Here is a 60948-nt window from a genome sequence, read left to right on the forward strand (position 1 = left end):
AGTTAGACTCTACCTTGCACAAGAAGTTGGAGTGAAGCGGGTTGGAGCCTTTAACGACTCACAATTGGTGGTGGACTAGATCAGTAACCAGTTTGAACCATGGGAGCCCACCATGGTCAGTTATTTTAGGAAAGTACAAGAGTTCATTGCCCAGTTTGAGCACTTCACCATATGGCAAATACCAAGGGCCAAGAACTTCTGAGCCAACACTTTATCCAAGCTCACCAGCTCATCTCAGACTGACCTCGGAGGGATGATTCGAGTAGACACCCTAGCTCACTCAAGTATTACTGAATCAACCTTGAAGACCTTTCTGGTGTAGTAGCAACCATTTTTGATAGATTCCATTCTCTAATATCTCTAGGAAATCACCTTGTCGGAAGACCAAGCCAAAGCCAGAAAACTTTCACACAAGGTAGCTTGATACTACATAATCAGGAGGTAGCTTTATTGCAAATCACACATGTTGTCGTACTTGAAATGCATCCTACTAGATGATGGACATACACAAAGGTATCTACGATGACCATCCCAGTTCCCGAACCTTGGCCTACAAGGCTCTTCAGCAAGGTTACGTATGGCCAACCATGAAGTTGGATGTAGCATAACTCATGTAGAATCATGGCTACTATTAGAGACACTCCAACTTGCTCCTTCAACCAACAGTCCCCTAACACTAATCACTAGTCATAGCCCTGTACTTGGTGGGGCATGGATATCCTCGATGCCTTCCCTACCATAGCCAAATAGAAGAAATTTCTCCTTTTTGTAGTGGACTACTTTACAAAATGGATCGAAGCCCAATCCCTAGCATGCGTTACAACCCAAATGCCCAAGGCTTCCTATGGAGGAATGTTACTTGCCACAGTAGGATTCCATGGGTGTTGATCACTGGCAATGGCTCACAATTCATAGATAAGTTCAAGGAATATTGTGCAAAGCTCGGGATATACTACAGTCGTAGTACACCAAAGTCATAAATCGCACTATGTTGCACGGTCTAAGGACAAGGTGGGAAAATGCTAAAGGAAGATGGGTGGAAAAGCTACTGAATATTCCACAGGTGTTGAACTTATCTATTGAGTAATGTTATTTTCCACTTCAGGATTCCACGGGTATTGATCACTGGCAATAGCTCACAGTTCATAGATAAGTTTGAGGAGTATTGTGCAAAGCTCAGGATAGACTCCAACCATAGTACACCAAAGTCACAAATCGCACTCTGTTACACGAACTAAGGATAAGGTTGGACAATGCTAAAGGTAGATGGGTGGAAGAGCTACTGAATATTCTCTGGGCCTATCGAACTACATCGAGAATGACAACTGGAGAGACGCCATTTAGCCTAGTGTTCAGAGTAGAGGTAGTGATCCCTACAAAGATCGGATCCCCCACACTCCAAACTGAGCTCTAAAATGTAGAAACCACCAACAAGGACCTCATGTTAAGCTAGACTTGCTAAGAGAATCCAAGGATCGGGCACAGACCAGGATGGCAGCACACCAATAGAGGATGGTGAAATGCTATGACGTCAAGGTCCATTGAAGAGAGTTCAAGACGGGGGACTTTGTCCTATGCAATGACGGCTAAGCCTGTTGTAATTTCAAAAGTTAAAGCATTGAAGCATCCCCATTTTTACAAAGAAAATGACATCTGCTTTGCACCACGCACACACATGCGCATGGCATGACTCACCTAGACCCGACTGAGCATTAACGATCGAGGCCCAACATTTAACTTGACTTAGTCTAGGTGCAGTGGGAACGACGTCCTTGCCATCCATGGCTAGAGGACAATAGCCAAAAACTACCCCTGATGTCAACAATGGTCTCAATAGGCCGAAAACATCCAAGCACCTCCCTAGCTTGGTATTGGAATCGAGTTAGCTGATGACCACGGCCGGCCCACCAAGGAGCTCCAAGCTCCATGAGACCAAGGGCCACCAAGCTCCCCATGGCAACCAACAAGAGCTTGGAAGCACCTTGGCCAACATGACCCAGAAGCGGTTCAACAACACAAGATGCTTCAGCCAAAGTCTTTGGCTAAAGGAACTTTCATAACCACAAGCATGGCTCAAGTGAACCGTTCAAAGACGTTGGTTGCCCGAAGACCCAGGGTATCCTTGGACTGACAAGCCCCAGTCAATGGCGAAGCAAAGTAGATAAATACAAGGGACCTACACTAAGCTTAGCATCCCAAGCTATACAAAAATCTAACATAACTAAACAAAAGAGAGACTTCAGCAAACTTCACTCCAAGACATAGGGATCCTTAGCACATTTCTTGTTAACCGGCTGCACAATGGTCTCAATTGTTTGGCCCTCCTCAGTTGCCTTATTGGGATCGAATGGGCCAAACTTGTCCACCACAAGGGCTATCTCTAGAAATAACTACATGACCCTCTTGCAACACTCGAAGCTGCCCTACTAGGAGTCAATAGCATAGTCATCCAACTCGATCTAGAAAGCCTATGATGCCTTGTACTCATCAACGGCCTCTTCCTTTGCCTAAGCCACTTTCACCTCAACCTCCTCCATAGCCTTCTTCGTTCCCTCCGCCTCCTTCAGGTCATGGACATAACTCCTCAGCTTCTAAAGGTCATCCTCTTTGTCCTTCATGGCCTTCTTTGCCTCGGCGAGCTCCCCCTTCAGTTGTGCATTCTTGACCTCTCTCACCTCGTCAACAAAAACCACGCATATGATCAACTAGATAGACGACCGAGCATACAACTTGTAGAAAGTAAGATGCCAACCCAAAATAGGAAATAAAGATACTCATGGCCATAGTTTGGTGCATGGTTGAACTCTCCAGAACCCGCTATGTAGCTACTAGCCTCCCTCTATATCTCAAGCAACATAATGCCCTGGGCATGATGCTCATCCTTGCCCTCAGTTGCCAAGGTGTCACCAAGACGGATACTCTAGGTTGGTAAGTAGATGCTAGCCTCTTCTCTCCCTTCGATCGCGGTGTGCTCCTCAAGACTCCCCCAAGGATTCGATTGTAGATGACCACGGTTTTAAGGCATCTCCTTGGAGTTCATGTCAATCACCTTGTTCTCTAAAGTCCTTGGCCTCTTCGAATGCCGAGGAGTACCCTCCGTAGTGCGTCATTGAGAACTTGCACCAGTCGTCGCAACCATCGCATTCTTCTAGGCCACATCTTGGAAGCCTTATCCTCCCTCATCACTAACAACCATATATGTATTTACACGACATAAAAGAGAAACAATCAGCACTTGACAGGAAGTCGAATATTGAGCACAAAGCCACATGATCCATATCAGGGCCACCCAGTTAAAGAGAAACAATCAGCACTAGACATGCAACCTCATGATCCATATTAGGGCCGCCACCTCCTTGTTTGACAGCTTGGCTTTGGTTGGGGCCCTCTCTTTTGTCCTCCTTCTAGTGCTTAACCAAGGAAAGGGCTCCAACAAGCACCTTGGCGTTTGGCTGAGCCAATCGCCCTATTAATGCTTCTTTAGGTAAAGTACTTAAACATCGACAAAGTTCCATCAATGTCATGAATAGTATAGTAACAAAGGAATCCGACCAAGTACCTGGAGAAGTTCAGTATCAATTGGATGAGTTAGACGCAATGCCACCTCAACATGGCCTTAATGCCTTGATCTAGTGGAAACCTTCAGCCCTCGATCAGGCTATGCTTATACATGCAAATCTCACTGGACTGAACCGAGGTTGCCCTCTCACCAATCTTTGGATGCTTGCTATATGCCTCCTTGATTTGAATCATGTCTTTCATTGATAGCCAACAAGGGGCCGAGGGAAATCACTCCCCAAACCTCAAAGGGATGCCCTGCTCCACTTCATCCTCTAATGGAATCCCAACTTCAACCTTAGTAGTCCCCCCGACTTTGACCTCCCTGGCCTTGATTATGCCCTTGCAACCTAACTCCTCATTGTCCTAGACGACATTGGCGTTAGTCTCAAGGGCCCTAACCTTGGCGACCTCTTGCTAAGGATTTGGCTCAATCTCACCCCCCGAGGTGAAACTACTAGAAATCGAAGAAAATGAAGAAAATGACAAGGTGAAGGACATCTTACGGAAGTAGAAAGAGCACGTAACACTTGAAGCACCAAGCAAGGATGAAGTCTAACCGAGCACCAAACGAACTCCAAAGCACACTCCCAAGGATAAGCACCCGCATCAAGGAAGGCGAAACCTTTCGAAGACCTTGGTGGGTGGCCTCATCCCTACAACCCCACAAGGAGTGTATCCAAATACAACACAAACACACGGCTATTTAAAGGCATCTCCCCTAAGGCTCACCATCTTTTACCTCTCTTACTTTCTTGTTCCCTTAGCTCTCATACCTTTTCCTTGGCTCAGACTAGCTCATCCTCAATAGCTCAGCCCGACTGACTTTACCACTCTCTTACTGTCTTGAGCGTTGGAGTGCCTTCCCTGGGGACCTCATCCTCGTGCCTTTGACTATCTCTTTGCTTATAGATCTACTCAATACACAACTCCATCCTACCACCTCGGCTTCATCCAAGTTGGTAGAACTATCTGTTGCATGTTCAGATCACGTTGAATCAAATAGCATCAACTCCCCACAAAATGGATAGTAGACAAGAGTTGGGTGGTCTTTTCTGAGCTGCAATGCATGTTATTTTTAAAAGCTTGCACGGATGCATGAGCAATCTCTAAACATTAGAAAAGAGGTTAAGTGATCCTAAGGCATGTCCATAGAAACCTATCCACAGTTTAAACCTATGTGAGATGCCTTACAACCAACTCAGCCAGATCTACATCTATGTCCTTGGAATTATTAGGTCAAAGCCGGCTAACATCAAGTGGAGCACCATGATATTTTCCTTTATAATGCTAGGATTTTCACTTCTACTTGTAATGGTAAATAGATAATTTTAGAAAGATTTTTTTTTCTTTTGAAAAAACAATCATTTTAGAAAGAATGATCCTAGAACTTGAGAAATTTCAATATTCAATGGCAAGTTAGGATTTTTTTACACCTAAGAAAGGCAAATCATTCATTTTTTTTTTTGGTATTTGGTGATATACTCTACTAATAACTCCCTCCCCCCCGCCCCCAAAGTCGATGGTTGCAGAAATCAAATTCATGCCTATGCTAGAACAAATTAGATAACATACCAACTGAACCACCCCTTAGTTGGTGACAATTCATTCAATTAAGTTGCTCAGAGTACTAGAGTAGTCTTTTTGAAAAGAACACATCAAAGGTACCACAAACCAAAATAGAAAACCAAACACAGCCTTAGAGGTCTCACCAAGGATTGAATCACAATAAGTGCATCTCCCAACAATGGCATGGTGAAATTGAAACTCTAGAGATTGCTCCAAGCTTATATTAATGCTAAAGCTTCATTTCCCACAGGGGAACACACTTCGAAAACCTTAGAACAGGCGACTGTGAAGGAACCATTATGGTCTCTCACCACCAAACCAGCCCCATCACAGGAAGATGAAAGAGTGCTATCAAAGATGATATTGTCCCCACCTTATATGAAAAAGAATTAAGGTTCAAAATATTAATATCACATAGATACAAATCCATGCCAAGATACACTTTGAATATGCACTGATATGGTGAAAAGAAATGATACACATTGATACTTTGACACAACTCTTACAAATCTCCTAGATACATCAGTAAAACTAAATCTAGTGTTTTATTTATTTTTTTTTTTTTTGTGGGGGGGATATACATCAAACAATGTTTGAGACTCCAATCTACTAAAATTCATTACAAGACACATTAAATTGTTGTGAGATGAAAGCATTCTTATAGTTCTTCCTTTCCATGAAAGTCAATGATAGAACGATCTTATAATTTGGATTGCTTATGTATATCCAATCAGACTAATGATTCAAACTTCTTACATCTATTGATTTTCTCCAAAAGAATTAGAAATTTCCAAAAGAAATTGTAAAAGAAATACATATTTTAAATGATTTCCATTGCTAGAAAAAAAAAAAACTGTAAGATGGATTGAACTCATTGATTTAACAATAGTTTATGTAAAAAAGTTTGGATGAATATTAGATAGCAAATTGTTGACTTAAAACACTCAAATGGCCCTTGTGCCATTGCACCGCTATCATGCCTTCAAATGCCAATACAATACACCCTGTATTAGGTGTATCATGTTAATGTTTAAACCTTTGTGAGAATTGAGGTATAAGGAAGGTGGTGATGCAAAATTTGTGCTATCAATAAATACAAATGAGACAAAGTACAAATTTTGCATCAAATGAGAATGAAATTCATAATAGTACGAACAAACAAATGCAAAGCTGAACCAAGTGCAAAATTTGCATCCGGCTCAGTTTTGCACCTACAAACAAGCACAGCCCCAGGAAAACAATCTACACCAGGGACCTATTAGCTTTTTCCATGTCTTCATTCCCCCTCCTCACATAACCCAATGGTTCCATGTTGCAGTTTTTCATAGTTATGGTAGTCAAAACATCCTCAAATTTCTTTTTCTTTCCCAACATTGGCAGAAGTAGGGGTTTCAAATGGGGACTGGATTTAGTCCAATTCGATCCAATCCAATGTGAGTCCATTACAAATGCACCAAGTCTGATCCAAACCATAAATATTTTGGACCGGTCCAATTCAATGTTTGGACCTTTCAATCTATTCAATTTGTTTTAATTTAAATTGGTTCCTAGTCCATTGACACCCTCAGGCGAAAGGAAAAGACAATGACACTTCATTCCCCGAACCAAAACATCCTCAGTCATCCATGCGGCAAGAGAAGTTTCAAGGCAGAAAGTTGTTGAAGGTCAAATGGACACCAATCCTTTAGGTTGTAATTGCAGTGCAATTTTATTTACACTAGTACAAATGCATGGAAGTGCAAATAAAAAAACGCAAATTGTCATTTAATTTTGTTTTGGATTTTATTTTAGAGAAAATTCCCAATTAATACCCTGTACTTTGGGCCTAGTGTCACTTTGGTCCCCAAACTTTAAAATGTGACAATTCAGTACTCAAACTTTCAAAATGTGACAATCCAGTACCTGCTATTAATTAACTGTTAAGTGGCATTTGAAAAAGACATAAGTGCCCTTCGAGTGTCATCTAATTTTCTTTATCAACAATCCAAACATTGACAAAAAATTAACAGCCCCAAATCCTTGTCTCTTCTATTCAAGAAAGTTGGGGTCACCAAAATGCCCACTCAAACATGACTCCAACTTTCTTGAATGGAAAAAGCAAAGATTTGGGACTGTTATTTGTTTGTCAACATTTAGATGGTTGATAAAGAAAATTAAATAACACTTGAAGGACATTGTATCATTTTCAAATGCCACTTAATAGGGTTAAAAGCTAGTTAATAGTAGGTATTGAATTGTCACATTTTGAAAGTTTGGGGACCAAGGTTCAAAGTATCAGAAACGCTATGCGTATCGGAAAGGAAAATTTAAAAAATGTATCGGGATACGCCTTGGATACATATGGATACGGACAAAAAATTAGGATACACATGGAAATGCTATAAATACTCTAATAAATCATAAATAAACATCAATATTACTAAATATAAGACATAAATGAGCTATTTATGCATAAACATAACACATTTTAGTGGGTTTTACGAAAGAACATATTATAATCAATAAACGGGAAGTTGGGAATATAAACATACTATCTAATTATGGACATAATAGATCAAGTAATTATTTTGCATGTTTTATTCTAATTTTCTAAAAACTAAATAATTATTTATTTTTATTCAAATAATTATTTTGCATGTTTTATTCTAAAAGTTAAATTAAAATTAAGAAAAGTAAATATGTAACAAAAAATTGAATGGATTTATGGACAGAATAGATGAAATAATTATTTTGCATATTTTATTCTAAAAATTAAAAAAATAAATATCAATGTTTTAAAAGGGAGATGGGGGAGTCTGGGGGTGAAGCCCCCAATTGAAGGGGTAGGGGGCAAACCACTTTCTTTTCCCTTATCTTTTCTAACATTGGCTAAAAATGTAAAAGAAATTTGAAAAAACATATCTAGTTTCACTCCTTTTTTTCACAACCTTGAAAAACTTGTTGAATCTTACAAATTTATAGATGTTTTGGCAAATTTTTACAAGATTAGAGCCTTTAAAAAGGTTAAAAAACTTTTTGAAGGGTTTGGAAAAGAAAAAAGGCTTTTAAAATGAGTTTAGAAGTCTTCTTTCGAAGGGAGTTATATTTGCGTCTCCGCCACAATAAAATCGTACTATATCGATCGATAGATCGATACGCTACCATACCAATAGCATATCGATCGATACAATGTCAAAATGCACCGATACTCAACAATACGGACACGATAGGACGAATAGATACGGCACATTCAATTTGGTACCATGTACCGTGCTGAAAACTTGCTGAAACGATACATATCAACCGGTATCGGCCGATACGTGACGAAATTTTGAACATTGTTGGGGACCAAAGTGGCACTAGGCCCAAAGTACAGGGTACTAATCGGGAATTTTCCCTTTATTTTATTCTGCTTCATGTCTTAATTTACTTACTTAAATTGCAACCAAACAACATTAGATAAATTTTGAAACAAAAATAGGTCATAACTTACACTCCAATCATTTGAACTGCCATAATTTTGCATCAGTGCAAATTTATTTGCATTCCAACCAAACACAGCCTTAAGGAATATCTAAGAAGCCCAATTCATTTTAACCACAGGAACGATTTCATCCGGTGCATTTGCACTTCTCCCTTCAAACCCATTCAACATGTCAATAAAATTTGACGTCAGCCAAACTTTTTAAGTTTTAACCAGTTATTCTTTTGGTGAAAACCAAAAGAAGATTCACCCTAATAAAAACTTAGAAACCCAAGAGGGCTTACCAATTGGTTACCGTCCTCTTTTGGGGTGTCACAAATTAAGTGGACTAAAGTTGAAGGGAAAATCCGGAGTGGATTTCATCTGTAATTGTCAAAACATATGACAAAGACGAGGACAAGATATTGGTTTTGAAACCTTCATAGATGATCCCTGGCAAATAAATCAGTTCCTCAAGCGCAAAGCAGGTGCATTCCCTGCCCATTGCAGAATTTTAATGGCATGAAAGAAAAGAATTTGAACAAAACTTGCATGCCAAAGAAAATTAAATCTTCCATCCAAACCTGCATAACAACAGGACCTCCTTTCATGAAAATCTACTCCTCAGAACACAATCCCCCCAAAACAGGAGTTTAACCAGAGTGCTCTAATAATAGATATAAAAATAGCGGATATACATCCAAAATGATTTCAAGAGGTTTGATATGGTAAATCAGGAGGACAAAACTATAAGAAATGAACTCAAATTTGGATGGTCTATGTCAACAGTTACAAAGTCTAACTAGTCACAACTTACTACTTCTTGTCTTCTTTCTCGGCCTCTGCAGCCTTCTTCATCCTTGCACCAACTTGTCGCTGGTTCATCCGTTCAACACGCAGTTTTGCATAAGCTTTAAATGATTTCATGTCATCTGTAACCTTCACCAGCTCAATAGATGGCTTCTCACGCTCAATGCACATGTACGGACCTTGGACCTGAGTGGCTGTTGCCAGTTCCTCTGCACTAGAATCACCAGCCTGGAACAAGAGTAGTGTTAGTAGAAATACATGGTTCATGGAAGCAAGGATCCAATGCTTAAAATTAAAAACTACAGGGTTTCTTGACTAAAAGGTTCAAAATTTGTGTTTACCTTAAATTTGCGGGCACGTCTTGGGAAGACAACCAATTTAGCCTTGTAAGTCTTCAGCCTCTGAACATTAGCTTGAAGACCCTCCAGAGATCGGTTCTTGCGGCGGTGATCAACTGCAATGCCAATGGTAGGGGCAAGCTTCTTTGGAATGCCTGCTGCCTGGAAAGCACAAAGGGTAACAAGGTTCAGGAAGCAGAAAAACAAAATCCAGGAAGAATTGCAAGATTACAAAGAGCCAACTGAACACAATATATACCTAAATCTATCATTTGAGACATTATCTATCACTTGAGATATTGCAGGATTGTAATACATTCAAGGATTATAATATCTCCTCCCAGTGGCATTAATTACTTCAAATATCTAATGATTATAATATCTCCTCCAAATCCGAGGGTTGGAAATAGCAATATACAGGTTTTAATTACTTCAAATATTACAATTGTTCACCCATCATTTTCTGGGAAACTGTTCCTGATGACTGAAAAATTCATATGTAGAACCAAAAAAGTACACATGAAATTATGATAAAATATCACCATCTTACTTTCAGCTCTTCAAGAGAAAATCCCCTTCCTGCTCTAACTTTCATGTTATACTTGAGGGTTTGTCCATGAACAATGGGGCGAAGAGGTCCAGCTGTAGGCCGAGGGAATATCTTTACAGCCTTCTTCTGCCTAGCTGAAAAAGTTTGTCATGGAAAATTCACATGAACAACCAACCATAACTTAGCGTCGTGAATTCATGATCACAAAGAAAGCCCAAAACAGGAAATAGAAACAAATTGATTGAACAAAATTTCTTACCAATGCGTCTTCTAGTCTTGCGAGCCGGTTGGTTGAACCAAGTCTTGACATAGTTCTGCCAATGCTTTTTGAAATGCCCATTGGGCACAACATTGTTATGCTTAACCATGACTTACCTGAACAATGACATTAAGAGTAAGAGTATAAAACTTGTATTCCAGCAACAAATGGCTGCAATATTTATCCAAAATCAAGATCCATTAACAGACTTCGTGTTGCCAACCCCATATATAGTTGGGATATGGCTTGGATGATGATGATAATGATGATTTATCCAAAAATAATTCATTGAAGATACTTATCTAAAGGAAAACAAGCTGTGCCAATAAAGCCTAATATCATGTAGATATGCTGACTTAGTATAAGGTCCATTAACATTGGTGGCAACTGGCAAGTGCCGAAGGACCCACCAATATTCCCATGCCAAACTGGTTATATTTAACAAGTGGCCTCTTATCTCTATACGTCCCAAGACTTTGAGAGAGATTGCTGTTGTGGTGGTGATGGACCCTCTTAATAGGAATGCCAGCAGGGAAAATCCAACATTGGTTCTTATTAGTGTTTTCTCAAACTGGAACCTCGTTTTATTTATCTAAATTAGATAAGTCTGCAAGTTCTAAGAAATTTCTTGAAGTTATTTTCGCAGTGCAAGAAATCTGATGCTATGTTTCACATTAAAGCCAAATTGAAATCAAATTAAGGTCCATTAACACTGGTGGCAAGCACACAAGGACCCTCCAATTTTCCCATGCCAATTGATTATATTCAACAAGAGGCCTCCCATTTCTAATTCTCTATACGTCCCAAGAATTTGAGAGACATTGCTGCTGTGGTGGTCATGGACCTTCTTCTAGGAATGCCCACCGGGAAAATACAACACTTGATGTTTTTTTTTTATAATGAATACAACACTTGATGTTTATTAGCGTTTTCTCGAATTGGAACCTCGTTTCCTTTATCTAAACTAGATTAGTCTGCAAGTTGCTAAACAATTTCTTCGAGTTGTTTTCGCAATACAAGAAGTCTGATGCTCTGTTTCGCATTATAATCAATTTGAAATCAAATTCTTAGTCAGTCTACCAGGAAGTAATGCACTTATCAGTCCAAAGATTCAGCACAAACTAACAAGTAATAAACAGAAGTTAGTAATGAATTCAACAGAAATGCATCACAGTTCATGAAACCAACCATTTTTCGGATCTCACAATCCTCTAACCACCCCTATCAATAAGAAGGCAACATAAAAGTTCATTTAGGAACTTGATGACACCTCCGCATCACTTAACAAGGAAACAAAATCATCAAAGAAAAATCAAGTAGTGCTTCTCAAGATTTAACATATCGGTTCAGAAATGCAACAAGTTGATACAACCAAGATCCAACTGAAAAGGAAGAGAAAACAAAGAAAAGCCCTAACAATCGCAGCTTAAACCAGAGAATGAGATATGAGTTAACAGATTATTTCAACAGGAGAGAATGGAAGCCTCACCGGGAACCGTCCGTCGCCGGGGACGCCGCTTCTGTTCGAGTCTTGGAGAGATCTCTTCACTCTCTCCTTCGCCGCTTTTATCCTCTAATAAAACCCTGGTTTCAAAGATGGTCGATGCTAGCTCTACGGAAGTGGCGGCCACGGAGCCCTTATATTCACTAAACGACTAGATGTAAAAGCCCAAGGCCCAATCCATCGGATTAAGATCGGATTCGGATCTTGCTTGACATTAATATAATTTTGGACTAAAAATACCATTAATAAATCGGATTTGGATCTTGCTTGACATTTACCTGAAATTAATATAATTTTTGCCTTAAAAACACCATTAATAAAGGCCTCGTTTGGCAAGTATTACTGTTTGGGCTATCGGCTTTTTAAAATTATAGAAGCCCATATTTATGTCTTTTTTTGGTTTAATTAGAGAAAGATCTTTATGCCAAAAAACCCTAACCAAAAAGATGCAAGAAGCTCATTTTAGGTCTTATTTAAAAAAGCTAAAAATGGAGCTTCTCACATTTTGGTCCAATTTGAGCTGGTTCATACTTGTGCCAAAATGCACATGCCCATCCAAATGAACAGTGTTCATTCAAACTTTTATCTCTAAATGCATCAATCATACTCTTCTTCCTTCTTCCTTCGCCTCCTCTTTCTTCTTCCTCATCTTCCTCTTCCACCTCCTCCCTTGCATTCTCTTTTTTCTTTTGCTGTCAAGGTTTAAAATTCCAATACGATATGCCTTGTATCAGGCGTATCGTATCATATCTTTGGAAAACAGATACGAGACTCGCATGAAAATTGGGCGTCTCATATTTTTTCATGCGTATCAGACCCGTATCGAGGGTGTATTGGAGCATATCGATGAAAAATATACGACCAAAAACTGAAAAAAAAATAAAGGGGGAAAGCAAGCTTCTTTTCCCTAAAATAATGCTTCTTTCACCTCCAAATGACTCTAAAACTCCAAACCCTATTCCTAGAGTGCTAGATTTGCAAAAATTTGCAAGAAACAAGTGTTAATCGTTAATTTTTTTGAAGATTTTTCAAATTTTGAAAAAATATGGAAAAAATAAGTAAATTTTCCAATTTTTTATAATATCTTGTGATTTCTTTTTTTTCTTGAATATTTAAGTTTATGTTGATCTATATTTCTTACATTTAAAATCACAACTTTTTTTGTGTTATCAGTAGACTTATGGAAATTTCATGAAGATATTTGGGGAAAATATAAATTAACAAAAAATTTGAAAATATAATTTTTTTCTCTACCTATAAAGACTAAATATGTTTTAGATCTATGGAATTATGGATTTATCTATCATATCCATAGATCAATTGAAATTTCATCCTTATTATTTTTTTATTTTTTATATTTTTAGAATTAAAAAATAAATAATAACTAATTTTATTTTATCATTTGATCATAACAATTGAATATATTATAATTCTATGGATGATTTATCATATCCAAAAGACTAATTGAAATTTCTTCTTTAATAATTATTATTTTTATATTTTAGAATTAAAAATAAATAATTAATTAATTATATTTTATCATTTGATCACAATGATTGAATATATTATAATTCTATAGATGATCTATCATATCAAAAAAAGAAATTGAAATTTCTTCTTTAATAACTATTTTTGAATAATGTTTGTTTATTTTTTATAATTTTTGAAAATAAATAATAAATAATTATTAATTATATTTTCACTTAGAAGTTGTGCCAATGCATGTTTTATGGTCGGATAGAAGAGTTGGGTTTTTTCCATCCCATAAAACATTAAGACATAAAAATTATAATTTATAAATTATAGTTAAGCATATGATTTGTTCGGGTTATGGTTAAGTAGGCCCCGGGTGCCACGTGTCACCTCCATGGTTGCCTTATCACTTTGGCCACGTTTGTACCACGTCATCAGATAAGCGCAACCAAGACAGGAGAGCGTCGTACAGATAAGGAGGACAGCTCCGCTAGGGATTAAGTCTTATCCTGAAGACCTCGACGGACAACTCAAGCCTCATTCGAATTGGGCACGGATCTTCGGCTATAAGTAGGTAATCTCCGCTTGAAGTAAGGGACTTTTGACTTCCTAGCACCAGAACTATTACTCTACTCGGACCAACATTGTTCTCTCAATTGTTCAGCCTAACCACCCACCATTCTTGACTAACTTGAGCGTCAAAGTACCTACCCAGGGAATAACTCCTCGAGCCTCTGACTTTGTTCATGGTTTCAGATCTTGTTGCTCGGCTTTGTCCTTCCACCTCGACTCCGCCTAGTTGGCAAGATTATTTGACTACAACCTCAGTTCAAGAAACAATAGCCCCACTCTGGGATCCCACTCTCACCACAATCCGCAACGCGAGCCTCAACAATAGCCCCAGCCACAGGCCGCGGTCGACCTTGCCCAATTTCAGGCATTGCAACAAAAGGTCGACTAGATCTTGGCGATGATGCAGGCGTTGGGCTCTACAGTGCAACCTCCTCAGGCCATCCCTCCTCCTACCCCGACGCTTATTGTGGCCGATCCTCGCCCTAAGGACCCCAAAAAGCACCAGTCGGACAAGCGGAAGGCGTGGCCTGACCAAGAAAGACAACAAACATCAAGAAGATCAGTCTCCTCGGCCCAATCTCGTGAACATGATTACTACAACCGAACACACCGACCTGCCCGGATTCTGGTGAAAGAAAGGTTCGACAAAAGAACTCAATAGCCGCCTGTCTTTATCACCGAATCCAGTTCAATCAAGGATCACCCGACGATACTCAAGAAAGAAAGGACCATGCATCCAATACTAGGCAACAGGAACACAGAAATCAAGGAACTCGGACAATGCCTGGCCGAGCTAGAGCATAGCTAGGCTGAGAGAAGCACGGCTCCTCCCATGGCTTGGCCTGTGGAACCCAACAACTAGCCTGCCAAAGAGCCAATCTTCAACCAAGATATTATGGGCAAACTCCCCCCAGCCGGATGGCGGGCTTCGCAGTTTGAAAGGTATGATGGATCCACAGACCTCAACAACTACCTTGAAGCCTTCAAGACCTAGATGGTGCTGCATGACTCGTCTGAAGGCCTAATGTACAAAGATTTCATGCTGACCCTCAAGGGAGTGGCTCTAACGTGGTACTCCTCCATTCCCTCGCGCTCTATCTCCTCTTGGGAGCAGCTGGAGAACCAGTTCCTAGTGTAGTTAATAGCCAGCCAGAAACACTAGAAGATTTCGGCAAGCCTCATGCAAGTACAACAGAGAAAAGGAGAGTCCTTCAGAAAGTATCTGGCCAGATTCAACTCCGAAGCCCTTCAAGTCTGATCACTGAACCAGTCGGTGGCTGTCACAACTATCATGCACAGCCTACGCCACTCTCCATTCAACTTCTCGATCTTGAAGAACCCTCCTCAGGCTATGGTTGCGCTGATGACCAATGCCCAGAAGTAGGGCTATTCACGAGTCGGGTTGGGTTGGTTTAGTAGTTTTTTTTTTCAACTAACCCGACTTGCTCGGGTTACCTAAAGATTAAACCAAAATCGACCCTCTATTAAGAAAAACTGACCTGGTCGGTTTAGGTCAGTTTTGGTTTAAATATATACATTTTCGAAATATATATTTCAGTTTTAAATATATATATTTTGGAAATACATATTATATTTAATATTTCAGAATATATTTTTTTGGAAATATATTTAAAACTGAAATATATCAGAAATATATATATTTAAAACCAATATATATATATATATATATTTAAAACCAATATATAATATGTATATTATATATGAAAACCAAAACCGAATTGAATTATCAGTTTACCCATCTTTCCAACTTGAAACCGACTAGTTGTGAAGAAAATTTAACCAAATCAGGTTGGGTTCGGTCGGTTTGTCTGGTTTGAACTTATTTGTGAACAGCCCTACCCAAAAGTACATCAATGCCGAAGAAGCACAAGCACAGTTGAGAGATGAGGAAGAACAACATGAAAGAAAGAGAAGGGACCCCAATGAACGTAAGACTGAGAGGGCAGACTGAGACAACAAGAGATAGGACCGCCGACCAGACCAAAGACCGAGGACTCCACCACTGACTTTTAGAAACTTCACGCCACTGAACGCTTCTCGGTTGGATTCTGATGCAGATTCATGACCACAACTACATCAAGTGGCCGGAGAAGATGAAATCCCAAAACAACAAAAGGAACATGGACAAGTACTGTGAATTCCATTGGGACCACGACCACGAGACAAACAACTGCCACAATCTGTTGCACCACCTCGAGGACCTGATCAAGCATGGATACCTCGGTAGATTCATCGACATTAAGGAGGACAAACCGAAGAAGGAACCACATCCCAGACCCCCAGGCCGAACTCCACCAACCGGAGCCATTGTCGTGATCTCAAGAGGGATGGCCTATGGAGGGGAGAGCAGCTCAGGCTGCAAGGCGTATGCGTGACTCCTTGAGATCGACGACAGGGAGCAAAAGAAAAGGCAAGAGGATCCAATCACCATCACTGACAATGACCTCAAAGGAGTCTAGACCCCACATGTCGACGCCCTAGTGATCACAACTAAGATAGCAAACTTCGAAGTTTGGCACATCTTGGTAGACACGGGTAGCTCGGCTGACATCCTCTTCGAAGAAGCCTTTGAACAGCTCAACATCGGAAAAAAACGTCTTACCCCAGTGAACACTACCCTGATGGGTTTCTCCGAGGAGTTCCTCATGCCTAAAGGGAAGATTACACTGCCCCTATTGATTGGAGATGGTGACATAACAACCACAGCAATGGTGAACTTCATTGTCGTCCGGTGCCTCTCGTTCTACAATGCCATCCTCAGTCGGCCGACCCTGAATGCTTTGCGGGCTTCCACATTCCACCTTGCGATGAAATTCCCGACCCCATATGGAGTGGGAGTAGCACGTGGAGACTAGAGAGTATTACCTAACATCTTGCTGAGGAAAGCACCAAGCCGCAAAGACGCTGACCACCGAGAGCATAAACCTGCGAGACGAGCTGAAGACACAGTGCAACCAGCTCATCGAAGATCTCATCCAGGTTCTGCTCTCCAAAGAAGACCCTGAGAAGGCGGTCTAGGTCGGATCCCTCCTGGAAGATCGTCTTCGGGAAGATTTCATACAACAGCTGAAGGACCATGCCGACATGTTTGCTTGGTCGGCAATGGACGTGCCAGGGGTCGACCCGAAGTTCATCACCCAGCACTTGAACACCGATCCACGCTACCAACCCATTAGGCAGAAGAAGAGAAGCTTCATTGCAGAATGGTGGCAAGTGATCAACGAAGAGGTCCAGAATCTGCTCGACGTTGGCTTTATCCAATAAGTAAAGTACCTGGATTGGCTGGCGAACATGGTGATGGTGAAGATGGCCAATGGTAAGTGGAGAATCTGCATTGACTTCATTGACCTAAACAAAGCCTATCCCAAAGATAGCTTCCCCTTGCCGAAGATCGACCAACTCGTTGATGCAATGGCGGGGCATGAACTCTTAAGCTTCATGGATGTGTTCTCAAGTTACAACCAAATCCAAATGCATCCAGACGACCAGAAGAAGACCGCCTTCATCACCGACTACAGACTTTACTACTATAAGGCTATGCCCTTCACCCTCAAGAAAGCCGGCGCAACCTACTAGAGAACAGATGAACGAGGCATTTAAGGATTAGCTTGGCCACAACATAGAAGCCTACGTAGACGATATGCTAGCGAAGAGCAAGAAGGTCGAGCACCACCTAGCCGACCTCAAGTATGTCTTTGGCACCCTCAGGAAGTATAGAATGAAGTTGAATCCTACAAAGTGTGCTTTCGGGGTTGGCTTCAGCAAATTCCTAAGGTTCAAGGTTATGCAGAGAGGAATTGAAGCCAATCCGAAAAAGATCCAAGTCATCCTAGACATGCAATCACCCCGGACCTACAAAGAAGTGTAACGCCTCACCAGACAAGTAGCTGCCCTCATCAGGTTCATGTCAAAGTCTGTGGACCGATGTTTGCCCTTCTTCAAGGCCCTGAAAAAGATGAAAGATTTCTAGTGGACCAAGGAATGTGAACGGTCCTTCCAAGAGATAAAGAGGTATCTGAGTTCGCCACCTCTCCACACAAAGCCGAGCCCTGGAGATGAGTTATTGCTTTATCTCTTAGCTGGAGATGAGGTGGTCAGATCAGTACTAGTCAAGGAGGAAAACTGGGTACAAAGGCCGATCTACTACACCAGCAAGGTCCTTAATGGCGCGAAAACCCGATACTCAAGTCTAGAGAAGGTAGCCCTGGCCTTAATCACCTCGGCACAAAAGCTCAGGCCATACTTCCAAGCCCACAACATCCAAGTGCTCACCGACCAACCTCTTAAACAAGTTCTATAGACGTCAGAAGCATCTAGCCGCCTTGTCAAGTGAAGTGTGGAGCTGAGCGAGTTCGACATTGACTATGCACCTCGGTCCGCCATCAATGCCTAAGCCCGAGCCGACTTCCTCGCTAAATGCACCTTCACGACACAGGACCCAGTCGCAACACTGCAAATATGGACTCTCCCAGGACAACGGTTCATCCAACAAGCAAGGTAGCGAGGCCGGGCTCATCCTTCTCGGTCTGGACAACACGATACTAGAGCATGTCCTCAGGTTCAAGTTCAAGGCCTCTAACAATGAAGTTAAGTATGAAGCTCTAATCGCAAAACTTGGGCTTGCCCTAGACCTCAATGCTTGGCAAGTCGAGGCCTTCAGCGATTCTCAACTAGTAGTCAACTGGATCAATAGCCGGTTTGAGACATGGACCCCGACCATGACAAGTTACCTGCCAAGGGAGCTCATTCAACGGCTCAAACACTTCACCATTCAGCAGATCCCTCGAGTTGAGAACATACGAATTGACACACTCTCGAAGCTAGCTAGCTCATCACGGACCAACCTCGACACAACGGTCTGAATAGATACATTGGCCCTACCCAGCATCGCACCAATGGCCTTTCTTGTTCTCCCTGTTCAGCACGGCCCATCCTGGATGGACCCCATAATACAGTACCTCAGGATGGCACACTATCAAGAGACCGAGCCAAAGCCAAAAGACTTGCACACGGGTCGGCCCGATACTCCCTCACAAGGATAGATTTACCACCAGTCACACTTTCCCCTACCTAAGGTGTTTCCCCCCTCTAAGGCCGATTATGTCCTCAAGGAGATAGACGAAGGTATCTACGGAGATCACCCCGGCGCTCGAACGTTGGCTCACAAGGCACTTCTAGTTGACCATGAAACAAGATTCCACCCAGCTGGTTAGGAAGTGCAACTATTGCCAAAGGCACTCTGATCTCCATCACCAGCCAGTAGACGCCCTAAAGGCGATCACTAGTCTGTGGCCCTTCGCACAGTGGGGAATGGATATCCTCGGACCCTTCCCCACCTCGGTCAAGTAAAAGAAGTTCCTCCTGGTTGTAGTGGACTACTTCACCAAGTGGGTAGAAGTCGATGCCCTAGCATACATTACCACACAAAATGCCCAAAATTTCTTCTGGCAAGGTATTGTCTATCAGCTTGGCATTCCTCGGGTTCTCATCACCGACAACGGCGCATAGTTCATAGATTGGAAGAAGTACGAGACTGAGCATACCTTAGGATGGTTGCACAACAACACATAATGGCCAAATACTACGACTCCAAAGTCCAAAGAAGAGAGTTCAAGATAGGTGACCTCCTCCTTCACAAGGTCATAGTACACGTGCCAGGAGAAGGAAGCTCGGACCGAATTGGGAAGGACCATACAAAGTGACCAAAGTCCTTAGACATGGAACCTACAGACTAGAATACCTCGACAGAAAGCCCATACCAAGGAATCTAAGAATGTACTATCAATGATCGACATCAATAAAAACAACATTTTCTAGAATCAGTTGTCCAACACACCCTACACGACACACACTATTCACACACCGCACAACACACTGCACAATATAGCACATGCTGCGCAACATGCATCACCTAGCTAAACTCTAACGGCCGAGGCACCCATGCACTGACTCAGCCAAACCCTAACGGCCAGAGCCCACGATGCATTCGACAATGCATAGTCAATAAAGGCAGCCAATTGACTCGGCCAATGATGGCCAAAGCCAAAAACAGAAAGGACACCTCCGCCTCCTAAGGCTAGGGGGCAGCCATCAAACTTCGCACACTTTCTTGACTGGCCGTCAGACCAAAGCTCGTCAAGGAATGGCCAGCCCAATAAGAGCGTAAGGCTCCTCGAGACCAGATGCCAACTGAGCTTCCCCAAATGATGAGAACTCGGAAGCATCTCGACCAGTGAAAGTCAAAGACCAGGACTTCAAGATCTCAGCTACCCTAGACCTCGGCCAGGAGAAGACTGAGGCTTACAACTAAGTTCGACTAAAAAAAGATAATTAACCACTAAAAATAATTTCCCTAGACCTCGGCCAGGGACACACAACTTGGAACAAAAGGTGTCTTTCATTAACGACAAAAGATAATTACAAGTGTGAAAGCTCGGCATACCGAGCCCTATACATCAACAACAACAAAAAAGTGGGGAACAAACACCAAAAGAACATAATAAAGTCAACAGTAGTGGCGGCAGGTGAACACCTCATTCCTCGACCTCCTCAGGCACTTCAGAAGCAGCAATGTCACCCTCGGGAGGTGTAACAGGATCATATGGGCCTAAGCCCTACACGACCTCGATAGTGTTGGGGAGTCGGCGCAAAACCTTGTCTCGATAAAGGTAGAATCCTTCATTCCCGTAGCGCAAGGCAAAGTTATCCATCTTGTGTTGCTACTCTTGTGAGGCCTTGAACCTAGAGATCGCCTCCTCCTCTTCCCGGGCTACCCACTCGTTGGCCTCTTTCTTCAACACCTCCCATACCCCCTTAAGGGTGGAGATGCAGTCCTTCAGCTTGCGGATGGTCTCGCTCCTCTCCTCTATGCTGCTCCTTAATTGGGTGTTCTTGGCCTCAAGCTCGGCCAACCAAGCCCGCGCAACCTCAAGCTCGGCCAACTAAGCCCTCAACCGTTCCACCTTGGCATGCCTTGTCTCATAGAGGCATCACACCGTCCAAAGATGCTCAATCCTGACAATCTCCAAGCAAGCATTCTGCCAAAGAAAAAAAAAAACAAGTGTCAACACAACAAGAGTGACCGCCCAAAACAAAAGTAACTAGAGCAAGCGAGAAGACTTACGGACATGGCTTGAAATGTTACCAGGCTCTCCAGAGCACTACTTGAAGACTCGGAGAGTTCATGTCTAATGGCTGGCATCAGCAAACCATGAAGAAGTTGCTCGGCCACACCCTCTATCCCTAGCCTGTCCTTGGGCTGAACACTTCACCGTGACACGTAGACCACGGGGTCACCACCCTCTAGTACATTATCCCGTAGAGGGGGCGGGGGAGAGTGAATGGCCAGAGCACACTCCTCCAGGTTAACTACCACAACCTCTTCATTGGCTCACCTCGACCTCTTATGTTTCCGAGGAGTGTGTTTCACTGACTTTGGCTGTGCCTCTTCACTTCGGGGCTGAACCCCCTGAGCCCCTCCAGCTCGCGCCCTATCTGCCGCGGCACTCATACGGCGGGAGGTCTCCTTACGGCTGGCCATTTGAGCACCTGTGCATGACAAACAATTGGCAGTACAAGTCAAAAAGCTCGAAAAAGAAGAAAGACCAGTAAAATCAACATGGTGCATAGACCGGTTCCCTCACTCATTAGCCCGACACTAATCAACTTCGAGAAGGATGTGTATTCCATTACATCAACCTCCTCGATCATCCCTATTGACACCCTTTCTTCCTCTGTAAGCTGGGTAGGGGCAGGCACCTTCACTTTTGTCCTCGGCTTCTAGAGCTCGGCCAGCAAAGGTGAGCCTCCAGGAAAGTGCACAAAGAAGAATTTCTCCTTCCAGTGCTTCACCGTCGAGGGTGCCCCGACCAACACCTTGATGCGCTACTAAGGCGAGAAATAAAAGTACCCCTGCTGGTGGTGCTTTAGTTGAAGAAAATAGGTAACCATCCCCAAGGTAATCTCAAGGCCATGGATGAAGCAATAGGAAAGAAGGTCGATCAAAAAACCTAAAAGAGTTTGGCATTAATTGAACAAGAAGTACCCAATACCACCTGAACACCTTGATGAACCCCTTACACAACGAAAATCTCAACCCGGCTATCAGGCTGTGCTCGTACACACAGAGATCATCCGACCGAGCATCTGTGGGTCTCTCACTAGCTCTTGGGCACCTAAGTTTGTACCCCTTGGGAATGCAATACAAGGCTTGGATCGAAGTTATGTCCCAAGGCGTCAGACAACACGGTGTGGTCCCGAATCGATGACCAACATGCAGAGGAAGGTCGATGGTGTGTCTAGAAGCGCATCGTTAAACACCCCAAAACACCAGTTTAAACATTTATACAATTTTTCCGATTCTCAAACAACTACTAACACAGTAAAGGGATGAGAACGGGTTGTATCCAGAGAGAAGCAAGGGAAAAACTAATATGTACTTAGATTCAGACAAGAGAATACAATCGAGAATTGCAAAAAAATAAGAAAATAAAATCTATTATTGCTGAAATTAAAAGATTCAGAATTAAACAAAATAACTAAAATTCAGAATTTAACAAAGTGTGGATATCAATAAAAGAAATAAACAAAGTTGATCCAGAATTCGGATCCAGTGGCGGTAGCTGCAGATTGGCCGTACAGCTTGCAGGAACCCCTCCTGACAAGAACCGGGCGTCCTTCCTTTCTACAACCCTCAAACCACTCGAGACACCTTAGCCTTGAACCAGACAAAATCAGATATGCAAAACAGAGAAACGAACAAGAATTAAATCTAAAAGAATGTAGAAATAAAATAACAAAAAAGAGAATGAAGAAAATAAAAGAGTGGTTGATCAGATGTAGTGGCGGTAGTTGCAGATCGATTGAACAACTTGTAGGTGTTCAACAATTTTGTATGCCCTTAGCTCCAATCAGTTTGATGTACTTATGACATTTATTGTAAACACCTCCATTGGGAGATACTATTTCTCCATATCAGGTACAACCTTCTCCTACTGCTTTTGTTCAGATCTGGTTCGGTTCTTGGTTCAAGATTGATCATTGAAAAATATGATATTTCTAAAATAGGGAATACAATTCCCAGTGGGATGGAGAGAAATTTTTGAAATTCGCCGATTCTATTCCGCAAGATTTGAGCGTCCATACGATTGATATCTCATCCCTTCAGTGGTATCAGAGCCAGGTTTTCAAATCTTGAACCGAATTGGATCAAATCTGAACTTGCGCAAATGGGTAGAAGGTGTTCTACCCGATTTCTGTAGATATAAGGTTTTTCTAGAAAATTTGTTCCAAGTTGATGGGCGATTAATCTGAAATTAAATTTTATACATCTGATTATTATTTAGAATTTTTCTTTATATTTTCTTGATTTATGGGCTGTTCGTACACATGTCGATCGAAATCTTTATTGGTGCAAGTAATCTGCGATTTTGCATTTTCTTGATTATTTTATTACATTTGGCCTGTGAAACGTTTTTTTTTTTTTATTTTTTAGACTGAATATATAGGCATTCGATCTGATGTAAATATAATAGAAATTAGGTTTTCTATTTATTTTTATTTTGGATCAAAGATGACGGCGCAAGGAAGGAGACTTCGCAGATGGGAAAATCGCTATCTGCGTTTTGCAGTTTATGAAAGTGTAAACTGTGATCTAACCTCTGTTTTGCACGATGGGTTGTGTGAACAGCCCTATCTGACCGATTCTTGATTTTCTTTTATCAGTATTTAATTTCAGATTAATTTCTTGAATTAAATCTTTAATTAAAGATCAAACCCTAGACCCATTTGAACCAGATTGGTCCAAACTGGTTGGACCGAATCTAGGATTCGATCAAGGCGGAATGTCAGCCCTAATTCTTCCACTAATGGGCCTAAGGATTGATAATTAATTGAATGTTTAATTCGGCCTAACCTGTAAAGGCCCAGTTTTAAATTGTTAAAACTACAAAAAGCCCACTTCGCAGATAAAGCTATATGGACCAAATTGATTAACCCTAATTTCGGCCCATATACCTAGATAATATTAATGGTTAATTTATGGGCTTTAAATGGGCTTTACAGTTATTAATTGATTGGATCAATTCTTCCCTGCATGTGATGTATGGATGTTTGATGTGTTACGTTCATGGGCCATAAGTGCTTGGCCCATGCTGATTCGATAGTGGCTCTTGCGCACACCAAGGCTAAATGCACATCATTGCCATGGTGTCTCTACTGGTCATTAGATGACCTCCCTCAGTGGTGGGCCCCACACATCCTAAAGAGGAAACGTGCGGAACCCTAGCCGATTTGGGCCCACTAAAAATCTGGCTTTATGAAAGTTAGTGGTTTGACCTAAATTAAACTAGGGCGTAATTTTTTCGTTCCCTCTAGCAAATATGAGTGCATGTGATAGGGAGATTCATATGATGAACTCTCTAAAGGCCTTCTATCATTAGCATGAGGGTGGGTCCTTCAGTAATGAGGAAACACACCAAAAAATGGGCTATCCATTTGTTGTTGGGCTTGTTTGAGTGTTTCATAAGATGATAGGGGCGTCATAGACCGATGTGGGAGGGGAATCACCAGAAAATGGGAACTCTCTCACGGTACCTTGGCGTTCACGAATATGATGATGGATGAGCACTCATTGGACATAAAGGTTTACCTGAAAATGGCTCTGGACCTTGTCTAACAAAGGCCAAAGGGAAAACTCATATGCTGAGTGGATATGATCCTTCATAGAAAGGTGGTGGGGTTTTGTAGCTGAAACAGTTGGCTCCATGCACCTTATGTGGATTCCCACATTTCCAAAGACAAGTCGTTGTCTTCGTCACTGAGATGGGAGGGAAATCTCAGAGATGAACAAATGGGAATGGAACATAGATTAAAAGCCATATCTATGTAATGAATCTGAATCAAATTAGGTTGTGGACTAATGTTTGTTGTTTTACCAGAAAATGGCTAACGGACAATTCGCCAAGCTTCTTGATGACAACAAACTTAAGGGCCCTAATTACACTGATTGGTACCGTAACCTCATGTTGGTACTGGCTTCTGAAAAATTGGATAAAGTTGCCAAAAGTCCCGCCCTGGAGCGTCCAGGTGATCGGGCTTCTGAGGCCCGCAGAAGGTACTACCTGGAGTGGGAGGAAAAGAACTCCCTGGCCCAATGCTATATCATAGCTTCTCTGGACAATCCAATACAGAGGCAGTTCGATCAGATCGAACTGGCCAAGGACATATTGATAGTTTGAAAACTTTGTACGAAGAGCATAATCGTTTTACTCAGTAGAAGGTCTTGAAGCAGTTCATGACCGCTCAAATGACCAAGGGACAGCAAGTGCATGACCATTGTCTTCAGATGACGGGATACATAAACGAGATGGAAGCCCTAGGGTCTGGGCTAGACCACGTCACCAAGGTAGATGCCATTCTGAATTCTTTACCTTCGTCCTACAATCAGTTTATCATGAATTATAACATGAATAAGGTGAACTCAGCTTACAAGAGCTCAGCAATATGTTGCAACGTGCTGAGGAACTGATTCGTAAGGATGAGCCATCGCCATGCTTATGGAAGCAGGCAAGCGTGGCAAGAAGAGAAGGTCTAAGAAGAGGCCCTAGAAAAAGGGCAACAAATCCAAGAGACAGAAGAAGGACAAGGCATCCGATGCCTGTCACCATTGTCACCAGACCGGCCACTGGAGAAGGAACTGTCTTGCCTACCTGGAATCCAAGAAAGGTGATCCCGAATCCTGTGTCATAGATACCAATTTGTTGGTTACTTCTGCTTCCTGGTATATTGACTCCGGGGCTCCAACTCATGCATGTAACACATTGAAGGGTTTCAGAATAAGCAGAAGACTTAGGGAGGGAGAGGTGACACTCTTCTTGGGAACTTCTGCAAGTGTTGCAGCTATGGCCATCGGTAGCGTAGAATTGTTTTTTAGAGAAGGATCACTTGTACTTAAAGATTGTCTTTATGTACAGAATTTAAGAAGAAATTTGTTTTTTGTCTCAAAATTGTGTGCTAATGGATATTCTGTTTTCTTTAGTAATACGATTACTATTAAAAGAAACAACAAATTCATCGCATGCGAGGAACTAGAGAACGGTCTCTATGGCATTACCGTCTTGGCCAAGAGAACTCGTGATACCGTTAGTCCCATGTGCCTGTGGCATTACCGTCTTGGCCATATCGGTATTGATCGAATCACAAGGTTGGTAAAGGATGGTCCTTTGGATTTTCTAATTGGAGAAGATCTTCCCACCTGTGAGCCTTGCCTTCGTGGTAAGATGACAAAACGGCCATTCGGCGACAAGCCTAAAAGATGTACGGGCATGCTTGACCTTATACATAGTGATGTATGTGGGCCCCTGAATGTTAGGAATCGTAACTAACACATATACTTCATCACCTTCACCGATGATTATTCGTGGTATGGTTATGCGTACCTAATGAGACACAAGTCTAAATCCTTTGAAAAGTTCAAGGAGTTTAGACAAGAGGTCGAGAAACAGTTGGGGAGAGAAATTAAGACCCTTTGATCCAATCGAGGTGGCGAGTATCTCTTTGACGAATTCAGGGACTACTTGAAGGTCAATGGGATAGTATCGCAGTTAGCTCCTCCTGCTACACCACAACTTAACGGTGTTTTAGAGAGGAGGAATAGGACCTTACTTGGTATGGTCCAGTCACTTCTCACACACTCGAAGTTACCCACATCCTTTTGGGGATATGCATTAGACACTGCGATTTACGCGCTGAATAGGGTTCCAACCAAATCGGTTTCGAGCACTCCATATGAACTATAGAGCGGAAAGAAACCAAGTGTCAGACACTTGAAGATTTGGGGTTGTCTGGCACATGTTAAAAGAACGAACCCAAACAAATTGGAATCCCGAACCAACCGTTGCCTATTTGTACGCTACCCCAAAAGCACTATGGGCTATCTATTCTATGACCCAAGAGAACAGAAGGTGTTCTGTAGTCGGAATGCCCATTTCTTGGAGGAGGATTACATCCTAAACAATTATCGTCAGGAAGTTGTTCTTGATGAGGAGAGCTTAAGAGTAGTGGGAAATGTCCCACAAGTTCCAGGTAGTGACCAACCTAGAAAATCTACCTGGGTATCCAGGCCATCGGTCCATTTTGGTTATGACCAGGATAGTTACCTGGTGGAAGCCTTAACTAGCGAGGAGGATCCCGTGACTTATGTGGAAGCGATGTTGGACATAGACTCCCTTAAGTGGGTAGATGCCATGAGAGCTGAGATGGACTCAATGGAGACCAATGGAGTCTGGACTCTAGTAGATTCGCCCCCTGGGATAAAAGCAATTGGTTGCAAATGGATCTATAAGAGGAAGAAGGGCCCCGATGGAAGGGTTGAGACCTACAAAGCTCGTCAGGTGGCGAAAGGGTACACTCAGAAAGAGGGCATCGATTATGAGGAAACCTTTTCACCTGTGGCCATGCTTAAATCCATTAGGATCCTGCTAGCTATAGCAGCATACCATGACTACGAGATTTGATAAATGGATGTCAAAACTGCGTTCCTGAATGGAGATCTTAGTGAAGATATCTATATGCAGCAACCGCAAGGCTTCATAGTTGTGGGTCAAGAACACATGGTATGCAAACTAAATAGATCCATATATGGACTTAAGCAAGCTTCTAGGAGTTGGAACATCCGATTTGACTCTACTATCAAAATGTTTGACTTTGAGCAGAATCTGGATGAGCCCTTTGTTTATAGGAAGACCAGTGGGGATAAGGTTACGTTCTTGGTTCTGTATGTGGATGATATCCTACTCATTGGGAATGATGTGGGAATGTTGACCTCAGTCAAATTATGGCTTTCACAGCAATTCTCCATGAAAGATCTTGGAGAAGCGTCTTATATACTAGGTCTTCGACTCTATAGAGATAAATCGAAGTGGATAATAGGATTATCCCAATCTGCTTACATTGACAAAATCATCAAAACTTACAACATGGAAAACTCTAAGAAGGGAAACGTTCCATTCAGGCACGAAGTTGCTCTCTCCAAGAAGATGTCTCCCAAGACATTTGAGATCGAGGACATGAAGAATGCTCCGTATGCCTCTGCCGTGGGGAGCATCATGTATGCCATGCTGTGCACTCGCCCCGATATTGCTCACGCGGTGAGTGTAGTAAGCAGATTTCAGGCAACCCAGGGCTGGAGCATTGGACCGCTGTGAAATGCATACTTAAGTACCTTTAAAGGACAAAAGTGTTTTGTCTAGTATTCAATGGTGCATCACTACAGATCCAAGGGTATACTGATGCTGACTTCTAGTCAGACCTTGATGATAGAAAGTCTACATCTGGTTACGTATTCACGAGGATCGTGTGTTGTTTGCTGGAAAAGCAGCAAACAGGGGTCCACGGCGGATTCCACAACCGAAGCCGAATACATTGCCGCAACTGAGGCTGCCAAGGAAGCCGTGTGGATTAATAAGTTCATCCAAGAGTTGGGAGTAGTTCCATCCAGCACATCACTCATCCCATTGTTGTGCGACAACAATGGGGCCATTGCTCAGGATAAAGAGCCACGAGCCCACTCGAAGTCCAAGCACATCGAGAGTAAGTACCACGTACTGCGGGAGATTGTTGGTAGAGGGGACGCCCTAATTCAGAACATAGCTTTAGCGGAGAATGTTGTAGACCCATTGACTAAGCCACTCACACAGAAAGTGTTAGAGAAACACGTGGAAAGTATGGGACTCCGACTTATTCTAGATTGGACCTAAGTGTAAGTGGGAGCTGTTAGATAGTTTTGTATGCCCTTAGCTCCAATCAGTTTGATGTACTTATGACATTTATTGTAAATGAATAAAGTACATAGTTGATTCATGATATGTGGTGTGTTTCTGTGTAATACCCTTCCAATGCCCACCTAAGACCATTGAGAAGGATGGTACTTATACCATGAATCCAGATTTCATTTTATGGGAACAATAGGACCAGTTGCTCCTCAGTTGGATTCTTGCTTCTCTCTCAAAAGGTGTTTTGGCCCAAGTTATTGGGCACACAACCTCAAGAAGCATATGGAATGCCATGTCAAGACTGTTTGCTTCAAAATCAAAAGCTCATGTGATGCAACTCAGATTTGAAATGACCTATTTGAAGAAGATGAATCAATCAATGGCTGATTATCTAGAAAAGGCTCGTTTGATCTCTGATAGCCTTAGTTCTGTTGGTGAAATTGTCATAGATTCTGAACTGATTCAATTTGTGCTAGGAAGACTTGGCCCAGACTATGAATCTCTTGTTACTACTCTCTTGCTGAAAGGAGAAGATCTATCATTTGATGACATACATGTTATTCTTCTCAATCATGAGATTCGAATGCAGCACACTAGATCTCTGTTTGATCCAATATCTCCCCAGGCCAATGTTGCAATCCAAAAGCAGTCTCAATCATTCAAAACAGATGGCTACAAGTCTAAGTCAAAGCCAGGTGAGCAGAAAGATAAGAAACCTAATCCCTATCAAGGGGTTAGGTGCTAGATATGTCTCAAATTCAATCTTACAGCTAACACGTGTAGGGCTCGTTTTGATAAGAATTTTCGCCCTGATTCATCTCCTTCTACATACACTGCTACAATTGGTTCAATCATTGGTAATGGTTGGTACCCAAATTCGGGTGCAAGCCACCATATGACTGCAGACTTGGCAAATCTTCATCTTCAATCGGAATATTCCGGACTAGATCAAAGAACAATTGGCAATGGAGAAGGTCTGTCTATTGCACATACTAGTACCTCTACATTACATGCTTTTGAATATTCCTTTATTTAGAAAGACATACTCCATGTTCCCAACATTATTAAGAATCTACTTTCTGTGGCTAAATTTTCTAAGGACAACAATTTTTTCTTTGAATTTCACCCCAATGAGTTCTTTGTGAAGGACCGAGAGACAGGCAAAGTGTTACTTCAAAGTCATAGTAAATATGGCTTATATGAATTACAGGGGATTTCAAGTGGAGTTACAAATAATGTCCCTCCTCCTACTACATTCCTTGGGGTGCAGACTTCTATTGATCACTAGCATGAAAGGCTTGGGCATCCTATTGCAAGGCTGATTCAATATGTAATCACCTCCAATAATCTTCCTCTATCTTCTAATATGCGGATGACATTGTGCCATTCTTGCCCTCTTGGAAAATCACATAAACTACCATTCTCTTCTAGTTCTACTACATATACATCTCCGCTTGAACTTATTTTTAGTGATGTATGGGGACCATCTCCTGTGAACTGCATTAATGGATTCAGGTACGATATCGTTTTTGTTGATGGCTTTAGCAGATGTTAGTGTGATTTTTCCTCTTGTTCACAAATCAGATGCACTTCCTACATTTGTCAAATTTAAACAACAAGTTGAAAATCTATTCAATGTTAAAATTAAATGTCTTCAAACTGATGGTGGGGGAGAGTTTAGAAAGTTTCAATCTTACCTTGAGTACTGTAGCATTTCTCATCGACTCTCATGTCCACATACGCATGAGCAAAATGGGATGGTTGAAAGGCGCCATCGCCAAATTGTTGAAATAGGACTGACATTATTAGCAAAGTCCTCAATGCCTCGAGATTACTAGTGGGAGGCCTTTCATGCAGCAGTGTTTTTGGCTAATAGACTTCCCATGCCGATACTCAACATGCAATCACCATTTGAACTGTTGTTCAAACATAAGCCTGTCAGTTCTTAAAGGTTTTTGGTGTTTCTGCTTCCCATATCTTCGGCCCTGTGCTTGTAATAAAATGGACTTTCATTCATCAGCTTGCATATTATTGGGATACTATGATAATTACAAAGGATATCAATGCTTATATTTGCCCTCTCAACGCATTTTTACATCCCGGCATGTCCTATTTGATAAAGATGTGTTTCCATTTAAATCTCATGAACCCAAACAGAAATCTTCACCTTTACGGTTTTCTCTTGGACCGCCTTCTATGGTAAGTCGTGTCCCTTTAGTGCCATGTTCCACTACTACTATTGTTCCTCCTATTGCACATTCCGCTAACCCGCCATTCTCCTTACCACCCTCATCTGCATCACCTGATTTGGTATAGTCATGCACCTCACCTTCACCAACTGGTTTTGCTCCATCTCCTTCACCTGAACCAGAAACCAGTACCAGTGAACTTGTTTCTCCCTCCTCTACTAATGATGCTCAAGTGTTGCCCTCCTCTACTCCTCTAAACTATCATCCTATGCAGACCAGGAACTAAAGTGGGATATTCAAACCTAAAACATATATGGCTTCCAAGTATCCACTATACTCTTTGTCTACTGAACCAACATCACTTGCTGAGGCCAATGCCAGTTCAGAATGGCGAGCAGCTATGCAATCTGAAATTGATGCCTTACACCACAATCAAACTTGGGTGTTGGTACCCCCCCCCTAACATCAATTTTGTTGGATGCAAATGGGTTTTTCGTATTAAGCAAAACATAGATGGCAGCATCAGTCGCTATAAAGTGCGACTAGTTGCTCAGGGATTTCATCAACGTCCTGGCATTGATTATACAGAGACATTCAGCCCTATTATCAAACCCACAACCATACGTGTTGTTTTAAGTATTGCTCTCTCTAGAGGATGGCCTCTTCAACAGCTAGATATACAAAATGCATTTCTCCATGGAGATATTGAGGAGGATGTATATATGAAGCAACCTCCCATTTTGTGGACCCAACCCATTGTGACTATGTATGTCATCTGCGCAAGTCCCTATATGGCTTAAAACAAGCTCCTCGAGCTTGGTATCAGAAGCTCAGTTCCTTCTTACTTGATGCTGGTTTCAAGATGACGATCTCTGATTCATCTCTTTTCATAAGGCATTCACCTAACAGTATCATCTTTATTTTAATATATGTTGACGAAATCATTGTGACTGGGTCATCTACTGAGGCTATACAGCTTATCATTCATCAAATGAGCAATGCCTTTGCAGTTAAAGACTTGGGTCCATTACGCTTCTTCCTTGGTATTGAGGTCATTCCTGACAAAAAAGGTTTAATCTTATCACAACGCCAATACATTGTTGACCTCCTACATTGTGCTTCACTAAACGGGGTGAAACCTGTTTCCACACCAAGTTGGTCCAACATTCTAGAGAGCCTCTTGCTGATCCTACTACTTTTCGTAGTATCGTTGGTGCTTTACAATATCTAACTTTAACCAGACCTAACATTGCCTTCTCTGTTAACAAAGTTTGCCAATTCCTTTATCAGCCCACCTCTGATCACTGGGAAATAGTTAAGTGAATTCTACGCTATCTCAAGTCTACGCTTCTTTTTGAATTGCGGTTGTCTCCTTCTACATCCGTTGATCTCCATGCCTTTTTAGACGCTGGCTGAGTTAGCTGTCCTGATGATAGATGATCCCATTGTGGTTTTTGTGTCTCTATGGGTTCCAATCTCATTTGTTGGTCTTCTCGTAAGAAAGCTACAGTCTCTCGCTTTAGCACGGAATCGAAATAACGAAGCTTTGCTTGTGCTACATCAGAACAGATTTGGTTGCAGTCACTCCTTCATGAATTGGGAGTGTCATCTACTACTTCTCCCACCCCATGGTGTGATAATCTTGTTGCGACCTATCTTACAACAAATCCAATCTTCCATGCTCGCACCAAGCATATTGAAATTGATTATCATTTTGTGAGAGAATGGGTTGCTAAAAAGGAACTCCACGTTCGATTTATTTCTAATCATGATCAAGAGGCAGACATCTTCACTAAGACCCTCTCTCTTGCTCAATTCAGTATGTTGCGTGGCAAGTTGACTGTTGTTCCACCCCGTCAACTTGAGGGGGGATGATAGAGTATGATAGAGTCACACATCTGTCAAAATCTATCCTATACACCTGTCAATTTCTATCCCTTTCTAACTTACTGCATTCTTATCCTGTATATAACCGTATGATGAACACTCCTGTACACATAGTAATCTTAAGAATCAATATAAATTCAAGTCCAAAAACACACCGAGATTATCAAGGTGAGATTACTAATTTCTGTGTTCTGTGAGATTACAGATTACAGTGTTCTATTTTAAAAACAAATGGATGAGGTGGAATAGCACGAAATACTTGCAACCCCATTTCTCTCCTTCATTTTCCTATATTTCCAATTTAACTAACTAACTAACAAAGTCTTTCTTCTTGTTTTTACAGGTCTGTGAGGGGCATGTAAACCACACTGATGCCGTTGAATTCATATATGATACGTGAAAAGTATCATATAGATCTCTCTCTGTGATTTTTCTGGGAAACCCATGATCCTACCAACAAAGAATTCTTGATGGTTCCTTCTCCCTTTTCTACATTAACTATGGTTTTAATTTCCCGTTGAAGTTTGGGATTGATACACACTGTTGCAGAATTTTGGAATTAATACATACTATCGATCTGCAAAATTTTACATGGACGAAGAACAAAGGAAGCAAGCGAAGGAGTCCAAAATCAAAGCAACAGCAGTTGAAGCTGAAGAAGACGATAGTCGGTCAAAAAGATAATTCCCGGAGGATCAAGATTTCTGCCTCGCAGAAAACCAACACTGAAAGTATTATTTGCAGAACTGTTGACTTAATGACATGTTGAGATTGCGAAGTACAATTTGCAAACTTAATTTGTAGTGAAGCAAAACATTTCCAAGCAATGGTGTCGTGGTGTAGTTGGTTATCACGTCAGTCTAACACACTGAAGGTCTCCGGTTCGAGTTCGGGCGACGCCATTTCTTTTTATCTCTAATATTTTACCCAATTGGCCAGCTGGCTATCCAAGTGCCACATGCTATAGTCCATAGATCCATGGCTATGGTCGTGTCTGATAAAACTGAAATTTGAAAAGCAAAAATCTACCTATTTTATTTTGTATTTTATTTTTATTGTTAATATAAATTATTCTTATTTATCATATTTATTTTGGTTTAATATGATAAAGATATAATATTACAGATGTTAATAGGGGTGTCAGTGGACCGGTTTTGAATTGGACCCCATCCAAACCAAAATCAATTTGGACACATTGAATGGACCAACAAGACATTGAATTAATGGTCCAAAGTATTTATTGGATTGGATTAGACCTGGCCCATCCATAATGAATTTATATTGGATTGGGTTGGATTGAGCCAATATCTAGTCTATTGATAGAAGATAAGAATGTAAAATTAATCTAAATTAAAACAAATTTGAACAGAATGGACGGTTCAAACATTGAAATGGACCGGTCCAAAATAAGCATTGGATTGGATTGGATTTTGGACCCGGTCCATTTGTAATGGAATCACATTGGGTTGGATCGGATTGTACCAAATCCAGTCCAATTGACTACAAATCATTTGATAAATTTTTGTGTTTTTATAATTTTTATTTCTTTCTATTTTTTGAGTTATTATTATATAGTTATGGCATCATGCATTGACCTATCTAACTACTTGAAAGATAAAACAATCACATTTTTGGGAAAATTTAAATTTTCTATGCAATTTCCATAATTAATTGCAAAAACTATTATTATTACACTTTTTTTTAATATGAAAAATCTATATTATATGAGATTTATTAATTTTTCCATAAATTTTTATATTTTGTTTTTGTAATTTTATTTATTTTTTATTATTTAATTATGACATCATTATTTGACCCATTTTTCCAAGTGGTTGGATCATTAGGTGCAAGTTGTGCAAGTTGGGCCAAATTCATACTCAACCTACAAACACCAAATTTTTACATTTTTTGTCTCATTTAGACAAAGACCAAATTCAAAAGTAAGGATATTTTAGTCAAAAATTCTACCTCATTTATTTAATTTAATATAAACATAGGATTTAATGAGAGGAGAAGGGAGTTAATACCTTAAATATAAGACTTAATAAGAGGAAATTGATTAGATATAATATAAGGATCATATTCAACAATGGAGATACTTAGTCAAGAAATATTCTGGAATCTATATATCATTCCCACTTTTAATGGTAATATAGATTATTACTAATCAGGACCCGTGCAATGCATGGACTTTGTTAAAGGAATATGAAGCAAATTGAACCTTATGATAGTGCTAGCCCTGTAATCTTTTATGACTTATTTTCACCTAAGTCAGGCCTACCCATAATCATCCCCAGTCTAACTATAATTTGCTAGACAGTGTATGCCCTTAGCTCCAATCATATGGATGTATATAAGCATTTAAAAGTAATATAAGTATATTGTTGTTTCATGATCAAATTTGGTGTGTTTCTGTGAATTGCCCCTTAGGTTAGATACTTATGAGATTCGTGTTAGTTTAGAATATTCTTAGCCATTAGATAGACTTGGGGAGTTTATCCTGACAAGATTGGCACTGGTCTGTTGTCGAGTTGGTGGAGTAGCTTGTCTTAGCTCCTAGGATTAGACCCCAAGCACAGTCAGTGGGTGTTTGGAAGAAGCATTGAACCTGTACCAATTTCTAGTTATGCTTTGGTCCTTGGAGATAGATGGAAAAAACTAGAAAGTTGCATTTAACCCTAGACTCGATTATGATACTATACTAGGTTTTGGACCAAACTACTTTTGATATGTCAACCAGTGAGATCCATCAAGGGTCAAATATCTAGGCATGTTGGGGTAGTTTAGGATATTACCTGAGTAGGTGATCATAGTGATAGGATCGACCCCTTTGTTAAACAAAGTGAATATCAAAGTTTACACTCTCTCTTATGGAAACCTTAACTACCATAAGTGGATTTTACCTATATTTGAAATCCTATTTGCAAAATATATTTATATGTTATATTATTATTTAATGAAAAATGCTTTAATCTCGAGATTCGAGTAAAGAGTATGATACTGCATTTTGCATTCAAGGAAGAGGTCCTTACCTATGAGTAGTGTTTTAATGATGCTAAGAGGTTAGGTGTAAGAGACCATTACAGTGCTAATTATCTAATGGGCTTCATCTTACATATGTCCATCATCCTTGGGTTTTCATAGGGTGGTTGAATTCAATGATCATTTATGTTTAAATGTTGAGCCCAAATAGAGCCCAAGCCCGAGTGAGCTTCAATGGTTTGGCCCAGATTGTCTCCCAGCCCAACTGCAAAGCCTTACTACTGATCGAGCCCTCCATGGCTCTCGTAGGAGTTGGCAGCTAGCTGAATGTGGAACTGACCTCACAAGTCAAACCTTTCATGGTTCCTGTGAGAGTAGGTAACCCGCAGGCAGTAGAGCAACCCCCTTAAGGTGAGCCCCCATGACTCCAGTAGGAGTGGGCGGCTAGCAGTTCCAAGAGCAAGTGTAGTACATGTGTGGCATTGACTCACGAACATAGACCCAAGAGAGTTAATTTCACGTGATGTCATAGAGGCATCCGCGTTTAAAGCTACTATAGAATGACCATCCGCTTTGGCGACCTAGTCAAATTGAATTCTAAGGGGAAGCCAAATCGCTTTTAGCTAAGGCCCTTATGCCAACCTTGAGATACATCGGCAACTCGACGTCATTTTGATAGCCAAAATTATGACCATCTGCTTTGGCAACCTAGTCAAATCGAATTAAGTGGAAGCCAAACTGCTTTTAGCTAAGGCCCCATATGCCGACCTTGGGATACTTTGGCATCTCGACACCATTTTGGCAACCGAAATTACGACCACCCACTTTAGTGACCTGGTCAAACTGAATTTTAAGGGGAAGCCACCCCACTTTTTAGCTAAGGCCCCCTCAAGCCGACCTCGAAACATGTCAACAATAGGTAGACCGATCTAAGCAGGTTAGCCCCCCCATCTATCTAGCTCAGTAGGGTTTTGAATATCGATACTACACTTAAATCAATCTTAAAGGACGTCGGCATCTCACCGCTGACCTGAAAAAGAAAAAAGGAAAGAGAAACAAAGGAAAGGAAAACTAGTTCGCTTTAATCACCGTGGCAAACATGCAAACTTGGCCGATTTCTTCACAGTTGTCCTCCGCCTCGGTTTTAGTCTCCGCATAGACCTTCTCGGATACTCCTTCGAGAACCGAATTAAGGGACATTGTGTTGTAGTCTACGTAAGTGGAGTGACCTGATGAGGCAATCATGTAGTTGGAAGCCCCTCTTGAGGATGGCATGGCGAACTTTGCTCTTAAGGTATTTGGTTGAATTGTGGAACTCCTTAACAGTTGCATCCCTAGTAAGGTAGATGTCCCCAGGGTGCCTGCTCTGCCTCTCCTCGAGTGGATGAGTTCACTCTTGTGCCCCGATAATCAAGACAGCAAAGTCCTATATAAGGCTGCATTCAACCCTTAGACTCTTCCAACCTGGGGAGCAAACTAGGCCGATGCTTATGAGCTCATCGAACTAGCCATTCTAGACCAAAAACCTACAGCGAGCTACTCCTGTCGCCAAACCGACCTCGTCTCGGAAGTGGGTGGCAACTGATGAGAGCAAATTTGGCCCCCCACTAACATCATGACATGTAACATCTCAGAACAGTCAGACGACACCCCGACACCACGGGGGCGATGATTTTCCTCAGCCAAAATGATGGAAACCCAACTGTCGACCTACTGGAAGCCCAGCTGGCGACCTACCTTTGCCGACAAGGCATCTAGGAGCACCTCGTCTAGGGCCGAACTATGGCACCTCATCGTTACCGATCCAAGGGACCTCAATGCAAGGAGCAACCTCCCTCGAGGACTTGTTGACTCGACTAAGGTTTAGGTGGCGACCGGCGAGACGTGCTCGTCAACCTCCTCCATGTGTGCATCCTGTCACTCCCGGGTCTTTCGGAAGTTAGCTCCCGCATCGAATGCTTCAGAGGAAATAGAATAAGGCACAAAACCTGGTTTACATAAGCCACTACCTCCAAGGACTTCGGACTGGCCAGCCACGTCTTCCCAGAGATCTTGGACACGGTGCGTGAAGCCTACACCAAACAATATCTATATAAAGGTCTAATTTCCAATCACATAAGGTATGCACAACTTAGCTCTCATAGCTCTCTAGCTCTCTAACATTTTAGTTCTTCCTAAAATCTCCACATCGCTGACTTAAGAATCGAAGTGCCCACCCTAGGTAAAGACTCCCGGGCACTCTGACACTGTCTCTTTGCAGGTTGACTTGGCGAACTAGCCATCTCGGCATCTAAGACACCTTCCAGCAGGGAACTCGCCAGCTTAGCATCTAAGTTGCCCTCCAACAGGGAACTACTAGATCGTGCATCATCAATAAGGGTTCACTATCCCTAGGTGGTGAATTCGACCTAACCTCTTCCAGAGGTGAGGCCAAACATTTGTGGACTTATACGAAACCTTTATGGGTCCCACACCATACAATAATCAGGCCTATGTGGCCCCATGCAATACCTAAGTTATTAAGCCATTAAAGAAAATGGGCTTAAATCCCAATACTAATGTGATAGCGTAAATTGTCATGTGATTTGGATCAAAAATGGGTGTGGATCTGGGTATGAAGCACTAATTCTCTTAAGAAGATAATGCTCATCCAATTAAAGATAAAGACCTTATCAAAATCTGATTTGGATTAACTCCTAATAGGATTAGGAGAGTACTCTATATAAGGGACTTAAGAGAGGAGGAATAGTAGGGGCAAAAAATTTTGTACAGTGCCTTAATAAGATTTAGTAAAATGAAACCAACTCTACCTATAAGACGCGGGCTGACGTGATAACCAACTACAATGTCTTAATAGGGGTGTGGATCACCCCTACTGGCATTGGATTCACGGACTCTACCTTATATCCCATATATAAGGGACTTTACTTTTTTTGTACAGTGCCTGAAACTGAAAGAAGCCTCTTAAAAAAACTAAAAGTTGTATCTATGACTACAAAAACTAATAGGTTATGTTTTGGGCTGGGAAATCCCTACCTATGGTAATAGTAGGGGTGCAACTTGGGTTAGATTGAGCATTTGTTAAATTTGAATGGGTTGAACACTAATGTAGTTGAAGTTCTAAATTAAGGTTAAATGCACCACTATATATATATATATATATTAAAACAAAGCGGTCAAGAAATTTTCTCCTTTTTTTGAATTTTTATTTTTTTTATTCCATGTCAATTTTGAAACAACCAATGCACTTTCCCAATAACTTAAATAATCTATTCTCCTAAAATTTCTCCTAAACTACCTCGACCACTATCTCCCACTTTCTCCAAAATTATCTCAAATTCCTATTTATCTTCTAAATTATCTTTAATTCCTTTTTATCTCCAAAATTATCTCTAATTTAGTAGGGAGTTTCTCTCCTAAATTATCTCAAACTCTTATTTATCCTCTCTCCTACTTTTTACCTATATCTATCTAATGAAAGTTTGGATTAAAAAATTTAAGAATTATTTAAATACTCTAAAAAAATTATATAATAATTTTAAAATATTTATTAAAAACACAAAAAAATAATTTTATATTCTTACAAAATATATCATGAAATTATGTTCTAACAATTAAAATAATGTTTTCTGGATTATCAATTTAAATGCATTTCAAATATTTAATAATATATAATAGCTTTAAACAAATTTTATAGATTATTTAAATATATAAGTAACTAAATATTTACGATGACTAGATTTTAAAGAGTTAAAATAACAAACTTATGTAATAAATTTAAAAAATTTCTTCAAAGTAGAAAAAATAATTATAACATAAAATTGAATTTAATAACAATTTAATATATTACAAATTTAATAATGAAATTATGTAATAATAGTATGAATTATGATTTTATGGATAATTGAATTCAATAAATAATTAATATTTTAAATTTAAATATTTTACATATTATTTAAGTATTTAAATAACTAAATTTTTTAAATAAAAAAATATTTATATAACTAGATTTTAAATAGTTAAAATAAAGAAATTATGGAATAAGTTTTAGAAAAATTCTAAAAAGTAGAAAATTAATTATAACATAATATTGAAATTAATAATAATTTATTATTTTTACATAATATTGTAAATAATTAATTTCACTTATATCAAGTAATAATTCAAGAAAATAACTTTCAAAAAATAAATATTATTAATAACATTGTTAAACTCTTAATCTGTATTTATTATATAATTATGTATACTAAAATTAATATTTATTGTATTTCAGTAATTATTTATTGTTTTTGTGATAAATGTATTTTCAATAATTATGTATAAATTTATTTTGTTTTGTTATTTAACAAAAAACTTTCAATAATTATAGGAGATTAAATTACTATTATTGAAATTTTAAATTTAATTTATTGTACTTATTGTATTTTATGTATTTCTGTTATAAGTTATTGATTAATATTTTTTAGATATAAAACTATTATTTGAAATTATACTATTTATTGACTATGTTAATATATTTTTGTACTTATTGTATTTTTGTAATTTCTATAATTATTGTATTTTCTATTATCAATATATTTTCAATAATTGTGTGTTTTCTTTATAAATTTTCAATAATTATTGGAGATTAAACTATTGTTATTTATTAGAGATGAGACTATTAATTTAGTTGAAATTCTGAGTGTTCATGAGCTGGTTCGGTTCGGTCATAGGCTACTTTGCCAACCCACGCAAGTTGTATCGGTTTGGGTCGATTTTTGGGTTTGGTTAGTTGGTTCAAAAGATTTAAACTTAAAAATTTAATTTAATTTTAAAAATTACAATGCAATTAATAAAAAATAAATTTAAAAATTAGATTTATGATATAAAATATTTTAGACTAAGAAATATGGGAAGTTTCCCACTTTTCCATATTAAAAATTATATTTAAAATATAAAATATTAATATATACCCATGGTTAGGTCATTCGATTTTGGTCGGTTTACAAATGGCCAAAGTGAAACTGATTCAACTTGATCGAATTGGGAAATTTTTGAACCAAAGCCAACCTAAAATACTAGAAAACTGACCAACTCATGTCGAGTTAATCAGGTTGGTCAATTTCATCAATTTGATGAATAAACCTAACTGAAATAAATTTTTATTATTTTTGTATTATAAAAATTTTATTAAAAATAGTATATAAAATATGAATAATTATTAATTATTTAAAAAGTTGAAAATATAAAACAATTGTGTACTCTTGTGTGTTTTGATTAGGGTCATTTACTAGAACACACATTTAGGGATGGCAATTTTCCCCATCCCCAACAAGGACCTGACTTCCCTGGCCCAATGGGGTCAGGGATGGTGATTGTTTTGGAGGTGGGGGCGGAGACGGAGATTAATAGGAATCCTCAGTCGAGGTCGAGGTCGGGGATAGGGATTGAGGTCCCCGCCCTACCCCGACCCTAATTATATATATATATATATATATATTTAAAAATTATCTATAATTTAAAATTTTTATTTATTTTAAATAAATTTATTTAAAGAAATACTATTATCTGAAAACATTTTGGGGATTCGGGTCCTCACGGGGAACCCATCTCCGTCGAGGATCGGGGATCGGGGATGGGGGTTAATTTCAGAATTGGGGTCGAGGATGGGGAATATGATCCCCGCCCCGAACCTACGTTGTATCCATTCCTACACACCTTATAGTTTTACATATTTACTTAAACCTACCTTATAGTTTTCATTTTACTAAAACATCCCATATATTTTACAACTTATTTACTTAATCAACCATTCATTAAGGAGTGTTTGTTTTCCCATTTTTTATTCAAAAAATACCCTTAACACTTTTTTCGTATAGAAAACAAAATTGACCAAATATAGCCAATAGAGTGGTTGCTCGTGTCTTATTAAGGGAAAAAATATATTTTTATTTTTATTTTCTTTTGATTAAATTTATTTAAATGAACATTAGGGTCAACACTGTCATTTTTCCAATGTCATCTAATGGAAGATTGATTAAGTCCATTGCAAAGTATAAGTGGTGTTTTAGTAAAATGCTAACTATAGAGTAGATTTTAGTAAATCCATGAAAATATAAGGGGTATTTTAGTAAATGACCATTTTCTATTATTTAGCTTTCACTTAATAAATCTTGTGCATCGCACGGATCCCCACTAGTATATATATTAAAACAAGGAAGTCTAGAAATTTTCTCCTTTTTTTGACTTTTTATTTTTTAATTTCATGTCATTTTTGAAACAACCAAAGAGATGCACTTTCCCAATAACCTAAATAATCTCTTCCCTTAAAATTTCTCTTAAACTACTTTCCCCACTATCGCCCACTTTCTCCAAAATCATCTCTAATTCCTATTTATCTTCTAAATTATCTCTAATTCTTATTTATCTCCAAAATTATCTCTAATTTAGTAGAGAGTTTCTCTCCTAAATTATCTCTAATTCTTATTTATCCTCTCCCCTACTTTTTATCTATATCTATCTAAAGAAAGTTTGGATTAAAAATTTTAAGAATTAATTAAATATTTTTAAAAAATTATATAATAATTTTAAAATATTTATAAAAAACACAAAAAATATTTTTTTTGTTTTTAGAAATATATCATGAAATTATGTACTAAAAATTTAAATTATGTTTTTCCAGATTATCAATTTAAATTCTTTTCAAATATTTAATAATATGTAATAGATTTAAATAAATAAAATTCAAATAACAAAAAATGTTAAGTATTTTATAGATTATTTAAATATCTAAATAACTAAATATTTATCATAACTAGATTTTAAATAGTTAAAACAACGAAAATATATAATAAATTTAAAAAAATTCCTCAAAGTAGAAAGAGGTGAGGAAGTAGTTACTTGCAGATCAGATCGTGACCTGCTCTGATACCATGTCAGAGTCAGACCGAAAAGCTAAGAAAGAGAAAGAAAGAGAGACAACATAGCCGAATGGTAGGTGTGACAACCTATGTCATTCGACACCCTAAAAGAAATATTTGTATTAAGTTGTAAAAGGATAAATCTTCCCTTAATGTACAGTAGAGAGATAATACAAAGAATTATGTACAAAAAAGAAAAGTAAAAGTACAAAAATAGCCCTATGGCTAGATTTCACCGTCTCTACACAATAGTGTTGTTGCCCGTGTCTTATTAAGGGAAGTGATACATGGAACCAATAAAGTCCATAATAACTTAAAAAACTAAAAGAAGACACTATACAATATTATTAAGGCATTTGATTCACGGACTCTACCTTATAGACTTTACTTTTTTGTACAGTGCCTGAAACTGAAAGAAGCCTCTTAAAAAAATTGAAAGCAATATCTATGACTACTAAAAGTAATAGGCTATGTTTTGGGCTGGGAAATCCCTACCTATGGTAATAGTAGGGGTGCAGTTTGGGATAGATTGAGCATTTGTTAAATTTGAATGGGCTGAACACTAATGTAGTTGAAGTTCTAAATTAAGGTAATCTGATTTGCCTTATCCCTAAGTAATAGATTGCTTAAGGGCCTATTCGTTTGCTCTGAAGTCTGACATCTGAAAGTGCAATAATTACATTAAGAGGTATATTGGTATTGGCGAACTTTTCTTTCCTCTGAACTCTGAATGCAGAGAATGTTGTGCTGAATTCTGAAAATTATCAAATATCCATTTTGACCACATATATGAGAGTTTTTGTTTGTCTTTTTGGGAGTATCATTAAAAAACAAAAAGTTGTATGATTATACTTTAAGAGATAAGAGATAAGAGGAAACAAACAACCATTTTTCTCTTAAAATTAAAATATTCCTCTTAAGAGATAAGAGTTAAGAGGAAACGAACAGGCCCTAAAAGAATGAGACCCTTAGCTGATCTTGAAAAAATAGACCAAACCAAAGATGATCTCATGGTCTAGAACCAACAGTAGTTAATATTAGCAGGGGAGGGGGTCAGTCTGGGATGTTTCAAATGTCTTTGAAGCATGTATCGATCTAATGAAGTGTCATTGGATCAGGCCCAAGAAATGCTAAGAATTACCCACCCATGAAGGAGAAGTGTATTAACTTATGTTAAAAACTTTCAATTTCAGCTTATTCAATTTGGTTTCCTTTCTTTTACGGGCAAGGGAAGTGATTTTCCCTGTATCACTATTAATTTTTTATATCAATTATTTTTTTATTTTGTTATTTTTAATTTTAACATTAACATTAACATTAACAAAAAAAGTCAACTAAATGATTAATTCTCAAATGTTTGATAAACAATATTTTATTTTTGTAAAAAAGAAATATGTTATTATAAAATCTAAATTAAAATATAAATGCTAAGAATTAACCACCCATTATATTGCTTTGCATTTTGGGTTATTCAATACAAATTTGTGAGAAATATGTATTTCCACATCATATATAATTTTCTTTTCAACTAAAAATGTATGTGTAAGAAACATCAAATTTGGCATTTTAGATAGAATTAACAATTTGTATGATCAATTCAAAACACTTCAATTAGCAATGCTTTCTTTTACAAATGGGAAAATGCCACAGTACCAAATAGGGATGTAAACGAATCCGATAGGATTCAAATTGAGGTATATCTGAATCCAATCTGATAACACATCCTAAATCCAATATCCGATCCAAAGACCTGATCGGATCTCACAAATGGAAAGTCAAATCCAAATCCATAAAGGATGTCCGATTAGGATATCTGAATCTGATATGATTCAATTTAATTTCTGAATATTTTAATAAATTATTAAATAAAAAATATAGCAATTCATTTATATAAAGAAAAAGCATGTCTTTTTATAAAAAAAATACAAAAAATGCAATATAAACATATTTATAAATAATATATATATATAAGTCAGATTCGATGGTATAGAGGGTGATTCGAATTCGATCTGATTGAAAAATCAGATCCTCTTGTCCAATCCGAAAATCCAATAGGGGTTATTGAATCCATTTGCACCCCTCCAAACAAATCCGAGATGACTCTTACTTTTTAGATTATTCAAACACATCAAATTGAATTTAACCCGTCTCTTCAGAAGAATTGAGAAACAGAGTGCTGAAAGTGGGAATGGTGGAAGCACAGAGAAGTGGTGGAAAAGCATGAAAATTAAAACAAACGGATGAGGTGGAATAGCAGGAAATACTTGCAACCCCATTTCTCTCTGTGATTTTTTCTGGGAAACCCATGATCCCACCAACAAAGAATACTTGATGGTTCCTTCTCCCTTTTCTACATTAACTATGGTTTTAATTTCCCTTTGAAGTTTGGGATCGATACACACTATTGCAGAATTTTGGGATTAATACACACTATGTATCTGCAAAATTTTACATGGACGAAGAACAAAGGAAGCAAGCGAAGGAGTCCAAAATCAAAGCAACAGCAGTTGAAGCTGAAGAAGACGATAGTCAGTTAGTCAAAAAGATCATTCCCAGGGGATCAAGATTTCTGCCTCTCAGAAAACCAACACCGAAAGTATTATTTGCACAACTGTGGAATTCATGACATCTTGAGATTGCAAAGTACAATTTGCAAACTTAATGGGTTTATAGTGAAGCAAAATTTTGCCAAGCAATGGTGTCGTGGTGTAGTTGGTTATCACGTCAGTCTAACACACTGAAGGTCTCCGGTTCGAGTCCGGGCGACGCCATTTCTTTTTATTTCTAATCTTTTACCCAGTTGACCAGATAGCCATCTAAGTGCCACATACACCATAGATCCATGGCTATGGTAGTGTATAAAACTGAAATTTGAAAAGCAAAAATTTACCTTTTTTTTTGTTTTTCAAAATGTATGTAATATTAAAATAAATGAAGACATTAGTCATTTGTGATGTTTGGTATCATCTGTCATTTTCTCGGGGGAATAGTCATTCTTTGCAATTTGGTAAAATAATTTTGGGCTTTATGCATATTTTATACGAACAAATGTGTAGGTATTGCTTGTGACAATTTCAAATAACAATAGTAATTTCTATATCTTATGGGAAACCCAATAAAAAAGATAAGTAATTAAAGTATGGTGTCCTAGTGGATTTAAATTTCGTATTTTATTTTTATTATTAATAAAAATTATTTTTATTTATCATATTTATTTTGATATAATATTGATGGAGGGTGATTTGGCCTGACCTCATAATAAGGGAACACATAGATGTGACTCGACATAAGTGACAACTCAGCATAACGAGTTCGCTCCAACTCAGCGTAACAAGCTCGCCATGAATAGCAGCTCGCTACAAGGTAATGCTCTGTTGCCCTGAACTAAGACTCCCCCAAGTAGGGAACACCCCGAGCTAAGATTCTCCCAAGAAGGGAGCACCCCGAGCTAAGATTCTCCCAAGTAGGGAGAATCCCAAACTGAAGACACTTCGGGTTAAGCTCGTCAGCTCCCTAGCTGGAATAACCTCGCTCCTGTCCAAACCTAAGTAGGCTACCTCGGAGACCTGCCTTGGGTAGAAGTACCTCAGTGCATCACCAACAGTTCGGTGTAAGGTAGATCCCTGTAGAGCAGTTCGGTGTATCGCAGGGGATTTCTGCCTGACAACCGTACCTGCCAAACCTGGAGACTACACCCACATCTATCGCCTGGCGGCGACATGCCTGCCAACCCTGGAGGTTGTTTCTTGTCAGTCAGGACCGTACTCTGCAGTGGTCACCTTTGCCCGACAACTCAGCTCTAACAAACAGCCAGCCACTCCAAGCCGTTATTTGACAGCAGATCATTGCAGCAGAGATTTGGAGGCGGTTGCACCTGACATGTCAGGATGCTAATATATAAGGACCCCAACCCCAAGAGGTGAGGGTATTGCGTGATCATCACTCTTAGCTCTTTAATTTCTCTGCAACTCTCTCTCTCTCTCTCTCTCTCAACTTTCAATCTGGTTACTAACTTAAGCATCGGAGTGTTCCCGCCGGGTGAGCCCCCTGGGATCCTTCATCTTCTTCCTCACAAGTAACTCTCGTCCGTTGCGAGATAGGAACGCAGCCACTTCCAGCTAGGAGTGACCAGATCGCACACCATCAATTGGCGTCGTCTGTGGGAAACGTTTCGAAAAGCCTTCTTCCATCAAATCTTTTAAGTTTTGTTTCCATGGCTTCCTCCAACAACGTCGGACGCAATGCAGACATGAATGCTTCCGGGGAGCAACCTCAGATCCCAACGGTGTACGTTGGTCAGTTCACCCTACCACTCTCTGTGGATGAAATTCCTACTCTAAACATGCCCCAGATCCTGGCACCTGTGAACGCTCCACTCCCCTCCATGGCGGGTGCAACCTACGCTGAACCATTTGTAGTTCCCCCGGTGACTGGACAAAACCAACTTGAAGACCTGGTACACTACATGCGAGCTATGCAAGCTCAAATGCAACAGGTCCAACAATTCCAACTGTATCAGCAACAAGTGCTACACCAGGTTTATCAGCAGTAGTACCAACAACAGTTCCCACTGCTACCTCAGAACCAACAGTCGGCTCCACCTCAACATCCGGCCACACAACAAGTTAAGCTTCACCGCCGGAGCGAACACCCCTCTCGCCGGGGAGAGACCTCCCAGACCCAGAATCCCCCTAGGAGCCAAGTCTCGTTCCGCGGCAGGAGGGAGAAACCAGTTACTCCCACCTTGCCGTGCATGGTCAGGTCGGGAGAGTCTCAGCCTAACAGACCTACATCACCTCGGATTGTAGAAAACTGGTTCGAGGTCCTGGCCGCAGACTATAGACAAGGTCCCTCAATCCATAGCCATCGCCAACAATCCAAGCCACTCCCCGCAAGAACTGTGCCTGACAACACAGAGGCCAGCAGCACCAATGCGGAGCCGACCAAGAAGCAAGGGAAACGCCGCAGAGCTCGCCGAGCTACAACCCAGAATTTGCCCAAACTCCTCAAAGGAAAGGAAGAAGTGAGCTCGGGAGCAGTGAAAGCCACTCCGCTCCTCTCTGTGCCATCCCCCCGTCTCCCGAACTCCTAGCCGTCCCGATGCCAAAAGATTTCAAGGTACCTCCCCTGGACAAGTATGATGGATCACTCGATCTGAATGATCATGTAGATTCTTTTCAGTCACAGATGCACTTAGTCGGGGCAGGTGAGTCTTGCATGTGTAGCTTTCTCTACTACGTTTAAGGGAGTAGCTTGCACACGGTATAGAAACCTTGCACCCGGGACAATCAAGAGTTGTGCACAGTTCGTGCATATTTTCACCTCACATTTTATCACCAGCAAGAGGTGTCCGAGGTCCCAAGAAAGTCTTCTCGGCATAGTCCAAAGGGAGGGAGAATCTATCCACAGCTACATCAAGAGGTTCAATGATGAATGTCTGCAGATACCTGATCTAGACCCCACAGTGAGGCTCGCACCAGCCAAAAGAGGCATAATGCACAAAGAGTTCAAGTGGCATGTGGTTGCCAACAAGCCCAAGGACGTAACAGAATTCCTCAAGCTCGCCGACCAGCTCATCGGAACAGAGGAGGAGATGAACCAGAAGAACAAGAACCCACCGGAGAAGAGGAAAAGAGAAGGTGAGACCTCGACTAACGGGGACAATAAGAGGAAGAAAGAACCAGCTCGGGAAGGAAAGCCAGACTAGTCTTTCCGAGCTCCTCCATCTAAAAGGATGAACTACACGCCCTTGAACGCGATGCGAGCAGAAATCCTCATGGCAATCAAGGACACATCTTATGTGAAGTGGCCACCTCGGATGAGAGGAGACCCGAATACTAGAAAATAAAAATCTGTATTGTCATTTTCATAGAGATCACGGTCATAGCACTGAAAATTGTAAAAACCTCCATGATGAGATAGAAGAACTCATCCGCCGTGGGTATTTAAGAAATTTTGTACAAAGTGATAACAAAACAGGACGGCAGGGGGAGCAAGGTAGAGACGCTCCCGAGTCCAACAACAGGCAAAATGAGAAGCCGTAGAGGCAGCCACTCGAAGAGAGGCTAGTTCGTGGAACAATCCAAATGATCACCGGCGGATCGATCGTTGCGGGCTAAACCTCATCCGTGGCCAAGGGTAGAGGATCCGATTTTCTTCGCCGAAGATGACGCACGCGGAGTCCAGTACCCCCATGATGATGCGCTCATTGTAGAAATGAGAATCAATGATTTCGAGGTAAGGCGCGTCCTTGTCGACTCTGGCAGTTCGGTGGATAAACTCTTCATGGCTGCGTTTGACAAACTTCAGCTTCGGGACAACGACCTCAAGCCCGCGAACACTTCCTTGGTAGGATTCAGCGTAGAGGAAGCCAGGCCCCTGGGGAGAGTTACAGTACCTGTGGAGGTCGGCACATGGCCTAGTATTGTGAGATTCTACCACCCTTTTCTAGTGGTCGTGACTCCCTCCCTGTACAATGCCATAATAGGTTGGCCAATCACCCACGCTTTACGCACAGTGGTGTCCACCTATTACTTGGCTATGAAGTTCCCAATGGACTTCGGAGTAGGGGTAGTGTGGGGCGACTAGCTCGAGTCTCTTAAATGCTACGTCGCCGCCATAAAAGGGAAAGCCAAGGTGGCCAACGACCTCGAGTTGGAACTACCTACGGAGCAGCATGAAGAGCGAGCTACACCCATAGAAGAGATGGTCGCTATACCTACTTCGACAAACGATCTAGCTCGAACTCTGCAGATCAGCACTTCAATCGAGGAGCCTCTACGATCTCAGCTAGTAAACTTTCTGCTTAAAAATTTAGATGTTTTTGCATGGTCTGTGGCAGAGATGTCCGGCATAGACCTCGGAGTCATTACTCACAAACTGAACACTGACCCTATAGTTATGCCCGTTAGACAGAAGAAACGCAACCTAGCCCAGAGCGTTGGAGAGCAACCGATGAGGAGGTTGGGAAGCTCCTCGCAGCCGATTTCATCAGGGAGGTCCATTACCCGAGCTGGATAGCCAACCCCGTTCTGGTAAAAAAAGGCCAACGGGAAATGGCGCATGTGCGTTGATTATACCGACCTGAATCAGTCCGAAGGACTGCTTCCCACTTCCCAAGATAAACCGTTTGGTGGATGCGACCTAAGGGCATGAGTTGTTGAGCTTCTTGGATGCTTACTCGAGCTACAAGGTCATGCCCTTTGGGCTGAAAAATGTCGGGGCAACTTTTCAAAGACTTTTAAACCGATTGTTCGAGCCACTAGTCGGCAAAAAAGTAGAATGTTATGTAGACGACATGGTCATCAAAACTCAATATTCAAATGATTTAATTAAAGATATGCATTCTGTTTTTGAAATTTTGTGCAAGTTTAACATGAAATTAAACCTGAACAAGTGTGTTTTCGGTGTCACCTCAGGTAAAATCTTAGGCTACATCGTCAACCGACGTGGCATTGAGGCCAACCCTGATAAAATTAAGGCCATCCTAGATATGAGACCACCCCTGAAATTGAAGGAGGTTCAGAGGTTGAATGGCCGCATAGCCGCTCTGAGCTACTTCATGTCCAAATCGGAAGATCATTGCATGCCTTTCTTCAAGGCAATTAAAAGAAGCAAGGACTTCGAATGGATCGAAGAGTGCCAGCTTGCTTTTGACGAGCTCAAAAGGTACCTCGTTAGCATCCCGGTGTAAACCCAACCCGAGGAGGGAGATATTTTGGAGTTGTACCTCTCCACGAGTGACGAGGTAGTTTGCTTGGTACTGATAAAATAAGTAGATCGGGTCCAACGACCCATCTATTATGTTAGCAAAGTGTTGTAGGAAGCAGAGACGAGGTATCCAGAGATCGAAAAGTTAGCGTACGCGCTAGCTGTTGCAACTCGGAGACTTCGACCGTATCTCCAAGCTGATACGATCGTCGTCATCACCAACAAGCATTTGAGGCAAGTCTTGCTCAAGCCCGAGGTCTTCGGTAGGTTGACGAAGTGGGCCATCGAACTCAGCGAGTACGACATCCAGTACAAGCCGCGAACTGCTATCAAGGCCCAAGACTTAGCTGACTTTGTCACGGAATGCACTTTTAGCACCGAAGTCCCTAGGTCGGATGAGCCCGAGCACAGCGAGGAAGCTTCGACCAGTGTAGCCTCTCTCCTGGTTAGACAGAACCTGACCTGGGATGAGGAGCCCTAGATCCTTCATGTGGATGGCTCATCAAATCAGTAGGGTAGCGGGGCTAGAATCGTTTTGTACGAGCCAAGTGGTGTGAAATTAGATTATGCACTATGCTTCGAGTTCGCTACGTCCAACAATGAAGTGGAGTACGAGGCATTGATAGTCAGGCTGGCCTTAGCGAGTGAAGTAAAAGCTAAGCACATCATTATCTGCAACGACTCCCAGCTCGTGGTCAACCAGGTCACCAGAAAATATGGAGCCCGCGAGCCAACCATGGTCACCTACTTAGCCAAAGTCAGAGAGGCTCTGCTCAACTTCTAGTCCTACTTCATCAAGCAGATCCCGAGATCCGAGAACGCTGAGGCCGATGCCTTGTCCCGATTAGCCAGCACAAGCGATAACACCATGAGAACCATGTACATGGAGAACCTGCCTCGACCTACTATTCTCGGGGGGGGGGAGAGGAGGTCGCTCCTGTCATACAAGCAGAGCCAAGCTGGGTTGATCCACTCGCGAACTACCTACTACACAGGACCCTCCCTGCAGATCGTAATGTTGCCAGAAGGGTAGAGCGTCAGGCAGCCAAATACGTCATAATAGATGGACGGTTGTACTGAAGATCCTACACGCTCCCTTATCTGCGTTGCTTACGACCTTCCGAAGTGCTTCGCGACACTCATGAGGGTTTGTGCGGCGGACACATAGAGGGCAGAGCTCTCACCCAGAAGGTGCTACGATAGGGATATTATTGGCCAACGATGTAAGCAGATGCGATTGAGTTCGTGAGAAGGTGTGACAAGTGTCAGAAGCATTCCAACATCCACCACTAGCCCGCTGCCGACCTTAAGTACCTTACCAGTCTGTGGCCCTTTGCATAGTGGGGAATCAATATACTCGGACTGTTTCAACCAGTGATAGGATAGAGGAGGTTCTTAGTGGTAGAAGTTGATTATTTCACTAAGTGGGTGGAGGTCGAACCTCTCGCAACGATCACGGCGCGAAGTGTGCAGAATTTCTTCTGGAAGAATATAGTTTGTCATTTCGGACTACCCCGAGTGCTCAACTCTAATAACGACAAACAATTCAAGGACATTAAGTTCCAGAACTAGTGCAAAGACATGGAAATACAACAAAATTTCACCTCGGTGGCGCACCCTCAAGCGAACGATCAAGTGGAGGTCACAAACAGAGCCATTCTCCGCAGACTGAAGGCATGTCTAGCCTGAGCTAAGGGACTGTGGGTAGATGAGCTACCCAGTGTATTATGGGCTTATCGAACCACGGTGAAGACCGTAACGGGCGAGACCCCCTTCAACCTCACTTACGGCACAAAGGCAATAATCCCAGCCGAGATTGAGGTCCCTACACTACGCCTGGAAGCATACGACGACGAAGCAAACAAGGATGAACTACGCACCAACCTCGACCTACTTCATGAGGTACGGTACCTCGCATACATTAGGACCGTGGCCTACCAGCAGAGAGTAGCTCGGTACTATAACGCCAGGGTCAAGAAGCGGAACCTCCGCGTCGGAGACCTGGTTCTTCGTAAAGTCATGGTACCTCAGCCCGGTGTTGGTAAGCTCAGGCCAAATTGGGAAGGACCCTACCAAGTGAAACGGGTACTTGGGGAAGGAACGTATGAGCTCGAAACCCTAGAAGGAAAGCAGGTACCTCGGGCATGGAATATTGTCAACCTAAGGCAATATTACCTGTAATTACCGAAGTGAGTGGACCACAAGTCGCTCCTCGAGCCTAAGGGCCAAAGTGCGGAGCTAAACCTCGACACTACAAGACCTAGTCGCCTCCTTGGCATGGGCGAACTCCAGAAGTGAGTGGACCACAAGTCGCTCCTCGAGCCTAAGGGCCAAAGCGTCGAGCTAATAAAAGAACCTCGCCACTACAACACCTAGTTGCCTCCTTGGCATGGGCGAACTCCAAAAGTGAGTGGACCACAAGTCACTTCTCAAGCCTAAGGGCCAAAGCACTGAGCTAATAAAAGAACCTCAGCACCGTATAAGACCCAGTCGCCTCTTTGGCATGGGCAAGCTCTAGAGAGTGGATTATTAAGTCACTCCCCCAGTCTAAGGGCTAAAATACCGAGCTAACAAAGGACCTTGGCACCAACAAAGACCTAGTCGCCTCTTTGGTATAGGTGAAGTGATAAGGCACACCCAGCTCGGGTATGAATACATGTAATGGTTGTTACGACATGTAGCCTGTGTGCAGACAGGTCGGGTGTATACCCTACAATGCCGCTCACTTCGGAAAATTTACTCCTAAGTATGGGGTGGCAGTTAGCCTGTGTGCAGACAGGTCGGGTGTATACCCTACAATGCCGCTCACTTCGGAAAATTTACTCCTAAGTATGGGGTGGCAGTTCGGGGTAACAGCTAAGGAACCCCTACCTCGGTCACCCAGCTCGATGACTCAACAAGTTCGGAGAAAATTACATAATTACGACCAAAAGGAGATAATTACTCGACACTTTGCAAAAAAGAGTATTTCATTAATTTTGTAATTCATTACAAAGGTAGAAAAGGAACAAAAAACGCCGAGCGCGTAGGCTCAAAATACAAAAGACCACTTGGACTACTTGGGAGACTCATCACACTTGCCCGAAGCCTTCGCGGGAGTACTGGCCTGATCGGTGGCATTGGCCTCTCCAATGTCATCATCACCCTCCTCCTCGGAGTTTGGGTCCTCAGCAGCTTGGAGGGCGACCTCTCCTGTGATTCGCGAAGTGGTGATGGCGCTATGGGAACTCGCACTTGATCAGCCACCTGCTGAGCTTGAATCCTTTCGGTAGGCCTCCACCAACGCCCCATCGAACTCTTCCGAGCTCTTGTAGTCCTCAACGGCCTTCACCTTGGCCTCGTCCGTAGCCTTGACGAAGATCTTGGTCTGTTCTTTGACATCAGCCTCGAGGCTCTCCACTCGATGTAGTAGATATTCCTTCTCCAACATCAACACCGTGATATACTTTTTCTGAGCTATAGTGTCACTCTCTAGCTGGTGGATCTGACCGCAAGCTAACTTCAGCTCGGTGTGAGCCTCACAGGATGAGCTCTCGGCAGCAAGGCCCCGCTTCAAGCGCCTCTCGGACTGGAGAGTCAGGGCATGCACGGCAGAGTTCACCTACCAAGGAGCACTAGTTAGTACCGGCAAGGCTACAAAACCAAAAATTAAGGCAGAACAAGACTTACCACCATGCATTGAGTAACGGCCCGAGCTCCGAGTTGAGCGGTCGGTAGCTCGGACCAGCTCTTGAGTTTATCAGTATATACCACCTCCTTGCTTTTGTGGAGGTCGTATTCCAGAGTCAAAATACTCCGAACTGCCCCTTCGCTGCCCGAAGAAACTACAACTGTAGAAGGAGCGGGCTCCGAGGGCACCTCGGGTCCATGAGGCTCGTCTCCGGCTCCTCGGCCAGGTCAATCACTTGAGGAGCGCTTGGAGGTTGTGCGGGCTCGGGAGTAGGGGACCGCGGAGATTCGACGTGAGCTCTTTTAGCAGCCTGCTTCTTCCTCCCCTTCATTTTTCCGAAGAGTCTATCCGCACTGAGCTGCTGCATGGGGCCTGCAATAAAGCTTGACATTAGCGATGCTACCAAGAAGAAATACCAGCTACTGAGGTAAAATACTAACTCTAAACCAAGGTGACCTACCAGGACTCAGGTCGGCCTGTACGAGCTTATCTTCGGCGATGTAATCCTTGTAGTTGAGGCTGACCTCCGCCCAAGAGTGGAGCATCTCCCTTGTTTTCAGGTCCAGCCTAATGCCGGAGTCCTGAACGGCCGCCCTCCAATGAGTTGGGGAGGGCCACCCCGCAAGATTGCGGACTACAAAATAATCCCTCTTCCAGGTCGGGATTTTACTAAGGAGGTCGTGTAACAGTTTGTAGCCCAGGCGAGGGGACAGATAATAGGTCCGCCTATGCTCGGGAATGACGCAGGAAGTATTCTTCTTTATGGATAAAATAGAGTAGAAAATGTCGAGGTCAAGGGGTAGGGTGTAGTCAAAGCAAAGAGAAATTGTCCCGACCACATTCCGGATGCAGTTCGGGTGAAGTTGGTCTATGGTGACATCGAAGTGCTTCAAAACTTCTATGATTAAGGGATGTAGAGGAAGACGGAGTCCGGCCGCGAGCTGTTCTCTGAAGATCACGATCTCATCATGATCGTGTTCCCAAGGGAAATTGCCCACGGGAAGGTTATAGGTATACTCCCTTGGATGGTTGTACTTGTGTATTAGGGCCCTAAGTCTATCTACGGTCATGGTTGAGGGACCGAACTTGTCCGGCACCCGACCTCAAGAAGAGGTGGATGCTAGGTTATCTGAGGCCTCTCATGCCTCATAAGAGGACTGCATCTCGGAAAGGCCCACTTGAGCCGAGGTACCCACCTCGGGCTCATCTAGAAGGCTATCGAAACTACTATTTGACATAACTATTGAATTGGACTAAACTAAAAAAGAAAAGCTAGGGAAGACTCACCAAGAAGAGAGACCGAACTGAAGGACTAACGAACTAGAAAACCCGAGTTGAGGACTTTAACCACGACCTCAAGGTGAATGCTAGAGAACTTATGGCGGAGAAAATGACTCAGGTCCCCCCATATTTATAGCCGCAAGGTCAGGGGATCAACGGTCGAGATCAAGAAGATCTGACGGTTCCTGAGAAAATTGGTTGCATGACCATCAAGGCCGAACTCAGTTTAGCGTGTTTTTTGGCGTCCGCGGAGTTTATAGATCGCATGACGTCCGCACGTAAATCGCACGCAACCTGGGTTATACTTGGTTGAGTCGAGCAGCCGAACTGGCCTGACCAACGAACTATCTAACTGGACAGCCTAAACCTCGAGCCAAATCCATCTGTCACGCCGTGAACTCCCCGCACCAGGTCAGGACCCCTGGCCCGAGGAGTAAGGGGCAATTGATGAAGGGTGATTTGGCCCGACCTCATAACGAGGGGACGCGTGGATGTGACTCGACATAAGTGACAACTCAGCATAATGAGCTTGCTCCAACTAAGCGTAACGAGCTCGCCATGAATAGCAGCTCGCTACAAGGTAATGCTCCATTGCCCCAAGCTAAGACTCCCCCAAGTAGGACACCCTGAGCTAAGATTCTCCCAAGTAGGGAGAATCCCGAACCAAAGACACTTCGGGTTAAGCTCGTCAGCTCCCTAGCTAGAATAAGCTCGCTCCTGTCCAAACCTAAGTAGGCTACCTCAGACACCTACCTCGGGTAGAAGTACCTCGGCGCATCACCAGCAGCTCGGTGTAAGGTAGCTCGCTGCAGAGCAGTTCGGTGTATCGCAGGGGATTTTTTGCCTAACAACCGTACCTGCCCAACGTGGAGACTGTACCCACGTCTCTCGTCTACCGGCGACGTGCCTGCCAACCCTGGAGGTTGTTTATTGTCTGTCAAGACCGTACTCTGTAGTGGTCACCTTTGCCTGACAGCTCAGCTTTGACAAATAACGGCCAGCCACTCCAAGTCGTTATTTAACAGCAGATCGTTGCAGGAAAGATTCGAAGGCGGTTGCACCTGACATGTTAGGATGCTAGTATATAAGGACCCCAACCCCCATAGGTGAGGGTATTGCGTGATCATCACTCTTAGCTCTTTAATTTCTCTGTAACTCTCTCTCTCTCTCTCTCTCTCTCTCTCTCTCTCTCTCTCTCTCTCTCTCAGCATTCAATCTAGTCACTAACTTAAGCATCAGAGTGTTCCCGTCGGGTGAGCCCCCCGGGATCCTTCATCCTCTTCCTCACAGGTAACTCTTGTCCGTCACCAACTTGGAGCGCAGCCACTTCCAGCTAGGAGTGACCAGATCGCGCACCATCAAATATGATAAAAATATAATTAGAGATGTTAATAGGGGTGTCAATGGACCGGTTTTAATTGGGCATATGTCTTGTTGGATGGACCAACAAGACATTGAATTGGACCAATCTAGACCTAATGGTCCAAAGTATTTATTGGATTTGATTGGGCCTGGTCCATCCATAATGAATTTATATTGGATTGGGTCGGGTTGCGCCAATATCTGGTCCATTATAGAAGATAAGAGTGTAGGTGTCAATGGACCAGGTTTGGGTTAGAGTTAATCTAAATAAAAACAAATTTGAACAGATTGGACAGTCCGAACAATGAATTGGACCGGATCGTACCAAATCCAGTCCAATTGACACCGCTAGATGTGAACAAATTTTTTGATAAATGTCTACGCTTTTATAATTTTTATTTGTTTCTATTTTTTGAGTTATTATTATAAATTTATGACATCATGCATTGACCTATCTGACTACATAAAAGATAAAATAATCTCATTTTTGGGAAATTTTAAATTTTCTATGCCATTTCCATAATTAATTGTAAAAACTACTATTATGACACTTTGTTTAATATAACAAATCTATATTATATGAGATATGTTAAATTTTTCCATAATTTTTTTATATTTTGTTGTTGTAATTCTATTTATTTTTTATTATTTAATTATGACCTCATTATTTGACCGGTTTTTCAAAATGGTTGGATCATTAGGGTGCAAGTTGTGTAAGTTGGGCCAAGTTCATACTCAACCTAGGCCCAACCCTATGCATTGGGCCTAATGCTCGTACCCAACGTCAAGGTTGATCTATCCAATTTGGGCTCAACCCACATTGAAATTTGAAGCACTTGGGTTGAGTTGAAGCTTGGATTGGTTATGTATGTATGTATGTATGTATGTATGTATGTATGTATGTATGTATGTATGTATGTATGTATGTATGTATGTATGTATGTATGTATGTATGTATGTATGTATGTATGTATGTATGTATGTATGTATGTATGTATGTATGTATGTATGTATGTATGTATGTATGTACACCTCAAAAAACATGAAGCCCCAATCTTTTGGGCTAGGCTCAGGCCCAGCCTAAGGAACAAAAATCCAAGCCAATTTGTCTAAAATTGCAAGCTGGATTGGTCTAGGCTCAAATTGAGCCCACCTAATTTGCATCTTTATGTGTCACTAACCACCAACTAGATGGAAAAAATTATTGTCTTTCTAAGTTAGTTTAAAAACACAAAAGATAAACTCATATTTATTACACTTTCGTTTAATATGATAAAATACACAATACTAGAGATGTACCCAAATGTTCTCTGCAAATTTTTTGTATTTTTAATAATTTGTCTATATCCTTTCTAAAATTACTGATATTTAATTATAACACTATGGGTTGATCATTGAAAGGTTGAACTATAGACCCATCACTTGAATAGGACCCATCATTTTTAATTTTATATTTCATTTTCATCATTAATATCAACATTTCTTATTTATCATACTTATTTTTATTTAAAATGATAAATATATATTTTTAGAGATGTGCCTAATTTTTCTTATAATTTTTATATTTTTATTATTTTTAAAGATTTATTATTTAACTATGTTACCATTGGTGACCCGTTTGACCTAGATGGTTGAACTACATACTTGCCACACTAACAAAGGAACAACCTAGTTTTCATGTTGGATTTAAACACATTGATTTTTAATTGTTAAAATTATTGGGTATAGATTTAATTAGTAGAATTTATTGGTGAGAATAAAATAAAAATACTACAAATAAAGAATCTAAGGAAGGAGAATAGAAATTAACATCTTAATAAGAGGGAATTAAATGAAGTGAAAAGTAATAGTTTAAATTACATATTCTGTCATCAATTGGAAAAAGACTAAATTCAAAGGTAAGGGTATTTTAGTTAAAAAATTCCACAAAACTTATTTATTTAATATAAAATAAATATAGGATTTAATGAGAGAAGGGAGTTAATGCCTTAAATATAAGACTTAATAAGAGGGAATTGAATGGATGTAATATAAGGATCATATTCAACAATGGATATATATAATCAAGAAAAATTCCAGAATCTATATATCATTCCCACTTTTAATAGTAGTATAGATTATTACTAATCGGGACCAATGTAACGTACGGGCTTTATTAAAGGAATGTGAAGCAAATTGAACCTTATGATATTGCTAGCCCTATAATCATTTATGACCTAATTCCACCTAATTCGGGCCTACCCATGATCATCCCTTAACTCCAATCAGATTGATGTACATAGGTATTTAAGAATAATATAAGTATATTATTCTTTCATGATCAAACTTGGTTTGTTTTTGTCAATTATCCCTTAGACTAGAGACTTATGAGACTCGTGTTGGTTTAGAATATTCTCAATCATTGGATAGACTTGGGGAGTTTTTGCTAACAAGGTTGATACTGGTGTGTTGTCAAGTTGGTGGAGCGGCTTATCTCAACTATTAGGGTTAGACACCAAACACAAACAGTGGGTGTTTGAAAGAAGCATTGAATCCAAACCAATTTCTAGTTTTGCCTTCGACCTTGGAGATGGAAAAAACTAGAAAATTGCATTTAACCTCGGACTTGATTATGATACTACACTAGGTTTTTGACTAAATTATTTTAGATATGCCAATCAGTGAGATCCATCAAGGGTCAAATATTTGGGCTTGTTGGTGTAGTTTAGGATATTACCTATGTGGGTGATCATAGTGATAGGATTAATGATTATGGGATAAAAGGTTAAGTGTAAGAAACCATTACAGTGTTGAATACCTAATGTGTTTCATTTTACATAAGTCCATCATCCTTGGTTCTTCAAAGGTTTGTTAAATTAAAAGATCATTTATATTTAAACGTTGAGCCCAAACTTACCCCAAGTTGATTGGGTCAAGGGTTCATTGCCCCTCGGCAATGAATTTGGCCTAACCTCTTCTAGAGGTGACGCCGAACCCTTGTGGACTTATGTAAGACCTTAGTAGGTCCCACACCATACAATCATCAAGCCTATGTGGCCATGCAATGCCTAAGTTAATAAGCTATTAAAGAAAATGGGTTTAAGGCCAAATACTAATATGATTAGTTAAGTGATCACAAGACAACTTAAGTTGTCATGTGATTTGGATAAAAAATGGGTATGGGTCTGGGGGTATGGAGTACTCATTCTCTTAAGAAGATAATGCTTATGTAATTGGAGATAAAGACCTAATCAAAATCTAATTTGGATAGGCTCCTCATAGGATTAGGAGAGTGCTCTATATAAGGGACAAAGAAGGGAGGAACAATTCACGCTATTCTCTCCATCCTCTTGAAGGGATGAGAGATCCATCATATGGAAAGCCGAACCCTATAGGAAGGTAGGGCGAAATTTCAAAAATTTCTCTCTCTTCCATGTGGGAAGATGCAGTATCTAAACAAAGTTAGTAGGAGAGGGATATACCTGATACGAAGATGCAGTATCTCCCAACAAAAGTGTTCATGCCCAAAGAAAAACTCCAAAGACTGCTCCTACTGAAGATGACACAGCGAATGGTGGAGCAGAATTAGCAGGGTCCGTCCAATGAACCGAATTCTTCCGCAAGAATTCAATGGAGGCAGTGAGCACGACTTCTGATTAGCCTTTCTCCAAAGACAGATATCAAGACTCTTCTTGATCGCTCCTACAATGGAGATCGAACTGGCAGTGTGGCGGCAATTGGAGGAGGACGCAAGAGCAGAAGATGGCATAGATGTCTTCTCTCTTGGTGATCTGAGATCTAATCTCTGGATGCTGGTGATGGGTTGAATGGTTCGCCCCCTCCTCCTTTTATAGCCTTAAAGAGAGCTCCAAATCTAATTAGGAGTTTCCTAATCCAAATCTGTATTTGGATAAGGAGTTCTTTTTAAGAGATAAGGATAAGACCTTATCTTATCTACAGATTAGATCATCCCTCTCCTAATCTCACTAGGAGGTTTCTAGATCCAAATCTGCATTCAGATCTAGACTCTCTGAGTGGATAGGGATAGGACCCAATCCTATCTATTGATTTAATCCCAGATCCGCCCCCTTATTTAACTAATCAAATTAGGCCAGTTCAAA

At 40.9% G+C, this 60948-nt stretch overlaps 1 protein-coding gene and 2 non-coding genes across 3 annotated transcripts; 2 read left to right on the forward strand and 1 right to left on the reverse strand.

Annotated features, from left to right (window-relative positions):
- Positions 1-9141: 9141 nt before the first annotated feature.
- Positions 9142-12153, reverse strand: LOC104606034 (large ribosomal subunit protein eL13z-like). The gene is made up of 5 exons (XM_010271050.2): positions 12016-12153; positions 10527-10642; positions 10268-10401; positions 9721-9879; positions 9142-9607 (listed from the first exon to the last, which is right to left on the reverse strand). Exons 2-5 carry the CDS (start codon positions 10633-10635, stop codon positions 9386-9388), a joined length of 624 nt encoding a protein of 207 aa, XP_010269352.1. The 5' UTR covers positions 10636-10642; positions 12016-12153; the 3' UTR covers positions 9142-9385.
- A 21619-nt stretch (positions 12154-33772) lies between these two features.
- TRNAV-AAC (transfer RNA valine (anticodon AAC)) lies at positions 33773-33846 on the forward strand. The gene has a single exon. It is a non-coding gene; the product is annotated as a tRNA-Val (tRNA).
- Positions 33847-45522: 11676 nt separating this feature from the next.
- TRNAV-AAC (transfer RNA valine (anticodon AAC)) lies at positions 45523-45596 on the forward strand. Its single transcript has one exon. It is a non-coding gene; the product is annotated as a tRNA-Val (tRNA).
- Positions 45597-60948: the final 15352 nt, after the last annotated feature.

This window comes from Nelumbo nucifera, chromosome 2 (genome assembly GCF_055504915.1).
Source record: "Nelumbo nucifera cultivar China Antique chromosome 2, China Antique-T2T, whole genome shotgun sequence".
Lineage (NCBI taxonomy): Eukaryota > Viridiplantae > Streptophyta > Magnoliopsida > Proteales > Nelumbonaceae > Nelumbo > Nelumbo nucifera.

What these genes read in the sequence shown, in the direction of transcription:
- LOC104606034 (XM_010271050.2), bottom strand. Translation starts at nt 10,635, where the DNA reads ATGGTTAAGCATAACAATGTTGTGCCCAATGGGCATTTCAAAAAGCAT. An exon ending in TTTCTCTTGAAGAGCTGAAA is followed by an intron (nt 9,880 to 10,267) that starts GTAAGATGGTGA and finishes TGTGCTTTCCAG; the next exon opens with GCAGCAGGCATTCCAAAGAA. An exon ending in GACGTGCCCGCAAATTTAAG is followed by an intron (nt 9,608 to 9,720) that starts GTAAACACAAAT and finishes CTCTTGTTCCAG; the next exon opens with GCTGGTGATTCTAGTGCAGA.